General features: G+C 37.4%; 1 protein-coding gene and 3 pseudogenes across 1 annotated transcript; 3 read left to right on the forward strand and 1 right to left on the reverse strand.

Moving 5' to 3' along the window:
• Positions 1 to 26,741: 26,741 nt before the first annotated feature.
• On the forward strand, positions 26,742 to 33,742 carry LOC129646825 (olfactory receptor 6C75-like; annotated as a pseudogene).
• Positions 33,743 to 40,039: 6,297 nt separating this feature from the next.
• Positions 40,040 to 40,975, forward strand: LOC129646869 (olfactory receptor 6C65-like). The gene has a single exon (XM_055573777.1). It carries the CDS (start codon positions 40,040 to 40,042, stop codon positions 40,973 to 40,975), a length of 936 nt encoding a protein of 311 aa, XP_055429752.1.
• Positions 40,976 to 41,530: 555 nt separating this feature from the next.
• On the forward strand, positions 41,531 to 54,155 carry LOC129646929 (olfactory receptor 6C2-like; annotated as a pseudogene).
• Positions 54,156 to 60,371: 6,216 nt separating this feature from the next.
• On the reverse strand, positions 60,372 to 61,318 carry LOC129641577 (olfactory receptor 6C70-like; annotated as a pseudogene).
• Between the last annotated feature and the right edge of the window lie 10,771 nt (positions 61,319 to 72,089).

Below are 72,089 nucleotides of genomic sequence, written 5' to 3' on the forward strand. Positions count from 1 at the left end.
TCCCTGAGCAGACAAAGCTAATTTGGATTATTTCTTGTTTATGCCTCTGGAAATCATAAGTAAAACTTATAAAAACTTTTTCCCAAAGTTGATATAAGGTCATCACTAACCAACTTCCTGTTATTTAAGAAAATTCTAATATTATAAACAATCACTGTGAAGAATAAACAGTCACTTTCTTCTTAATAGACTGCTTTATAACAATATACTTTTAAAAAATATGTATTTATTTTTGGTTGTGCTGAGCCTTTATTGCTACATGTGAGCTTTCTCTAGTTGTGGCAAGTGGAAGCTACTCTCTAGTTATGGGGGGTGGGCGTCTCACCGCAGTGGCTTCTCCTATTGCAGAGCACAGGCTCTAGGACCCATGGGCTCAGTAGTTGTGATACATGGACTTAGTTGTCCTACAGCATGTGAAATCTTCCTGCACCTGGGATTGACCCTGCATCCCCTGCAAAGGTAGGCAGATTCTTAACCACTGGGCCACTGGGGATGTCCCAAGGTACACTCTAGGGTCTCATTCCATGTTTGGTTTGAGGACTTTCAATTCACAAACTGTCTTTGTAGTATAGACACAATAAACTTTTACTAATTACTGCTTCAATGTTTTATTGGTTTTATTCTGTTATTTCTGAACTTTTGACAATATTAACTTCTTAGTCACCAAGCTTTATTTCACCCCAAATTATGCAACTAATCAAATGCTGAAAATTTACAAAAAAAAAAAAAGTCTCCCTTGTTGGATGATGGGGCATAAAACTGTTGTATTTGGATACTTCAACTCTTCTGTTATCATTTAACACTGAAAGCAATCTTAAAATCTAAATACAATCAACTAGTAGTATGCAAATGAAGTAAAATCCAAATCTCTCTCCTCCTACCTTTCTAACTTTGGCCATTCTCCTTGAGAAGCATCTCATTCAAATGCACTTAAAGTGTTCTCCTTAGCTTCTGCATCATATTTAACATTCATTGAGACACAATATCTTATGTTCTTTGTTTTCCTCTGTGCTTTCAGGCTTATTTTTATTTTTCTAACTTGCACATACTTGATAGACCCAACATCTGAGGAGATGACTATCTCAGCACTCCTATAAACTACTGCCTTCCATAAAAAGACTGTGAGATTTTATATGGTAGCTTAACAGCATCTTCAGTGGATCTGATTTCTTCTGAACTTCATGTTCTGTGCGTCTTTACATGAGATTTTCACTTCTTGGTTGCTACACAGCTGCAGAACATTCAACCACATGTTCAATACAGGTTAAAAGAAGTAGGAATGTCAAGCTCCCTTACTAATTTAAAAGTCTATAAATTGTATCTAAAAAGGATTTCTCTCACTTCACCAGTGATGTTTGCTTTAAACTATAACTGGTTGCATATAGTCACCTCTATCCCTATAAGAGTATATAGCAAGCTTACTCGGAGAAGGCAATGGCACCACACTCCAATACTCTTGCCTGGAAAACCCCATGGATGGAGGTGCCTGGTAGGCTATAGTCCATGGGGTCATGAAGAGTCGGACACGACTGACTTCACTTTCACTTTTCACTTTCATGCATTGGAGAAGGCAATGGCAACCCACTCCAGTGTTCTTGACTGGAGAATCCCAGGGACAAGGGAGCTTGGTGGGCTGCCATCTATGGGGTCGCACAGAGTCGGACATGACTGAAGCGACTTAGCAACAGCAGCAGCAGCAGCAAGCTTACTAAAGGGTCTGACTAAATTTTTTGAGGTCTGACTGTTGTCAGTTTTTGAGTGCCACTTCTCTGTCCTCTTCTGCTTGTGCATGCCTGGGTGCTGTCTTTTCAGTCGTGTCTGACTCTGTGCAACCCTATGGACTGTACCTTGCCAGGCTCCTCCATCTATGGGTTTCTCCAGTCAAGAATACTGAAGTGGGTTGCCATGCCTTCTCCAAGGGATCGTCCAGACCCAGGGATCAAACCCATGTCTCATACATCTCCTGCATTGGCTGTCGGGATCTTTACCACTAGCATCACATGGGAAGCCCCTCCTTTTGCTCTATCTGGGTAAACTGATAAGAAAGCTCAAGCATTCATTTCTTTGGCTCTGGCAGGATGTTGAGACGACATGCAGGTAATTTCACCCCATCCCTACCTTTTCACCACCGTAGAACCAAGCCAGTCTTCTTTTCCTGTTCTCTCATGCCATTTTCAGACCAGTGTGAAAAGCAGAGAATTTCTGCGCTTCTCAGAGAACTTCATTTTCTGAATAATTAACCTTACATACCTTCTTTGTGTGGGCATGTTGTCATCCATTTCCACATCCAAACCATATTTTGCATAAAGGTCCATCCTGTCTCTATGAGGGGTGAAGGATGGAGACAAAACTACCACCTGACTAGACACTACAGGAAATTCAAAATAATTGTTCTATGGTTCCTGTCTCCAAGAAATTGTCAAATCATGTTTCAAGATGTAATATCTTCAATCAGAGTTCAGGGATACAAATGTTTTATGGTCATAGATTTAAGTATACTTTTTTATTATGTCTATAACTAACTTTTTGGTGCCAGCTCAGGTCACTCATCAGATCAGATCAGATCAGTCACACAGTCGTGTCCGACTGTTTGCAACCCCATGAACTGCAGCACGCCAGGCCTCCCTGTCCATCACCAACTCCCGGAGTTCACTCAGACTCGCGTCCATCGAGTCAGTGATGCCATCCAGCCATCTCATCCTCTGTCGTCCCCTTCTCCTCTTGCCCTGAATCCCTCCCAGCATCAGAGTCTTTTCCAATGAGTCAACTCTTCGCATGAGGTGGCCAAAGTACTGGAGTTTCAGCTTTAGCATCATTCCTTCCAAAGAAATCCCAGGGCTGATCTCCTTCAGAATGGACTGGTTGGATCTCCTTGCAGTCCAAGGGACTCTCAAGAGTCTTCTCCAACATCACCGTTCAAAAGCATCAATTCTTCAGTGCTTAGCCTTCTTCACAGCCCAACTCTCACATCCATACATGACCACAGGAAAAACCATAGCCTTGACTAGATGAACCTTTGTTGGCAAAGTAATGTCTCTGCTTTTGAATATGCTATCTAGGTTGGTCAGAACTTTCCTTCCAAGGAGTAAGCGTCTTTGAATTTCATGGCTGCAGTCACCATCTGCAGTGATTTTGGAGCCTAGAAAAATAAAGTCTGACACTGTTTCCCCATCTATTTCCCATGAAGTGATGGGACCGGATGCCATGATCTTCGTTTTGTGAATGTTGAACTTTAAGCCAACTTTTTCACTCTCCACTTTCACTTTCATCAAGAGGCTTTTGAGCTCCTCTTAACTTTCTGCCATAAGGGTGGTGTCATCTGCATATCTGAGGTTATTGACATTTCTCCCGGCAATCTTGATTCCAGCTTGTGTTTCTTCCAGTCCAGCTTTTCTCATGATGTACTCTGCATATAAGTTAAATAAACAGGGTGACAATATACAGCCTTGATGAACTGCTTTTCCTTTTTGGAACCAGTCTGTTGTTCCATGTCCAGTTCTAACTGTTGCTTCCTGACCTGCATATAAATTTCTCAAGAGGCAGATCAGGTGTTCTGATATTCTCATCTCTTTCAGAATTTTCCACAGTTTATTGTGATCCACACAGTCAAAGGCTTTGGCATAGTCAATGAAGCAGAAATAGATGTTTTTCTGGAACTCTCTTGCTTTTTCCATGATCCAGCGGATGTTGGCAATTTGATCTCTGGTTCCTCTGCCTTTTTAAAACCAGCTTGAACATCAGGAAGTTCACAGTTCACATATTGCTAAAGCATGGCTTGGAGAATTTTGAGCACTACTTTACTAGCGTGTGAGATGAGTGCAATTGTGCGGTAGTTTGAGCATTCTTTGGTATTGCCTTTCTTTGGGATTGGAATGAAAACTGACCTTTTCCAGTCCTGTGGCCACTGCTGAGTTTTGCAAATTTGCTGGCATATTGAGTGCAGCATTTTCACAGCATCATCTTTCAGGATTTGGAATAGCTCAACTGGAATTCCACCACCTCCACTAGCTTTGTTTGTAGTGATGCTTTCTAAGGCCCACTTGACTTCACATTCCAGGATGTCTGGCTCTAGGTCAGTGATCACACCATTGTGATTATCTGGGTCGTGAAGATCTTTTTTGTACAGTTCTACCAGGGTTAGTAGAAGGAAAGAAATCATAAAATTAGGGCAGAAATAAATGCAAAAGAAAAAAGGAGTCCATAGAAAAATCAACAAGGCTAAAAGCTGGTTCTTTGAGAAGATAAATAAAATAGACAAACCATTTGTCAGACTCATCAAGAAAAAAAGGGAGAAGGACGAAATCAACAAAATTAGAAATTAAAATGGAAAACTCACAACAGACAACACAGAAATACAAAGGATCATAAGAGACCATTATCAGTAACTATATACCAATAAAATGGAACTTGGATGAAATGGATGGATTCTAGAAAAGTATAACTTTCCAAATCTGAATAAGGAAGAAATAGGAAATCTTAACAGACCCATCACAAGCACAGAAATCAAAACTGTAATCAGAAATCTTCCAACAAAAAAAAGCCCAGGATCAGATGGCTTCACAGCTGATTTCTACCAAAAATTTAGAGAAGAGCTAACACCTATCCTACTCAAATTCTTCCAGAAAATTGCAGAGGAAGGTAAACTTCCAAACTCATTCTATGATACTACCATCACCCTAATGCCAAAACCAGACAAAGATGCCACAAAAAAAGAAAACTACAGGCCAATATTACTGATGAATATAGATGCCAAAATCCTTAACAAAATTCTAGCAAACAGATTCCAACAACATATTAAAAAGATCATACATCATGACCAAGTGGGCTTTATCCCAGGGATGCAAGGATTTTTTTTTTAATATCTGTAAACCAATCAATGTGATACACCACATTAACAAAGTGAAAGATAAAAGCAATATGGTTATCTCAATAGATGCAGAGAAAGCCTTTGACAAAATTCATCATCCATTTATGATAAAAAAAAAAACCTCCAGAAAGCAGGAATAGAAGGAACATATCTCAACATAATAAAAGCCATATATGATAAACCCACAGCAAACATTATCCTCAATGGTGAAAAGCTGAAAGCATTTCCCCTAAAGTAAGGAATAAGACAAGGGTGCCCACTCTCACCACTACTATTCAACATAGTTTTGGAAGTTTTAGCCACAGCAATCAGAGAAAAAAAGAAATAAAAAGGAATCCAGATTGGAAAAGAAGAAATAAAACTCTCACTGTTTGCAGATGACATGATCCTCTACATAGAAAACCCTAAAGACTCCACCTGAAAATTACTAGAGATAATCAATGAATATAGTAAAGTTACAGGATATAAAATCAACACACAGAAATCCTTTGCCTTCCTATACACTAACAATGAGAAAACAGAAAGAGAAATTAAGGAAACAATTCCATTCACCATTGCAATGAAAAGAATAAAATAATTAGGAATAAAGTTAACTAAAGAAATTAAAGACCTATATATAGGAACAATAAGACACTGATGAAAAAATCACAGATGACACAAATAGATGGAGAAATATACCATGTTCATGGATCAGAAGAATCAATATAATGAAAATGAGTATAATACCCAAAGCAATCTATAGATTCAATGCAATTCCTATCAAGCTACCAACTGTATTTCTCAGAGAACTATAACAAATAATTTTACAATTTGTACGGAAATACAAAAAACCTCTTATAGCCAAAGCAATCTTGAGAAAGAAGAATGAAACTGGAGGAATCAACCTGCCTGACTTCAGGCTCTACTACAAAGCTACAGTCATCAAGACAGTATCAGCTCAGTTCAGTTCAGTCACTCAGTCATGTCCAACTCTTTGAGACCCCATGAATCGCAGCACGCCAGGCCTCCCTGTCCATCACCAACTCCCAGAGTTCACTCAGACTCATGTCCATCGAGTCAGTGATGCCATCAGCCATCTCATCCTCTGTCGTCCCCTTCTCCTCTTGCCTCCAATCCCTCCCAGCATCAGAGACTTTTCCAATGAGTCAACTCTTCACATGAGGTGGCCAAAGTATGGGAGTTTCAGCTTTAGCATGATTCCTTCCAAAGAAATCGCAGGGCTGATCTTCAGAATGGACTGGTTGGATCTCCTTGCAGTCCAAGGGACTCTCAAGAATCTTCTCCAACACCACAGTTCAAAAGCATCAATTCTTTGGTGCTCAGCTTTCTTCGCAGTCCAACTCTCACATCTATACATGACCACTGGAAAAACCATAGCCTTGACTAGACAGATGCTATCTAGGTTGGTCATAACTTTCCTTCCAAGGAGTAAGCGTTTTTTAATTTCATGGCTGCAGTCACCATGTGCAGTGATTTTGGAGCCCCAAAAAATAAGTCTGACATGTTTCCACTGTTTCCCCATCTATTTTGCATGAAGTGATCAGACCAGATGCCATGATATTCGTTTTCTGAATGTTGAGCTTTACTGGCACAAAGACAGAAACATAGATCAATGGAACAAAATAGAAGGCCCAGAGATAAATCCACGCACCTATGGACACCTTATCTTTGACAAAGGAGGCAAGAATATACAACGGAGAAAAGACAATCTCTTTAACAAGTGGTGCTGGGAAAACTGGTCAACCACTTGTAAAAGAATGAAACTAGAACACTTTCTAACACCATACACAAAAATAAACTCAAAATGGATGAAAGATGTAAATGTAAGACCAGAAACTATAAAAGTAATAGAAGAAAACGTAGGCAAAACACTCTGTGACATAAATCACAGCAGGATCCTCTATGACCCACCTTCCAGAGTAATAGAAATAAAAGCGAAAATAAACAAATGGGACCCAATTAAACAAAAAAGTTTTGCACAATGAAGGAAATTATAAGCAAGGTGAAAAGACAGCTTTCAGAGTGGGAGAAAATAATAGCAAATGAAGCAACTGACAAAGAATTCATCTCAAAAATATATAAGCAACTCCTGCAGCTCAATTCCAGAAAAATAAGCAACCCAATTAAAAAAAAAAAAAATGGGCCAAAGAACTAAACAGACATTTCTCCAAACAAGACATACAGATGGCTAACAAACACATGAAAAGATGCTCAACATCACTCATTATCAGAGAAATGCAAATCAAAACCACAATGAGGTACCATTCCACGCCAGTCAGAATGGCTGCAATCCAAAAGTTTATGAGCAATAAATGCTGGAGAGGATGTGGAGAAAAGGGAACCCTCTTACACTTACTTACATAACATACTTACTTACACTTACATAACCCACCACTTACTGCTGGTGGGAATGCAAACTAGTACAGCCACTATGGAGAACAGTGTGGAGATTCCTTAAAAAACTGGAAATAGAACTGCCTTATTACCCAGCAATCCCACTCCTGGACATACACACCGAGGAAACCAGAATTGAAAGAGATACGTGTACCTCAATGTTCATCGCAGCACTGTTTATAAAAGCCATGACGTGGAAACAACCTAGATGTCCATCAGCAGATGAATGGATAAGAAAGCTGTGGTACATATACACAATGGAGTATTACTCAGCCATTAAAAAGAATACATTTGAATCAGTTCTAATGAGGTGGATGAAACTGGAGCCTATTGTACAAAATGAAGTAAGCCAGAAAGAAAAACACCAATAGAGTATACTAACGCATATATATGGAATTTAGAAAGATGGTAACGATAACCCTGTATGTGAGACAGCAAAAGAAACACAGATGTATAGAGCAGTCTTTTGGACTCTGTAGGAGAGGGGGGGGATGATTTGGGGGAATGGCTTTGAAACATGTATAATATCATATATGAAACGAATCGCCTGTCCAGGTTCAATGCAGGATACAGGGAGCTTGGGGATGGTGCACTGGAATGACCCAGAGGGATGGTATGGGGAGGGAGGTGGGAGGGGAATTCAGGATTGGGAACACGTGTACACCCGTGGCGGATTCATGTTGATGTATGACAAGACCAATACAATATTGTAAAGTAATTAGCCTATAATTAAAATAAATAAATTTAAATTTAAAAAAAAAAGCCTACTAACAATAAATGCTGGAGAGGGTGCGGAGAAAACACTTACAGTGTTGGTGGGAATGCAAACTAGTACAGCCACCTAGGAAAACAGTGTGGAGATCCCCAAAAAACTGGAAATAGAACTGCCATAGGACCCGGGAATGCCACTGCTGGGCATACACACTGAGGAAACCAGAACTGAAAGAGACACGTGTGCCCCAATGTTCGTCACAGCACTGTTTACAATAGCCAGGACATGAAAGCAACCTAGATGTCCATCAGCAGATGAATGGATAAGAAAGCTGTGGTAGATATACACAATGGAAATATTACTCAGCTATTAAAAAGAATGCATTTGAATCAGTTCTAATGAGGTGGATGAAACTGGAGCCTATTATACAGAGCAAAGTCAGAAAGAAAAACACCAATTCAGTATATTAATGCATATATATGGAATTTAGAAAGATGGTAACGATAACCCTATATGCAAGACCGCAAAAGAGACACAGATGTAAAGAACAGAATTTGGACTCTGTGGGAGAAAGCGAGGGTGGGATGATTTGAGAGAATAGCACTGAAATATGTATATTATCAAATATGAAATAGATCACCAGCCCGGATTTGATGCATGAGACAGGGTGCTCAGGGCTGGTGTACTGAGATGACCCTGAGGTATGGGATGGGGAAGGATGTGGGAGGAGGGTTCAGGATGAGGAACACATGTACACCCATGGCTGATTCATGTGAATTTACGGCAAAAACCACCACAATATTGTAAAGTAATCAGCCTCCAATTAAAATAAATAAATTTAAATAAATAAAAAGTCCAACAGCATAGCTAAATCCCACCCAAATGAATATAATGAGTAAAAGACAAATGCTCAATATTTTATTGGAAGATCTGGGACATGGAATAACATAAGAAAACAAAATAGGAAAAATACGAGGGAGAATAAATAAATGATTTCATTTGATTGATTTCAAAGTCTTATTCAAATTTTGCTTTTCTGAAATGAAGGTCTTACATGCCATGCAATGAATGATATCACTCATGGTTCAGTTTAATCAGAAACAATTTGTTTTCAATAGTAATATGCAGTAAAATTGTATGTCTCAAATTGATGTCTTAAAATTGATGAAATTTTATAGTTTTTTAAATCTTGAGGAAATTCTTACATATTCAGAAAACTCAAGAAACACTAATAGGAAAGCAGTGTTATTAATAAGGGAATTTGGTTTCTAGATGAAAACTGGAGATTATTTAAAAATCAGTAGACAATCATAGCAACAAGCAGTGGGAAAACGTTAATATAAGCAGGTAAATGTGTATTTATGTATTTTGGAATAAATAATGTATAAGTAATTATAGATTATGTATTATTTTTCAATTTGTTAATATGGTGAAAGGTTGTTGTTGAATCACGCGAATACACCAGGATTCTTGGCTCCCGGAGGAGAAGAATTCAATCCGGGGCCAGAGACAAGGCTTGATCGCTCAGAGCTTTTGTGTAATAAAGTTTTATTAAAGTATAAAGGAGATAGAGAAAGCTTCTGACATAGGCATCAGAAGGGGGCAGAAAGAGTACCCCCTTGCTAGTCTTTAGCTGGATGTTATATAGTCACTAGCAGTCTGTTAATGAAAGAAAGGAATGTCTTAAAATTTAGAATGGCACCAAATGGTTTATCTTGGGCCATAAAATAATTAACTTGAATCTTAAAGAAGGACAGACCACCATACAAATAGTTTCATTTACATAGATTAGGGGAACAATATCTGAGTATAACATACTGGTTTGTCAAGTAGGTTTTGGGCCAAGAGGCGGAACCGACTTGGAGACAGAGTTTGGGGTAAAGGCGTAGTACATTAGCATAGCTTAAGACAAACATTTCCATAAGAAAAAGGCATTGGTTATCTCTAGTGTCATTATGGCAACACAGTATTTTAAGAGAAACCTCTCTTTAAATTTGTATAGAGAAGGAAAAAAATATTGTTAGTTTGTTTCCTCCTGCCGCTTAAGAGAGATAAAAATGTCTGACACTTGCAGGCTATTTCCTCCATTTGGAGACCCCTGGCCTTCCTGCCTGTTACCCTCTCAATGGCATATTACACTGATTGAGTTGCGGATATTGAAGAATCCTTGCATCCCTGGGATAAAGCCCACTTGGTCATGGTGTATGATCTTTTTAATGTGTTGTTGGATTCTGATTGCTAGAATTTTGTTAAGGATTTTTGCATCTATGTTCATCAGTGATATTGGCCTGTAGTTTTCTTTTTTTGTGGGATCTTTGTCAGGTTTTGGTATTAGGGTGATGGTGGCCTCATAGAATGAGTTTGGAAGTTTACCTTCCTCTGCAATTTTCTGGAAGAGTTTGAGCAGGATAGGTGTTAGCTCTTCTCTAAATTTTTGGTAGAATTCAGCTGTGAAGCCGTCTGGACTAGAACAAATAATTTCACAATTTGTATGGAAATACAAAAAACCTTGAATAGCCAAAGCTATCTTGAGAAAGAAGAATGGAACTGGAGGAATCAACCTACCTGACTTCAGGCTCTATTACAAAGCCATAGTTATCAAGACAGTATGGTAGGCACAAAGACAGAAGTATTGATCAATGGAACAAAATAGAAAGCCCAGAGATAAATCCACGTGCATATGGACACCTTATCTTTGACAAAGGAGGTAAGAATATACAATGGATTAAAGACAATCTCTTTAACAAGTGGTGCTGGGAAAACTGGTCAACCACTTGGGAAAAAAATGAAACTAGAACACTTTCTAACACCATACACAAAAATAAACTCAAAATGGATTAAAGATCTCAACGTAAGACCAGAAACTATAAAACTCCTAGAGGAGAACATAGGCAAAACACTCTCCAACATACATCACAGCAGGATTCTCTATGACCCACCTCCCAGAATATTGGAAATAAAAGCAAAAATAAACAAATGGGACCTAATTAAACTTAAAAGCTTCTGCACAACAAAGGAAACTATTAGCAAGGCGAAAAGGCAGCCTTCAGAATGGGAGAAAATAATAGCAAATGAAGCAACTGACAAACAACTAATCTCAAAAATATACAAGCAACTCCTACAGCTCAACTCCAGAAAAATAAATGACCCAATCAAAAAATGGGCCAAAGAACTAAATAGACATTTCTCCAAAAAACACATACAGATGGCTAACAAACACATGAAAAGATGTTCAACATCACTCATTATCAGAGAAATGCAAATCAAAACCACTATGAGGTACCATTTCATGCCAGTCAGAATGGCTGTGATCCAAAAGTCTACAAGCAATAAATGCTGGAGAGGGTGTGGAGAAAAGGGAACCCTCTTACACTGTTGGTGGGAATGCAAACTAGTACAGCCACTATGGAGAACAGTGTGGAGATTCCTTAAAAAACTGGAAATAGACCTGCCTTATGATCCAGCAATCCCACTGCTGGGCGTACACACCGAGGAAACCAGAAGGGAAAGAGACACGTGTATCCCCAGTGTTCATTGCAGCACTGTTTATAATAGCCAGGACATGGAAGCAACCTAGATGTCCATCGGCAGATGAATGGATAAGAAAGCTGTGGTACATATACACAATGTACCATTGAGTATTATTCAGCCATTAAAAAGAATACATTTGAATCAGTTCTAATGAGGTGGATGAAACTGGAACCTATTATACAGAGTGAAGTAAGCCAGAAAGAAAAACACCAATACAGTATACTAACGCATATATATGGAATTTAGAAAGATGGTAACAATAACCCTGTGTACGAGACAGCAAAAGAGACACTGATGTATAGATCAGTCTTATGGACTCTGTGGGAGAGGGAGAGGGTGGGGAGATTTGGGAGAATGGCATTGAAACATGTGTAATATCATGTATGAAACGTGTCACCAGTCCAGTCAATGCACGATACTGGATGCTTGGGGCTGGTGCACTGGGACGACCCAGAGGGAGGGTATGGGGAAGGAGGAGGGAAGAGGGTTCAGGATGGGGAACACAGGTATACCTGTGGCGGATTCATTTCAATATTTGACAAAACTAATACAATATTGTAAAGTTTAAAAATAAAATAAAATTTAAAAAATAAATAAATAAATAAATGTTTCAATGTCCAGTTTGTCGTTTTTATGGCTTTCTTGGATCTGCCAGTTTCTCAGTTTTTCTAGACATATTGACGCCATTGCTCGACCCTTTCTCAAGACCCCCATTATTTAGGGGCTAGATGGCAACCCACTCCAGTGTTCTTGCCTAGAGAATCCCCACGGACACAGGAGCCTGGGGGCCTACAGTCCATGAAGCCACAAAGAGTCGGACACTACTGAGCGACTAAACACAGCACAGCACAGATATATGTTTAGAAGCTAATTGTCTACCCAGAATTTTTCTCCTTGATAAACTGGACAGGAGTTAATTGTCTTGTCCTGGATCTGAATGTTTTATGATCCTCCAGACCAGGAAGGAATTCCTCTGAATGCCTGGAAACTGGAACACATACAGACTTAGGCTAGTGGAGCCAAAACTCTTGTGTGTGAGAATTAAAGTTGAAATTAGAAAAAGAACAAAGACTGTGACTTCTACACTGACTGTCGAACAATTTCTACCTCAGTGCTTTCTCCTACAAATCCTTTTTCATATATGTGTATTGTGACTATTTTCTCCCTGTCTGTGATTTGCTTTTTTGTTTTCTTAATGGTGTCTTTTGAAGAGCAGTTTTAATTTTGATGAATCCAGTTTATCAATTTTTCCTTTTATGGTTTGTGCTTGATTGTGTGTCCCAAGAAATCTTGCCTGCATGCTGAATTACTCCAGTGCCTTTGTCAAAGTCAATTGGCCATGCATCTGTGAATCTGGATGATCCATTTTATGTTGTTTATCTGTGTTGATATTTATACCAGTACCTCACTGTTTTTGTCACTGAATCTATTAAAGTGTCTTGAATCTATGTACTGTAAATTCTGCAGTATTTTCAAGATTGGTTTGACCTGATATCAGCTGCTTCCCTTTCCCATATAAATATTACATATAACTTGTCAGTACTTTGAAAAAAAAAAAAAAAATCCAGTTGCGATAATGATTTAAATTGCATTTGAATTTAAATATAAATTTATTTTAATTAGAGGTTAATTACTTTACAATATTTTATTGGTTTTGCCATACATCAACATGAATCCACCACAGGTATATACGTGTTCTCCATCCTGAACCCCCCTCCCTCCCCTCTCCCCGTACCATCCCTCTGGGTCGTTGCAGTGAACCAGCCCCAAGCATCCAGTATCATGAATCGAACCTGGACTGGCGACTTATTTTATATATGATATTATACATGTTTCAATGCCATTCTCCCAAATCATCCCACCCTTGCCCTCTCCCACAGAGTCCAAAAGACTGTTCTATACATCTGTGTCTCTTTTGCTGTCTCGCTTACAGGGTTATCGTTACTATCTTTATAAATTCCATATATATGTGTTAGTATACTGTAGTGGTGTTTTTCTTTCTGGCTTAGTTCACTCTGTATAATCGGATCCAGTTTCATCTTCCTCATTAGAACTGATTCAAATGTATTCTTTTTAATGGCTGAGTAATATTCCATTGTGTATATGTACCACAGCTTTCTTATCCATTCATCTGCCGATGGACATCTAGGTTGCTTCCATGTCCTGGCTCTTATAAACAGTGCTGCGATGAACATTGGGGTACACGTGTCTCTTTCAATTCTGGTTTACTTGGTGTGTATGCCCAGCAGTGGGATTGCTGGGTCATAAGGCTGTTCTATTTTCAGTTTTTTAAGGAATATCCAGTGTTCTCCATAGTGGCTGTACTAGTTTGCATTCCCACCAACAGTGTAAGAGGGTTTCCTTTTCTCCACAACCTCTCCAGCATTTATTGTTTGTAGACGTTTGAATAGCGGCCATTCTGACTGGCGTGAGATGGTACCTCATTGTGGTTTTGACTTGCATTTCTCATTGGAAAAGGCTGATGCTGGGAGGGATTGGGGGCAGAAGGAAAAGGAGAAGACAGAGGATGAGATGGCTGTATGGCATCACCGACTCGATGGACGTGAGTTTGAGTGAACTCCAGGAGATGGTGATGAACAGGGAGGCCTGGCATGCTGCCATTTATGGGGTCGCAAAGAGTCGGACATGACTGAGCGACTGAACTGATAATGAGTGATGTTGAGCATCTTTCCATGTATTTGTTAGACATCTGTTTGTCTTCTTTGTAGGAATGTCTGTTTAGTTCTTTGGCCCGTTTTTTGATTGGGTCGTTTATTTTACTGGAATTGAGCTGCTTGTGTATTTTTGAGATTAATTCTTTGTCAGTTGCTTCATTTGCTATTATTTTCTCACATTCTGAAGGCTGTCTTTTCACCTTATAATTTCCTTCATTATGCAAAAGCTTTTAAGCTTAATTAGGTCCCATTTGTTTATTTTTGCTTTTATTTCCATTACACTGGGAGGTGGGTCATAGAGGATCCTGCTGTGATTTATGTCAGAGAATGTTTTGCCTAGGTTTTCCTCTAGCAGTTTTACACTGAAATTGCATTGAATCTATGAAACAATATGGAGAAAGCCAATATTAATATTCAGTCTTCTAATTCATGAGAATAGTAATCTCTTTTAGGTGTTCAATAATTTATACAGCTAAGATTGATGACCTCGTCCATTTTTCATTTGACTAACTTCTAAGAAGTTGATGTTACTGATGTCATTTTAAATAGTTTTCCTTTTCATTTTCCAATTATTTGCTGTCAAGGTATAGAAAATTAATTTTTTTTCATTGGCCTTGTGTCCTAGAACCTTGCTAAATTCACTTATTAGCTTAAGAAGAGTTTCTTAAATAGATTTGATACGATTTTCTAAATAAAAAATGATTTTATATGTGGAAAATGATAATTCTCCTCATTTCTAATCTTTATGTTAATTGTTTAAAGAAAATGAATAAATACATGGAAGGAGAGAGAAAAGATATTAAGAAAACAGAGATTTTATTAAATTTCTCAATCCTGATGATTTTTGTTTCTGCATTTCTAGATTTCACCTAGTACTGTATATATCAACACAAAGAACTCTTTACCATTCTTTTAAGTGCAGATGTATTGGAAATAATTTATTTCTGTTTTTTTTTCTATATAAAAATGTCTGATTTTGCCTTCATATCTGATTGATTTTTTGCTGAGTAAATAATTTTAGATTGACAGTTTTGTTGCTGTCGTAATCCTTTTCAACATCTTAAGGATAGCCTTCTGTCCTCACACTGGTGAGTTTTCTTTGCTCTGTAGTCCACTCCCAGATTTCTGGATCCTAGGAGACTTTTCTCTGCCTTGATAAACTGCCCCATTTGGGGTTACTGGCTATCTTGTATCCTGTGTAGATCTGAATTGTTTTGGAAGGATTTTTCTCTCAGTTCTCTGTCCCATTCTTCATCTTTCTGCATTTTAAAGTCTTAAATGTATTCAGAGGACATTTTCTTTATATCTGGGACATTAGCTGTTCCTTCCCCAAAGTTTTGATATAATACCGCCAGTGTGAACTTGTGGGAAGGAGTTGCAAGTGAAAATTCACTCTGACTAGGGAAGCTTGGAATTCTGATCTATCATAAAAGGCCATATACAGTTGCTAAAAGTGTATTATTTAATAACACTTTGATTGGCTTTGTTTTACTCTTCCCTTTGGAAAATCCCTCCACTTTCTCTATCTCTGCTATAGATGTGAATGGTTTAGAGTCATTCCTCTTCTATGAAGTGTGTATTATTTTATATAGTTTACTTAATTTAGTTTTCTTTGGAATCTCAAATCTCTGATAGGATTTTTTTGACCTATGATTTTTTTACTAATCTTGTTTGTTTTGGTTGTAGAGGTGGCATCAAGAGTGTGATGCTCAACAAGAGAGGATGCTGCACTATTTGCCTTCAATATACTTCTATGCATTTGAAATCTCTCTGGAATTTTCTTGAAATAATAGTAAAAACAATACTGGAGATCCATGATGAGAAACCAAATAATAACAACCTTCATTCTCCTTGGACTGACAGATGACCCTCAACTTCAAGTTCTAACTTTTGTGTTTCTATTTCTCATATACATGTTGAGTATAACTTGGAATCTGGCCATCATATGCCTCACTTTAGTGGACTCTCACCTTAAAACACATATGTACTATTTCCTACAGAATTTTGCCTTATTAGAAATTCCATTTGCATCTGCTTGTATTCCTAGATATTTATACAGCATAGCAACAGGCAACAACAGGTCAATACCTTATAATACTTGTGTTATTCAAGAGTTTCTTATTGATGCACTTGGAGTTACAGAACTTTTTCTCTTGGCCATCATGCCATATGACCACTAGGTGGCCATCTGTAAACCCCTGCATTATGTAGCCACGTCACAGAGTTGAATATGACTGAAATGACTTAGTACACATGCATGCAGTATCAGATACAATTTTGTAAATCATCTTTCAAAAAATTTGCTGTATGCAAATGTTCCATCTCTCTTCTCTTTGAACATTATCTAATATATGAAGCAATTGTCAATCAACACTTTCATAATTTGTCCTCATATCTGAATCCCTTTTATCAAATAATTCACACCTAGGTTTTAGGTTAATAAATGAGTCGAGGCTCTGGAAAATAATACATTTGAATCCTTAGATAGTCCCTATGACCATGAAGATCACTGAATATTCATTCAAACTTTTTCTTCAGTCGTCCCTGGAATATTCTCTTACAATATTAATGATTTCACATCAGAAGAAAAATCACAATTAAAATTACCTAATCTCTATTCATTCCCACAGAACTGGGAGTTTAATGTTTTGACATCTAAATCTAATATTTTGATCTCTTTGAATGCAAATATATATTAAATCCAAAAACTTAAACATTATTTTTGTAGTCTATACCCTAGACTTCTTTACTGTCTGTGCCACCAGGGAATCCCTTAGACTTTTTCTACAGAGACATCAAGCAGGGTAGTCTAACTCTCATTTATGATTCCAGAAGTGTTTAGAATCCTTGACATTAAAAGCCCACCACTAACCATAACAATACACCATGTTTTCGGGTCAAGAATCACTGATAGGACTTACCTGGAGGTACAGTGGATGAGAGTTCTTGTGCCAGTGCAGGGAACACATCTTGGATCCCTGGTAAGGGAAGATTCCACATGCCAGAGAGCAACTAGGTCTGTGCACCATAATATTGAGCCTAGGCTCTAGAGCCAACAAGCCCACCAGGCTCCTCTGTCCATAGGATTCTCCAGGCAAAAATACTGGAGTGGGTTGCCATGCCTTCCTCCAGGGGATCTTCCTGACTTAGGGATCGAACCCACATCTCTTATGTCTCCTGAATTGACAGGCAGGCTCCTTACCACTAGCGCCACCTGGGAAATCCAATGTAGCTATGTGTACTTGGTCGCTCTCGGCTCTTTGTGACCCCATGGACTGCAGCCAACCAGGCTCCTCTGTCCATGGGGATTCTCGAGGCAAGAATACTGGAGTGTGTTGTCATGCTCCCCTCCAGGAGATCTTCCCAACTCAGGGATCGAACCCAGATCTCCCACATTGTGGGCAGATTCTTTACCACGTGAGCCACCAGGGAAGCCCAATGTTTCTGTAGATCCATCTAAGTAAAAGTAAAGGACTAAAGAATTTGGGCAATTTCAGAAGACAAATTTGGCCAAATCTTAGTCTTTATTTCTATCTCCACTTTGTGAAATCACTCACTGATCATGGAGGAAAAAAAAATATGTTTAGTTAATGATTGATATTTATGAACTCATTGCTGTTACTCTAGAACTATAAAACAGTGACACAAATATTGTCTGACAAGTTATAAATTACCATAATGAACACTTATCCAAATATATTCCAAGCTACAAAATTTTCAAAATATGAAACTGAGATAAATGAAATTTGATTTACCTGATGAATGTGGAAAAATAAGGAAATACAACCAAATGTGAGATGACCATTTCTACTCTAGTTTTGTTAACATGAAATGTTAAATGAGAGAGTACTTTCATGCTAAGATTGCAGTAATGTCTTTTTTTAATATTATATCTCTTTAAAACATTGTACTGAAGTTTCCAGGCCATGAAATAAAGTATGAAAAAAAAATCAGTCATTGAGAATGGACAGGAGGAAAAGAATCTTTATTTGCAAAGTGAAAATTAAAGTTCAAAATTAAAGTTAATATTAAAGTTCAATATTAAAAAAAAAAAACTAAGATCATGGTATCCAGTCCCATTACTTCAAGGCAAGTAGAAGGGGAAAAGGTGAAAGCGTGGACAAATTTCCTTTTATTGGGCTCTAAAATCACTGCAGATGGTGACTGTAGCCATGAAATTAGAAGACCATTGCTCCTTGGCAAGAAAGCTATGACAAATCTAGACAGTGTGTTAAAAATCAAAGACATCATTTTGCTAATAAAGGCCCATATAGTCAAGGTTATGGTCTTTCCAGTAGTCAAGTCTGGATGTGAAAACTGGACAATAAAGAAGGCAGAGCATGAAGAATTGATGCATTTGAACTGTGGTGCTGGAGAAGACTCTTGAGAGTCCCTTGGAAAGAAAGGAGATCAAAACAGTCAGTCCTAAAGGAACTCAATCCTGAATATTCATTGGAAAGACTGATGCTGAAGCTGAAGCACCAATAATTTGGCCACCTGATGTGGAGTCAACTTGTTGGAAAAGACCCTGATGCCAGGAAAGATTGAAGGCAGAAGAAAAGGGTGACAGAGGATGAGATGGTTGGATGGCACCAGCAACTCAACAGACATGAACTTTGGCAAACTCTGGGAGATGAAGAGGGACAGGGAAGCCTAGTGTGGTACCGTCGATGGGGTCATGAAGAGTCAGACACAACTTGGAGCCTGAACCAAAGCATGATTGTCTCCATATCAAATCATGTGTAATCTTTTGAACTACTCTTAGAACTAGTAAGTGTATTTAGCAAGTTTTCAGAATACAAGAATCACTTTTATTTCTATATCACTGGGGTTGTTCAGTCAAGCAGTTGTATCTGCCTCTTTGTGACCCCATGGATTGCAGCAAGCCAGGCTTCCCTGCCCTTCACCACCTCTTCAAGCTTGCTCAAATTCATGTCCATTGAGTCAGTGATGCCATCTAACCATCTCATCCTCTGTTGTCCCCATCTCTTCCTGCCTTCTATCTTTCCCAGCATCAAGGTCTTTTCCAGTAAGTCAGCTCTTCTCATCAGGTAGCCAAAGTATTGGAGCTTCAGCTTCAGCATCAGTCCTTCCAATTAATATTCAAAGTAGATTTCTTTTAGACTGGTTTGTTCTAATCATAATCCAAGGGAATGTTAAGAGTCTTCTCCAGCACCACAGATCAAAAGCACTCAGTTCTTAGGCGCTCAGCCTTCTTTATGGTTTAACTCTCACATTCATACATGACTAGCTGAAAAATCAAAGCTTTGACTTATATGGACTTTTGTTAGAAAATAATATCTCTGTTTTTAAAATGCTGTCTAAGTTTGTTCTAGCTTTTCTTCCAAGGAGCAAGTGTCCTTTAATTTCATGGATGCAGTCACAATCTTCAGTGATTTTGGAGCCCAAGAAAATGAAATCTGTCACTATTTCCATTGTATCCCCATCTATTTATCATGAAGTGATGGGACCAGATGCCTTGATCTTAGTTTTCTGAAGGTTTAGTTTTAAGCCAGCATTTTCACTCTCCTCTTTCACCTTTTCAAGAGGCTCTTTAGTTCCTCTTCACTTTCTGCCATAAGGGTGGTGTCAACTGCAATCTGAGGTTATCGAGATTTCTCCTGGCAATCTTGATCCCAGCTTCTGCATCATCCAGCCAGGCATTTAGCATGATGTACTCTACATAAAAGTAAAATAACAGAGTGACAATATACACCCTTGATGTACTCCTTTCCCAGTTTTGAACCAGTTCATTGTTCCATGCCAATTCCTAACTATTGCTTCTTGACCTGTGTACAGGATTCTCAGGAGGCAGGTTGGTGTTCTGGTATTCCCATTTCTTGAAGAATTTTCCACTTTATTGTGATCCACACAGTCAAAGACTTTAGCATAGTCAATGAACCAGAAGTAGATGTTTTTCTGGAATTCCCTTGCTTTGTCTGTGATCCAAAGAATGTTGTCAATTTGATCTCTGGTTCCTCTGTGTCTTCTAAATCCAGCTTGTACATCTGGAAGTTCTTGGTTCACATATTGTTGAAGCTTAGCTTGGAGGATTTTGAACATGACCTTACTGGAATGTGAAATGAGTGGAATTGTGTGCACTCAATTCTTTGGCATTGCCCTTCCATGGGCTTAGAATGAAAACTGACCTTTTCCAGTCCTGTGGCCACTGCTGTTTTCCAAATTTGCTGGCATATTGTGTGCAGCACTTTAGAAGTATCATCTTTTATAATCTGAAGTAGCTCAGCTAGAATTCCATCACCTCCATTAGCTTTGTCCATAGTAATGTTTCCCAAGGCCCACTTGACTCCACACTCCAGGATGTCTGGTTCTAACTGAGTGACCACACTATCATGGTTACCTGGGTCATTAAGAACATTTTTGTATAGTTCTTCTGTGTATTCAGGCCTGCTGCTAAGTCACTTCAGTCGTGTCTGACTCTGTGAGACCCCATAGATGGCAGCCCATCAGGCTCCACCATCCCTGGAATTCTCCAGGCAAGAACACTGGAGTGGGTTGCCATGTCCTTCTCCAATGCATGAAAGTGAACATTGAAAGTGAAGTCGCTCAGTCATATCTGACTCTTAGCGACCCCATGGACTGCAGCCTACCAGGCTCCTTCGTCCATGGGATTTTCCAAGCAAGAGTACTGGAGTGGGACGCCATTGCCTTCTCCGGTATTCAGGCCACCTCTTCTTAATCTCTTCTCCTTCTGTTAGGTCCTTACAGTTTCTATCCTTTATCATGTCCATTTTTGTATGAAATATTCCCTTGATATCTCTAATTTGCTTGAAGAGATCTTTAATTTTTCCCATCCTATTGTTTTCCTCTTCTTCTTTTCATTGTTCATTTTAAGTGGTCTTCTCATCTCTCCTTGCTATTGCCTGGAACTCTGCATCCACTTGGGTGTATCTTTCCCTTTCTCCCTTGCCTTTTGCTCTTCTCTGATCTAACAAACTTAAATATTTTCTAGTTACATAATAAAAACATATTTCTACTCAATATTTATAGGATCATATTAATTGTTAGTAAATTACACAAATAAGAAAGTTCCATAGTAAACATAGCCCACTCAGACATGAGAATCACATTTGGGCTCGAATCACAAATGGAAAACATTTCTCTATGGTAATCAACTTTTGCAAAAATATATTTTAATTCAGTTTTAAGTAATTTCTAAAATTAAAATCTTTGAAACAGTTTAAAATGAACATTGCAATATAAAATCCTGTTTGTGTGTGTGTGTGTGCTTGAAAGGTATAATCGATGTAATCAAATAAAGCATGATCAGAATGCTAAAAATTTGATCAAGAAACTTTCCTGAAAACAAGCAGAGTTGCAGAATAAAAAAATGAATATTGAGCCATAAAAGATGGATACATTAACTCCAATATTTATGAAGTATATATGCACAATAGAAAATAATTGTTAGAAAGAGAAATTTAATTAAATTATGGAGAAAAAATTCCCACTGGTGAATAATATTTTAAGTAGTGAGAAACAAGGCTTAAAAAAATAGAAATGACTACTTATTAAATACATGAGTAAATTTAAGAATAGTAGAAATAAATAGAAAAATCCTAAAGACTTTCAAGAATGATTATCTATTAATGTACATATATTTAAGCACAGGCATTTCATTGGAAGCCTTGTATACAAGAAGATAAAAGTACTCAAGGAATATTCTTTTGAATAGGAAGCTATATACCTGGAAAAAGGACCATTCAAGTGTGAGAGCAAAATCAATACAAATTAAGAAATGAAAAGACTCAAAACCAACTTATATTATTACCAAAAGAAACTCCAGCAAGAAAGAGAAATGCATTAATCCAAGAGAGAAAAATAACTGTACAAGTAACAGGAGTATGGTAGATACAAAGATAAAAAATGCTTATTCTTTGATCTTAACTGATGTTGACAATGAAAAGAATTATCTCAAAATAAAATACTAGACAATAGTATCCTGCAAAATGGTCCAAAGCAAAAGGAAGAAGAAAAAAATCAGGCTGAAGGACTTGTCCTATAATAAATGAAGATTTAGGGTCAACAATTCCTGGATATTACAAGAGAAAAAAAAAGACTTAAAATGTGTGTTAAAGTACAATATTAAATAATATCAATAATACAAATGTACCTAACATTGCTGAACTGTGTGCTTAAAGTAGTTGAGATGTTTTATGTTATATATATTTTACCCAAAATTATAAAAAAAAAAGAATGTATAAAAAATAAATGTATATATTAAAGGTAAACACACATAATACAAAAGCACAGGTAAATCCTCTTCAAAAGAAGTCAAACATAATGAGCAATTTTGGGAGAAAATGATCAAACTCAACATTGAAATATTTGACTATGCTATTAAACAAAAGCAATTTGGAAATGAGAAGAGCACAATTCATTTTAAAAGTATAAAGTGTGAATCATAGATATTAAAAAGTATATCTTAATCAGAAAAATATAATTTTTTCCTGAAATGTAGCATCAGATTCTGTGCAAGAAAATAATATAAGCACAAATAAAGATCAACAAAAGAGTGAGGAAAATATTTGCACCATACATAATAATCAAATTGTTTATGCACATAGAATTAATAACAATAATGTCCCCTTCTAGGGAACACTGTTAAAAACTAGCCAAAGATATTTGTACAAAAATATTTTTTTTTCAAAAATGCATTTTGTATCACAGTCTGATAGTTGATTTTAAAGGAATTACATAAATTTGTAATAAAATATGTAGTACAATATAATTAAGTAGTGATTGTTTTGTAATAGTGAAAAATTTTGGAAATCACAGCTTCAACTGTTCAAATTTATTTCCTACTGTGATGGACTGCTATAAAATAAATATTGCATAGTTCTTCAAATGATGATATACATTTATAATTATTGAGATAAAAAGTTCATTTAATACTTTATATTATAGTTTGGAAAGCAACTTGTAAAGGAAGGTTCGTATTTAAGGACATAGCAATTAATATAAATATATTTACATAGAAATTTCTGGGCAAGTGTAATCTGAGATATTAAAAGTGATTATTACACTTAAGTTTAACCTAGTTTGTCATTTTTTATTTATAATAAATAGTAATCACTTAAGGTAAAAATATATTAGAAAAAGGAAAATTATAATTGTGTTTTGTTAGCAGCTATAGATGTTGTTGAACAATAGGAAAAAAAGATAGAATTGCTTTTATCATTTTATTTTTTATTTTTATTTTTTATTTATTCATATATTTTATTTGTAAACACAATGAACACTCTAAGTTTTCTTAGACTGATTACTTAATATGTTGAATCATCAGTTCAGTTCAGTCGCTCTGTTCAGTTCAGTCCTGTCTGACTCTTTGCGACCCCATGGACTGCAGCATGCCAGGCCTCCCTGTCCATCACCAACTCCTGGAGCTTGCTCAAACTCATATCCATCGAGTCGGGATGCCATCCAACCATCTCATCTTCTGTTGTCCCCTTCTCCTGCCTTCAATCTTTCCCAGCATCAGGGTCAATGAGTCAGTTCTTTGCATCAGGTGGTCAAAATATTGAAGTTTCAGCTTCAGCATCAGTCCTTTCAATGAATATTCAGGACTGATTTCCTTGAGGATTGACTGGTTGAATCTCCTTTCAGTCCAAGGGACTGTCAAGAGTCTTCTCCAACACCACAGTTCAAAAGCATTAATTCCTTGGTGCTCAGCTTTCTTTACAGTCCAAGTCTCACATCCGTACATGACTACTGGAAAAACCATAGCTTTGACTAGCTTTTAAACCTTTGACATAGCTTTTAAACTTTTGTTGGCAAAGTAATGTCTCTGCTTTATAATATGCTATCTAGGTTGGTCATAACTTTTCTTCCAAGGAGTAAGTGTCTTTTATTTTTATTTATTTATTTTTTTTTATTATCTTATGGGGTTTTTTTTTATTTTATTTTTAAACTTCACATAATTGTATTAGTTTTGCCAAATATCAAAATGAATCCACCACAGGTATACATGTGTTCCCCACCCTGAACCCTCCTTCCTCCTCCCTCCCCATACCATCCCTCTGGGTCGTCCCAGTGCACTAGCCCCAAGCATCCAGTATCGTGCATCGAACCTGGACTGGCAACTCGTTTCATACATGATATTTTACATGTTTCAGTGCCATTCTCCCAAATCTTCCCACCCTCTCCCTCTCCCACAGAGTCCATAAGACTGTTCTATACATCAGTGTCTCTTTTGTTGTCTCATACACAGGGTTATTGTTACCATCTTTCTAAATTTCATATATATACGTTAGTATACTGTATTGATGTTTTTCTTTCTGTGTTGAATGTAATTGTGGAATCTTCAGTTCTCTGAGGACACTGTCCCTACTGTTGCTTGTTTCAGGATCTTTGACAAAAGATTCATTAACTTCAGAAACTAATCCACCTAGGACTCAAGTTTATTCATTTGGCTTCATGTTTAGCACATAAAACAAACATCAATTTTGTTACTGTCAGAAATTCTCACTTTGTCTTGGAAGGTACAAATATCATATCTATCCAAACTAGAGAGAGTTCCTGATATCCCTCCAGACCTTGGAGTAGCAATTACTTTGAGAGTAACACAAATGCCTTGATAGGAAAGTCTTGACATGTTAGAAATGAAAGGATCCGATATATAAATGCCATCTCAGAGCTGCTTGGGAAGTGAGTGTGGGTCCATGAGTAAGAGTGACCATAAGTCCACATACAAGACTCAGTTCAGTTCAGTCGCTTAGTCGTGTCCGACTCTTTGCGACGCCCTGAATCGCAGTATGCCAGGCCTCCCTGTCCATCACCAACTCCCAGAGTCCACCCAAACTCATGTCCATCGAGTCCATGATGCCATCCAGCCATCTCATCCTCTGTCGTCCCGTTCTCCTCTTGCACCCAATCCCTCCCATCAGAGTCTTTTCCAATGAGTCAGCTCTTCGCATGAGGTGGCCAAAGTACTGGAGCTTCAGCTTTAGCATCATTCCTTCCAAAGAAATCCCAGGGCTGATCTCCTTCAGAATGGACTGGTTGGACCTCCTTGCAGTCCAAGGGACTCTCAAGAGTCTTCTCTAATACCACAGTTCAAAAGCATCAATTCTTCAGTGCTCAGCCTTCTTCACAGTCCAACTCTCACATCCATACCTGACCACAGGAAAAACCATAGCCTTGACTAGATGAAACTTTGTTGGCAAAGTAATGTCTCTGTAAACATATTCTTCATCCTTCTAACACTCAGGATGTCCAGGGATAAATAACCAACTAAAGTTATTATGTCTGTGGCCTTTGAGTGACTTTGAAAATTATACCCTTTAAGAAACAGTTTGATGTGTTTTGCCAATTTTAGAGAGATGTGAGTAGTTAAATGAATTTTGATTAAAAGAAGCAAGAATTTATAATTTCAAATTGAGTGAGGATACTGATAAGGCTGGGTCTGTTTATCAATAAATGTCAAATCACTTAAAAGTAAATGAAATGAAGGACTTTTAGAAAAAACCTTGAATCAGAAATTATCTGCTATGTGATTAACACTCCTGTACTCTAAAAATGTTCAGTTCTTTAAAGTATAAAATGAATTAACAGAAATTAATAAAGCAATGGTGTCAATTTTCAAGATATTTAGGAGCAGGGACATGGTCTAAAATTTCCAGAGCTATGTAATGCTCCAACTACATGTCTCCAGACTGGAGAGGTAGGTGGGTTGTGTATATAATCCTTTCCTATATTTGGAGTCTATTATTCTATTTAATTATTTTAGTTATTTAACCAATTATTATTATTTATTGAATTTATTGTTATACATATGATGCTCTTTTTCTCGGGAATACCACCAGCTCATTGTAAATCTTGACCAGGGTTAGTCCTCTTTTTGACTCCCTAATGGAGCCTGTAAGCTCTGAGAGATTTACTATGGGAAATGGGCACATTGTGAGTAGAGATTATCTCCTTCTTCTGCAGGAAAATGAATATTTGAAAGCAATCAAGAAAAGCCTTCACATCACCAGTTAACTGGAATTTCTATAACAAATGATTGTGGGAGAGTTCCCTGTCAGTCCAGTGTTTAGGATTTGGTATCTTCACTGCCGTGGACCTGATTCCATCAATAGGAACTGAGATTCCACGAGCTGCGTGGCATGGTCAAATAAATAAATGTTTTGTTTTGTTTTGTTTTTTTAATGATATGAGTTTTCTTTCAGTTCCATTGATGACCTTGAGCAAGCATTGAAGAGTGAAATATTTTCAGCTGATATTAATGTGCTTAGTTGGTGTTGGCTGAGGAACAATCCCAGAGCAGATTTGGTCAAAATACAGAATTTAAGTATTTAATCTTGTTTTTAAAAGTTTCTGGCAGGGATGTTGAGGAAGCATGAATCAAAACCATAAAAGGAAAGATTCAGTCTGCTGAACGCAGGGATAAATCACTTAGCTCTCCTGTACATTAACATATTGTGTTGCCATAATATACCAGGTATATGCTGAGTTGGCTGTCAGGCTATGACGTGATTTCATTTGGTACTTTCTCCACCAAATGTAAATGCCAACAGGAATCCCCTAAATTAGCATCAGAAATATGGCAAAAGAGGAGTCAGGGTAGGTTTAATATTGAGTCCACATAAAAATAAAATAAAATTAAAAAAAAGAATGAGCAATATAAACATTTTTACTTTAAAAATGGAAAAAAAAAAAGAAACAATATGACTTGATCTAGGTCTAAGGATCATTATTTGTCTAGAATTAACTCTGTATCTCAAACCCCTTCAGTTTTGTGGTTAAAGATTAAAATTAAACAAGATCAAAATTCTATTTTCAACATAATTATTATATCCTTTCAAGAATAGATTGTGGTCACTCCCTGGTGGCTCAGACAGTAAAGAATCTGCCTGCAATGCAGGAGACTCAGGTTTGATTCCTGGGTCAGGAAGATCCACTAGAGGAGGAAATGGCATCCCAAACCAGTACTCTTGCCTGGGCAATCCCATGGACAGAGGATCTTGGCAGGCTATGGTTCATGGTGGTGCAAAGAGTCGGACACAACTGAGTGACAGCAAGAATAGATAGGATGGACAAAACACATTAAAAGGGTTTAGTGTGGATTTGGAGATTGGGAAAGACTCCTCTGAAAAGTCTGAAGAGAGAAGAAAGAAACCAGTCCCTAAGAGGCAGGTATAGGCCAGAATCAGCAAACAGATGTAGTAACAAGGAGGGGAAAACACAAATGATAAGGTGAAATATTTTTTTTCATATAGAATGACTGCCACAAAACCTGTCTGTTATTATGCTGTGTTTTTAGAGCCACTCTTCACAACTCTACTGCCAACAACAAAATCAAAAAAACTTCCCTTTGTCAAAGTCACGGAAACAGAGAAATAAAGTGAATGTACCTGCAGTGTCAATAGATTTTCAAGATACAGCTAATCTTAGAAACAATATAGCTTGATCCCAATTGTTAATATAGGACTTCTGAACACACCTGCTGTGCTGAAACCGCTCTTGACAAGTTTACCTAATTTCTTTAAGATTAACTGGAGTATACCTATTGTATTTGACTCTTTTTTGGTTTCTGCCTTTGGCAGTGTCAATCTCCTTACAATGTTCTAGACACATTATTTGCTTGATGTCCAAATTTCTGGGTTTTGTTTTACTCTTCTGGTTTCCCATTATAAGTATCTCTTTACCTATTCACCTTTATAACATTGATATTTCTCATACTTTATCCCCAAATCCTGTTTTGCTTCTATGTGTTTTGCCTGGGCTTCAGTTATCACTTAAAATTTGTCCTTTAAAATGTAAGAATGTCAAAATTCATATTTCTAGATGTGATCTCTGTTAAGTTGAGAAAGTCATAGAAAATATCTAGGAGATGACTTTTATAGCAAAAATGTTCTTTGTGGATTAATGATAGTTTTAATCATGGCAGTGGACAGAGTCCTTAACTGCTTTGACACATATAGAAACATATTGTTGTGTCATAACCACCATCCATGTGTTTTCAATACATCCAGGAAAAAAAATTAGGCAAATACAAACTGAGCAAAATTTCAATTAATGGGAAGGAGAAAATGGGGGGAGCACATTGACACTCTGAAGTTCATAATCTCATTGTTCCCAGGGCACCAAGTATGATATGAACACATCTATTCCAAACTGTAAATTAAAATTTTTATATTAATTTTTTAAAATATCATGAATAAATTGTATATTTGGACTATATTATTGAAAAAGTACATTAAAACTTAATTTTTCCAACCATAAGTCATGATAATTTGGTAGTCTATAAAATCAACTTAATGATATTTGTGTTTATCTCTCCGATAAATTAGAACCAAAGAAATCAGAGAAAAGGATATATAAGTAGTTTTAATTTTTTATTTCATATATAAGCAATCCTGTATTTGTGTATGTGTGTGCATGTACACTGGATTGCAATATAAAATGTTTATCTTACCATATGTCATGGGAAAAGCATTTGAAAACTAAGTTTCAAACCTACCAAATGAAATGTCAACAGTCTTGAGAGTACAAATTATTTTAAAATATTCATTATTTAGTAAAAGAAAATACATGTAAGTATGTTCTTTGGCTTTTCTAAAGAAAATCCATTGAAAAACACTTCTCTCACCCTCTTCTCAGATCTTACTGCCCTCAGTTTTACATACAGACTTTGCAGAAGTCAGGACACAGGAATGAGAAATCATACATCAGCAGCCAGTTTTGTCCTCCTGGGATTAATAGATGACCCACAATTGAAGATTCTGATTTTTATATTTCTACCAGTTACCTATATGCTGAGTGTAACAGGAAACCTGACCATCTTTATCCTCATATTAGTAAATTCCAGCCTTCAAACTGATATGTACTTTTCTCTCCAAAATTTTTCCTTCTTAGAAATTTCATTCACTTCCACCTGCATTCCTAGATTCTTGTACAGTATATGAACAGGTGACAAGACTATTACATATAATGCTTGTTCAGTTGACTTCAGTGCCTCAGTTGTGTCTGACTCTTTGTGACCCCATGAATCGCAGCACACCAGGCCTCCCTGTCCATCACCAACTCCCAGAGTCCACCCAAACTCATGTCCATCGAGTCCATGATGCCATCCAGCCATCTCATCCTCTGTTGTCCCCTTCTCCTCCTGCCCCCAATTCCTCCCAGCATCAGAGTCTTTTCCAATGAGTCAACTCTTCACATGAGGTGGCCAAAGTACTGGAGTTTCAGCCTCAGCATCAGTCCTTCCAATGAACATCCAGGACTGGTCTCCTTTAGGATGGTCTGGTTGGCTCTCCTTGCAGTCCAAGGGACCCTCAAGAGTCTTCTCCAACACCACAGTTCAAAAGCATCAATTTTTTGGCACTCAGCTTTCTTCACAGTCCAACTCTCACATCCATACATGACCACAGGAAAAACCATAGCCTTGACTAGATGAACCTTTGGTTGGCAAAGTAATATCTCTGCTTTCTAATATGCTATCTAGGTTGGTCATAACTTTCCGTCCAAGGAGTAAGTGTCTTTTAATTTCATGGTTGCAATCACCATCTGCAGTGATTTTGGAGCCCAAAAAAATAAAGTCTGACACTTTTCCCACTGTTTCCCCATCTATTTCCCATGAAGTGATGGGACCAGATGCCATGATCTTGGTTTTCTGAATGTTGAGCTTTAAGCCAACTTTTTCACTCTCCTCTTTCACTTTCATCAAGAGGCTCTTTAGTTCCTCTTCACTTTCTGCCATAAGGGTGGTGTCATCTGCATATCTGAGGTGATTGATGTTTCTCCCAGCAATCTTGATTCCAGCTTGTGCTTCTTCCAGACCAGCATTTCTCAAGATGTATTCTGCATATAAGTTAAATAAGCAGGGTGACAATATACAGTCTTGATGTACTCCTTTTCCTATTTGGAACCTGTCTGTTTTTCCATATCCGGTTCTACCTGTTGCTTCCTGATCTGCATATAGGTTTCTCAAGAGGTAGGTTAGGTCATCTGGTATTTCCATCTCTTTCAGAATTTTTCACAGTTTATTGTGATCCACACAATTAAAGGCTTTGGCATAGTCAATAAAACAGAAATAGATGTTTTTCTGGAACTCTCTTCCTTTTTTCAGGATCCAGTGGATGTTGGCAAGTTGATCTCTGGTTCCTCTGCCTTTTCTAAATCCAGATTGAACATCTGGAAGTTCATGGTTCACATATTGCTGAAGCCTGGCTTGGAGAATTTTGAGCATTACTTCACTAGCCTGTGAGATGAGTGCAGTAGTCTGAGCATTATTTGGCATTGCCTTTCTTTGGGACTGGAATGAAAACTGACCTTTTCCAGTCCTGTGGCCACTGCTGAGTTTTCCAAATGTGCTGGCATATTGAGCGCAGCAGTTTCACAGCATCATTTTTCAGGATTTGAAAAAGCTCAACGGGAATTCCATCACCTGCACTAGCTTTGTTCGTATTGATGCTTTCTAAGGTCCACTTAACTTCACACTCCAGGATGTCTGTCTCTAGGTGAGTGATCACACCATCATGATATCTGGGTCATGAAGATATTTTTTTACAGTCCTGTGTATTCTTGCCACCTCTTCGTAATATCTTCTGCTTCTGTTAGGTCTATACTAATTCTGTCCTTTATCGAGCCCATTTTTGCATGAAATGTTCCATTGGTATCTCTGATTTTCTTGAAGAGATCTCTAGTCTTTCCCATTCTGTTGTTTTCCTCTATTTCTTTGCATTGATCGCTGAGGAAGGCTATTCTTTGGAACTTTGCATTCATATGCTTATATATTTCCTTTTCTCCTTTGCTTTTTGCTTCTCTTCTTTCACAGCTATTTGTAAGCCCTTTCAGGCAGCATTTTGCTTTTTTGCATTTCTTTTCGATCGGGATGGTCTTGATCCCTGTCTCCCGTAGTGTCACAAACCTTCGTCCATAGTCCATCAGGCACTCTGTCTATCAGATCTAGTCCCTTAAATCTATTTCTCACTTCCACTGTATAATCAATCATAAGAGATTTTATTTAGGCCATACCTGAATGGTCTAGTGGTTTTCCCTACTTTCTTCAATTTAAGTCTGAATTTGGCAATAAGGAGTTCACGGTCTGAGCCACAGTCAACTCCCAGTCTTGTTTTTGCTGAATGTATAGAGCTTCTTCATCTTTGGCTGCAAAGAATATAGTCAATCTGATTTTGGTGTTGACCATCTGGTGATGTCCATGTGTAGAGTCTTCTCTTGTGTTTTAGGAAGAGGGTGTTTGCTATGACAAGTGTATTCCCTTGGCAAAACTCTATTAAAATAAATAAATTTATATTAAAAAAAAAAACCTCTATTAGTCTTTGCCCTGCTTCATTCCGTACTCCAAGACCAAATTTGCCTGTTACTCCAGGTGTTTCTTGACTTCCTACTTTTGCATTCCAGTCCCCGATAATGAAAAGGACGTCTTTTTTGGGTGTTAGTTCTAAAAGGTCTTGTAGGTCTTCATAGAACCGTTCAACTTCAGCTTCTTCAGTGTTACTGGCTGAGGCACAGGCTTGGATCACCGTGATATTGGTTGGTTTTCCTTGGAAACGAACAGAGATCATTCTGTCGTTTTTTAGATTGCATCCAAGTACTGCCTTTCGGACTCTTTTGTTGACCATGATGGCTACTCCATTTCTTCCAAGGGATTCCTGCCCACAGTAGTAGATATAATGGTCATCTGAGTTAAATTCACCCATTTTAATCCATTTTAGTTCGCTGATTCCTAGAATGTCAATGTTTACTCTTGCCATCTCTTGTTTGACCACTCCAATTTGCTTTGATTCATGGACCTAACATTCCAGGTTCCTATGCAATATTGCTCTTTACAGCATCGGGCTTTGCCTTATCACCAGTCACATCCACAGCTGGGTATTGTTTTGGCTTTGGCTCCATCTCTTCATTCTTTCTGGAGTTATTTCTCCACTGATCTCCTGTAGCATATTGGGCACCTATCGACCTGGGGAGTTCCTCTTTTGGTATCCTATCATTTTGCCTTTTCAAAAGTAAATATGCTTGCAGTTTACAAAAAATAAAAATTAAGACTTAAGTAAAAGTACTACTTTTATGTATTTTACATATATATATGTGGCGCCTTGGTATACTATTATCAGGGACATGTTACTCTACCAGTTGGACATCTAAGTTACTAAGGTATCTCCACAGATTGTAAAAGTTTCAAATGGGTAAGGAAAAAGGAGTGCTTGTACAAAATAGAAAAATTTAAGAATTGCATGAAGCAGAAAGCAATAAAACTATATCTTCAATAATATTGGGGTACACTGGAGGTAACTCTGTTTTTTTTGAAGTTTTAAAATCAGAGATTTGAGCCTCCTTTTCTCTTTTTTTCAGGAATGTATTGAAGCATTCAGAAGAAAGAGTTTTTTACTGATATGTGTGAGAAAATAATGAAGGAAGTACAGAAGAGTGAATTCATGCATGACATAATAAATTGCAAAACTTTGAAAGTGTTTTGTTACTATATACTACTAAAACATTTTCCCCTAAAAGTACAAGGAAGCAATATTGTGTGTTTGTGTGTGTGAGTGTGTGTGTGTTTCTTTGCTGGTGCCTTTTTTTTTTTTAATTTCTTCATCTGTTTTACAGCTAAAACAAAGAATATAATGATATGAAGGAAACTGAGAAATTACACAGAAGTTACCGAGTTTATCCTTCTTGGATTGACAAGTGATCCATAGTGGCAGGTTGTACTGTTCCTATTTCTTCTTGTTACCTACATGCTAAGCATGACTGGGAACCTGGTCATCATCACCCTCACCCTTTCAGATCCCCATCTGCAGACTCCAGTGTATTTCTTCCTTCAAAACTTCTCATTCCTAGAAATATCATTCACGTCTGTCTGCAATCCCAAATTCCTTGTTGCCATCATGACTGGGGACAGAACCTTTTCTTACAACAGCTGTGTGGCTCAGCTGCTTTTCCTTCATCTTCTTGGGGGTGACGGAATTTTACCTCCTGGCTGCCATGTCCTATGACCGCTATGTGGCCATCTGCAAACCTCTATATTACACCACCATCGTGAGCAGTAGAGTCTGTATACTTCTTGTCTTTAGCTCCTGGCTTGCAGGATTCCTGATCATCTTTCCACCAATAATCCTGCTGCTGCGATTGGATTTCTGTGGCTCCAATATAGTTGATCATTTCATCTGTGATGCTTCTCCCATCCTACAGCTTTCCTGCAGGAACACTCCCTTTCTAGAACTCATGGCATTATTTTTAGCTGTGGTAACACTCATGGTCACTCTAACATTAGTTATTCTCTCCTACACATATATTATCCAAATAATTCTGAGAATTCCTTCCGCAAGTCAAAGGAAAAAAGCCTTTATCTCATGTTCCTCCCACATGATAATTGTCTCTCTGTTTTATGGCAGCTGCATCTTCATGTACATTAAGCCTTCAGCAAGGGAAAGAGTGACTCTAAGCAAAGGAGTGGTTGTGCTCAGTACCTCATTGGCTCCTCTTTTGAATCCATTTATATACACCCTAAAAAAATCAGCAAGTGAGCAAGCCTTCAAGAACATGGTCCAGAGAATGGCCTTTTCTTCAAATAAGTGAATGAGATCATATTTTAAAAAGTACCTCTAAAAAGAAAGCTTAATGAAAAACTCTCTGCTCTCTACATAAATTCTTTCAGTACCTCATTTCGTTCTTTCAGTTAGACAGATGTATACATCATCAATGCCCGTTTTTCTTATTAGCCTAAAAACAAGGTCCTAACTCTTTTAAGTTACATGAAAAAGATCAGTTTTCACCTGTGTAACAGAATTTTAGTTGTCAGTAATCTCCATTGTTTCTCATATCAAAGAAAGGTAGATTTGGCAGCCTTACAAAAATAGAGATTGTTTTAAGAAGATTACTGCTGCTGCTGCTGCTGCTGCTAAGTTGCTTCAATTGTGTCTGACTCTGTGCGACCCCATAGGCAGCAGCCCACCTAGAAACCGCATATAGAAATAAAATTATTTTGTATGAAATAAAAATATGCATTTTAATTAAAATGTCATATATCACCAAGAAAACATGTTATAATATTTAGAAGCATTATTAAAATATCTCCTTGAATTTATTACTAAAATAATTAAAGCATGTTGGAAAATAAAAAAAAATTTAATATAAAGTGTGCTGTCAGTATCATTAAATTTGCTATTTGAAATGAGGCTATTTTTTTTTCCCTAGAAAATAATAGCAATATCTGTGCAGCAGAAGGGATAAATTTTATCTTATTTTTCCTTTGATAATACCTCCTGAAAATTAGATTCTTTAACTGAAGATTAGCTTATTTTTGCCAACCATATTTGAAAAGGAAAACTATGGTCTCTGAAGGCAAATTAAGCTATCCTGATAAAATTCATATTTGTATTCAGACTCTTTCAATTCATACAAGAATGTTCTCTCCCACAGACATGAAGAACATGATAAACTCAGAATCTAGACTGATGTGAGATACTCACTCTTTGGAGGGTATCTTGGTATCTTGGCAACATATTAATTTTTTTTTTTAGCTTAGTTTTCCTTTATCAACAAACCTACAATATTGGCTTTCTCTTCCCATTGTTTTTTCCACAGAAGTTTCTAGCTCCCTCATTCATAGCCAAGAAAATGATCCTGGGAGTTAATATTTGATAACTGTAAAAATGTGTCAAAGTCTGTTCCCTATGGTTAATGAGCCCCTCAACTCCAATGTATCACTAAAAAAATTGGTTGCCTTGGGATAGTAGTTATGTCTAACTAGATACAGGATAAGAGGATTTGACTTTGGTTTCCTGATTTCCAGCTTGGCCTGATAAAAGTACTACTCTTGGTTAAGGTAAAGATGCTCCAATACTTTGGCCACCTGATTTGAACAGATGACTCATTGGAAAAGACCCTGATGTTGGGAAAGATTGAAGGCAGAAGGAGAAACAGGCAACAGAGGATGAGATGGTTGGATGGCATCACCAATTCAATAGACATGAACCTAGGCAAACCCTGGGAAATGGTGAGGGACAGAGAAGCCTGGCATGCTGCAGTGCATGGGGTCGCAGAGTCGAACATGACTTGGCAACTGAACAACAACAAAGAGCTCTACATATTTTCTAAGTCCATGATAAAAATATCTTTTCTAATTGGTCATAGAGAAATGTGATTATCCTTAAGCTCTCTCCTATTCTTATTATACTCTTATGGAATAGATTACTTTTTTTCAAACAGAATTAATATAATATTACCACAATATGAAAACTAAATGATAATTTTGTTTGATTATGAATTCTTGGGGAAACGTGTAAAGAAATAATACAAGTTTTCATTTAGAAAACTATGACAAGTAAGCAGAAATGCAAAAGTGAAAATTAAGAGTGTGCAAAACAAAATGGAAATATTAACTAGATGAATCTAAACTGTGTTATGATATGTATGATCAATAGCTAAAAAAGTAGACAGGTGAGAGAGAAAGCGAGATCAGAAAATAAGACGGCAAGGGGTGATAATCATTTCAATTGACAAAAACTTACCTAAAGAAAAAAATTTTGCCATTTGCAACAACATGGACCTGGAAAGTATTATATTAAGCAAATAAGACAGAGACAGTTACTGTATGTTAACTGTGAAAATCTAAAAAATATGTGAAATAAAAAAAAATTTAATGAATGAAACAAACCAGAGAAAACAAATTCACAGGTGTAAAAAATAAATTAGTGGTTAATATAAGTTATGAGGAAATTAATGTTCAGAGGGGCAAAATAGGGAAAGCAGTTAAAGAGATGCAAATTTCTTGTATAATTTGTATAAGTATAAAATAAATAAGCTACAAGAATACATAGTATAACACAAGGAAAGTAGCCAATCTTTTATAATTACCATAAATGGAATATAACACTAAAAAATTGTGAATCAGTATGTTGCACACGTGAAATTTACATAATATTTCAAATCAACTGTGTCTCTATTTTAAAAAATGCATTTTTTAATGTGAAAAAGATTATCTCTAAATAAATAAACATTTTAAATAAAAAGAAGTTTTAAAAAATCTGTTAAATCCCTGCTAAAAATGAAATCATTAATATAGTTCAATTTATGAAAGAGGGATAAAAATGGGTGAAAAGACAAAGGAGGAAAAGTCTAACAGCACAGGAAGACTATTAATTTTTACTGTCAATAAGGATGTAGATGAATAACCAATTGAAGTTAATTACCATTTGAAATAACATTCAGAGATATTTGACAAGCAGTCTGTTTTATTCCTTTAAGTGGCCTAAAATACTAATAGACAAATCTCCTAATGGAAAAAAAAAAGGAAAAGTCATGTCTACAGTCTAGTTAATAAATGGTTTACCCATCATTGTATAGGTCAATAATTTTGATAATGTTATATAAGTAGACAGGTATTGAAGATTTAAGTAAATGGATAGTGGGTGCCAGGAATCTTACTTTTGCAGTGGGAGCTTACAGAGAAGAAGACCTGAAGTTAGTATAATGTATCTGGTAATGAAGATAACAGTATAGATTCGTTTTTAGCTTAGTATAAATCCAGAAGGTAACATAAAGATTATACATACATATTGATACACAGGTTCACAGTCTCATACGTTTTTCCTGGTTCTATCCTGTTAGAGGACCTGGAATCAATGGCACATGACAGCAATGAACACACCCAGGGCCGAGATCCTGGTTCCTATGGCAACTCACTCCAGTATCCTTCCCTGGAGAATTCCATGGACAGAGGAACGTGGTGGGCTACAGTCATGGGGTCACAGAGAGTCAGACAGGACTGAGTGACTAATACTTTAATCCTAAAGAATCCAGGCATCACTGAAGAAATAACTGAGGGCTGTGGTAAGGAATATACATGATGATCCTGAAGTATCTTATAATTCCAGAAAATAAAGAAGGGCCTTTTTTTTTTTAAAGCACCATGATAGCAGTAGGTCAAAAAAAGCAGCAGCCCATTGAAAGGGCTCCCAGTGGCTGAAGCTAAGAAAAAAAATCTAGCAACAAGATAAATTAGCAATGGTTATAATTCAAGGTATAAAATAAATATCCATGAACTCACACTGGTCTAAGAAAAAATGAAAAAAATTAATACATAAGACCGATGTATGTATAAATACATAATACATTAATTACCCATGTAAAGGAATATTTAATAACTTTATAACAAAACATTTGAACGGTGCATAGAGTCTCCTGGTTGCCCTTTCCTCTTGCTATTTTCTGCTTCTTCACAAGTTTACATTAATTGAAATATAGTACCTCAACAGACATTTATATCAAGCAAAAATAAAACAACGCTGACAATACAAAATCCAAAATTTCAAAGATTGCTACTTCCTTTTTTATTTATTTTATTTTTTTAATTTTTTTAAAATATAAATTTATTTATTTTAATTGAAGGTTAATTACTTTACAATATTGTATTGGTTTTGCCATACATCAACATGAATCCACCACAGGTATACACGTGTTCCCTATCTTGAACCCCCCTCCCTCCTCCCTCCCCGTACCATCCCTCTGGGTCATCTCGGTGCACCAGCCCCAAGCATCCAGTATCATGTTGCTTTTTGCAGTTGTCCTCTGACATTTAATGTTTTTTAAAAATTATTTCCCAAGAACACCTAATTAAAATTATTCAACTAAATTTAGGTTGAACTAATAAGCACCATCTCTCTCCAGAGGCATTTGAATTCTGTTTCACTGCAACAATCCCCTGTGGCTATTTTGAGGAGAACAAATAAAGAAAAAAACAGGTAAAAACCAGTATGTTTGTTTTGGAAACAGTAGTTAGATACTCTAGTCTTCACCCCTGGAAGGTAAACAAATGAAAACAAAAATTATAAACCATCCTTCTTTCACAAAGGTTACTGAGAGCCAAGTAAGATATTATATTGCTAGGTTTTCCTTGTGTCTAAGGTTAGGCCACTGCTACTTTTATGAAATTTTTGGAAAATGAGGTACTAAATGCCTGGCCTTAGATGGTGAAATGTGGAATAGTTCCAAGTACATTTTTTCTCACAAGTTTCTACTGATACACCGTGCATTACACCTCTTTTCCAGAGCTTCTATTTGTTGATTCTCACTCAGAAAGTTTGAGCTCTCTCCTTAGGAACTAGGAGCTTCACTTTATTAACCAGCAAAGTAAATAACTTTATTGCTTTTTTTTGCCTGTTTCATGAAATTTACTACTGCACTAATCATACTTGCTTCTTTTCCTTTCCCTTTTTCTGTTATCTTTTATAGTTCTTTGAGTCTGACCCACATTTCAGGAAAGCTTGGTCTCTGGTTGGTTCTACTGTGCAACCATTTAAACACTTAGGACAAAGTTTTGTTTGGCTGCTACCCTCTCCCATTTCCAGCATTTCTGGCTGTCCTCCTAAACAACAAGCTAGTATCAGAGACACTGTTACTCAGTAAAAAATCTTGCAATACTATCAGAGTCTCAGCCTTTCAGACTCAACATGAATTGACTATGTGGGAGTGCCACGGAGCCTCTGCCACTGTGTCACCAACCCTTTCCTGGACCTCTTGAACTCTTTGCTTGTCTTCTGGATGTAACACCTTCTACCAGCAACTGGGACTATGTCACTTTTCTGTTAGGACCTCGTCAATTTCAGGAATAAACTTTCTACTGGATTTATCCTTCAATATGTCCATCTCACATTACATAGCCAGGATCATATTGCCATATTCCACCTACATGCTATATAAGTATGTTATTGCATAGGAAAATCAAAGGCAGAAACAAGTTGGAAAGTCTATGAAATACTCCATAAGTAAAGATTCCACACTGGCACTCAAATTAAAGCAACAGATTACTTGGGTTTGAACAAATTGCTACCACATGGGATTATATAATTGTAAGTGTATTTTTCTTATCTCACCTCATTTATTTTTCTCATTTTCTAATGAATTTATACTTAGATCAATTAATTTTGCTTGTAAGAATCTCTTCTAAAAAGTAATAGATTGTTATTTAACTCAAAAGAAAAACTAACTTCTCATCTTATCTAGGAGTATATGCATATTATTTTTTATGGCTCTGATCCTTTTGCTAAGTTATTAATTTTCTATGTAGGTAAGAATGACATTAAAGATTTAAACATATAACTCGCTAAAAAGACAAATTTCAAATTGTTTTCTTTTCAGAAAAACCATTAGACCATATGGTGATTGAGGATTAGAATATTTTATAATGTTCTACCTATTTTTTTACATGTATGATCAAACTCTGAAAAGAAACTGAAACACATGTGATAGGTATCTTTTTCTTATACAAATATGATTATTAGTCCTATCAAGTGACTCACTCAATATGAAAAGGCTGGTGGTCTAGAAGATGTAAGTTTTCTTCTTGTGGCTTAGACAGATTTTCAAAATTCAGTAATGTTTGGTGTCTAATTTACTTCTCCATTATTTATATACATATATATGGGCTTCCCTGGTAGCTCAGCTTGTAAAGATCCACCTGCAATGCAGGAGACCCCAGTTCAATTTCTGGGTCAGGAAGTTCCCCTGGAGAAGGGGTAGGATACCCATTCCATATTCTTGGGCTTCCCTGGGGTTCAGAGAGTAAAGAATATGCCCACAATGTGGGAGACCTGGGTGCAATCCCTGGGTTCGGAAGATCCCCTGAAGGAGGGCATGGCAACCCACTCCAGTATTCTTGTCAGGAGAATCTCCATGGACAGAGGCGCCTGGTGGTCTATATTAGTCCATGGGGTCACAAAGAGTGGGACATGACTGAATGACAAAGCACACACACATGCACACATTTCTTAAACCAGCAGAAGTGATTTTTAAAAGGTAAAATCCGTAAAACTGTACTCACTAAATCTTGCTTCTTTTTGCTTTTATAGACTTGGAATAAGTCAGTAATAAGAAATGAAAAATCACACCTCTGTGAATGAGTTCATTCTTCTGGGATTAACAGATGATCCAGAGCTAAATGTTTTGATTTTTCTATTTCTATTTTGCACATACATACTGAGTATAAGTGGAAACTTGACAATTATCACCCTTACTCTGGTAGACTCACACCTCAAAACACCAATGTATTTCTTCCTTAGGAATTTCTCCTTCCTAGAAATCTCATTCACAACAGTTTGTATTCCTAGATTTCTGGTCAGCATTGTAACAGGGGATATGACCATTTCCTATAATTCTTGCATGACTCAAGTGTTTTTCTTGATACTCCTTGGTTCAACAGAATTTTTCCTTTTGACTGTCATGTCCTATGATCGTTATGTGGCTATCTGTAAGCCATTGCATTACACAACAATAATGAATAGCAGAATCTGCAACCAGCTTGTCATTAGTTCTTGGCTGGCTGGGTTTATCATTATCTTCCCACCTGTGATCATGGGACTTCAATTGGATTTCTGTGATTCCAACATCATTGACCACTTCACCTGTGACTCTTCCCCCATGCTGCTGATCTCCTGCACAGACACAGCCTTCCTAGAGCTCATGGCATTTTTCCTGGCAGTATTCACACTCATGGTAACCCTAACTTTAGTGATTCTTTCCTATGTATTCATCGTTAAAACAATTCTGAGGATCCCCTCTGCTGAGCAAAGGAAAAAGGCATTTTCCACTTGTTCCTCACACATGATTGTTGTCTCCATTTCTTATGGAAGTTGCATTTTCATGTATGTCAAAACTTCAGCCAAAGAAGGAGTGGCTTTAACCAAGGGTATAGCAGTGCTTAATACCTCTGTTGCCCCAATGCTAAATCCTTTCATTTACTCCTTAAGGAACCAGCAGGTAAAGCAGTCCTTTAAGAACTTGGTCAAGAAATGCTTTTCAAGTAAATTTTAATTGTAAAGAAATGCATGACCTGAACTTTAAATGGAATCTTATAACACAATTATTAATATTCTTATATTTCTGCATCCACTACTATATTCAACTTTCGTTTCCTTCAGGTTTTAGTCTCCATCTATTCCATTTTTATCTCAATTGACTCACAGTCTTCTTTATATTTGCATGCCCTGAAAGTTTTCTGTGCACAAGTGATATGATGGCACATAAACTGGAATGACAGTGAATAAAAATTCCAAAATTTAGATTTAACAATCACTGAAGAGCTTTCCCTTTGGGCATCAATCAAGAGCTAAATACAAGTTATCATCAAGCAATTCTAAAAAATGATTTCTCCCAATACAGCAGCACAGAGTATTAAAACAACATTTCTGTCAGGATAAAGTCTCCTCCATCTAGTGTGTTTCTATTTATCTTTGTATCTCCCTATGTTTTTTACATTATGTATGCTGATCTATTCTATTTGGGACATAGACATTATAACTTCATTGTGAAGTCCATACTTTAATATTTAATATGCTTTTTGGGCTAAATTTCAAAGCTACTACAAATATGGAGTTGATATTTCTGTAAGACCCCAATACCTCAACAGAAATCATCTTTAACTAACAACACCAGTGATTGATACATAGCCCATTATTTTCTTTTAATTTGCTAATGGTTAATCTGAAGCTCATCAAATACTCCAATGGAAATATCCTGGCATGTCTTTTTCTGCCTAAAATCCAATAGCATCTCTTTGACTTTTTAGACAATTTAAACATATGCTTTTTTCACCCAGATAGTTCTCAAAATTTATGATATATTAATGATATCTTGAAATGTTTTTCAGTGTTTTTATAATTATATTCTTATATATTTATATATATACATGTATATGTGTGTATGTGTGTATAAATTATTTCAGAATTTTGTGAACTTTTGAGTTTGTGGATTTAAGCATATTTGCACTATTGAAACTTTGACATAATAAATCTTCTCTGTAAGTTCTTATTATATCTCTACACTAGTAAGAATAAAACTTCATTTAGTATTCATCTACCCATTTATTTTCTATCTTCTTGTATGAGGAATGTATAAGCAAATATAATAATTTACATCAGAGCACTTTTCCTTAATATTCATTAGAAACTTAATGCTTGAGTTTATTTTCTCACAATTTAAAAATGAGCTCTTCTAAGAAGTGTTTATAGAAACAGGGTTGCACCTAATGAAAAATATGCAAAAAAATTAACAATTTTTGAGAGTATGAATGTTTAAAACATCCATATGACCTTTACATTTTATTGTCTCAACAAAAACATTTACTACATCTGCTTGTAAAAAGTCTTTTACTCAATTTGATAATAGCTTCAGGTAGAATTGGGATGTATCCTGGGCTCTTAGGCATCATTTTGCTGTTGTTCAATCACTACGTTTTATCCAACTCTTTGCAACCACATGGACTGCAGCATGCCAGGCCTCCCTGTCCATCACTTTTGCATCATAGGTGTGAATTTTCCAGTTATTCCAGAATTACATTTTTGCTTGTCTCTTTGCTTTATGAGACTTTTTATTTTTTTAGTTGTTGCTTCAGGAATTCTATGTAAGTGTAAATACTTGCTTTGCATTTGTTGACATAGATATGACTCATAGAATCTAGTGCTCAATAAAGTTCAGACCCTTCAGTGTATGTGTTCAGAGAAACAGTTTGCTGATGTTTAACAAGCAGTTATCAGGAAAAAAAAAAAATACAGTTATAGTATAAATTTTGCTAATCTAATTTACAAGTAATAAAACATGATATAAACTTCATTTTCAGTTCTATATACCGAATTGATTTTCACAGAATGATTTCACGGACTTTTACCAAACTACATAATCAACTTTTGGTTGCCAACTCAACACAATTTGACAGATGGGTTTGAATCTGACACCAGCACTCAAATGTGCAATGAGAATCAAAAGTTTCAGTTTACTCAATAATTGATAGAAAAAGTTTTTTTGTTAATTGGAAATATATGAAAGATTTGAACAACCTTATCAATCAAACTGACCAAATTGACATTTTTAGAACATTCCACTCAACATCAAAGAATACTTATTCTTTCCAAAATAACATAAAGCATTGTCATACTAGATCCTATTCTGGGTGACAAATAAGCCTCAAGAAATTTATAAGATTCAAGTCATATATTATATGTTTACAGAAGACTGTGTAATTAATTTAGAAATTAATATCACAAGATATCTGGAAAAATCCACTATTTGCAAGCTAAATAATATATTAAGATGCAACCCACAGGTCAAAGGAAAGAAAGAAAATTATTAAAGTGTAGTTTAAACACAATAACATGGAATTATAACATACCAAAACTTTGACAAATTACTGGAGACTGAGCACTTACTAGGCTGAGAGTGAAAATTATCTAAGGATTATCTTTAAAAGGGGGTCCCCACTCCTCTGTAGGTTTTGCCTCCACTAATCCAATCAGGTGATCAAACTGAGAAGCTAAGACCTCCTCCTGATTCAGGCAAGAAACAGAAAGAGGAACCATTCTGAAATAATCCCCAACTATTCTTCATTCAGGAGAAGGCAATGGCAACCCACTCCAGTACTCTTGCCTGAAAAATCCCATGGACTGAGGAGCCTGGTAGGCTACAGTCCATTGGATTGCGAAGAGTCGACTGAGCGACTTCACTTTCACTTTTCACTTTCATGCATTGGAGAAGGAAATGGCAACCCACTCCAGTGTTCTTGCCTGGAGAATCCCAGGGACAGTGGAGCGTGGTGGGCTGCTGTCTATGGGGTCGCACAGAGTCGGACACGACTGAAGCGACTTAGCAGCAGCAGTAGCAGCATTCTTCATACAATGATCTATTTTCCAAGGGAAAAGACTTTACCAAAAACATTTATGAAGGTCCTTCTGGGCTCACTAAAACACTGAGATCTATCCTAGGATCATAGAGTGATACCCTCTGCTACAACTTACAATCTGTGTATTTCCCCCAAAGCAATTTCAGAAGGAAATCTTTCTGATGCAAAGGCCAAAAAGATAGCAATTAACAAAGTTAACATCAGTGATAAAACATCTAGATAACATATTCTCCCTGAAGTACTGAAAAGGACATACTGACTGATCATAGCAAACACCCTCGTCCAACAACACAAGAGAAAACTCTACACATGGACATCACCAGATGGTAAACACTAAAATCAGACTGATTATATTCTTGGCAGCCAAAGATGGAGAAGCTCTATACAGTCAACAAAAACAAGACCAAGAGCTGACTGTGGCTTAGATCATGTAACCTTATTGCCAAATTCAGACTTAAATTGAAGAAAGTAGGGAAAACCACTAGACCATTCAGGTATGACCTAAATCAAATCCCTTATGATTATACAGTAGAAGTGAGAAATAGATCTAAGGGACTAGATCTGATAGATAGAGTGCCTGATAAACTATGGACTGAGGTTCGTGACATTGTACAGGAGACAAGGATCAAGACCATCCCCATGGAAAAGAAATGCAAAAAAAGCAAAATGGGTGTCTGTGGAGGCCTTACAAATAGCTGTGAAAAGAAGAGAAGCCAAAAGCAAAGGAGAAAAGGAAAGATATACCCATTTGAATGCATAGATCCAAAGAATAGCAAGGAGAGGTAGAAGAAAGCCTTCCTCAGTGATCAGTGCAAAGAAACAGAAGAAAACACTAGAATGGGAAAGACTAGGGATCTCTTCAAGAAAATCAGAGATACCAAGGGAATATTTCATGCGAAGATGGGCTCAATAAAGGACAGAAAAGGTAGGGACCTAAAAAAAAGCACAAGATATTAAGAAGAGGTGGCAAGAACACACAGAAGAACTGTACACAAGAAATCTTCATGACCCAGATGATCACGGTGGTGTGATCAATCACTAGAGCCAGACATCCTGGAATGTGAAGTCAAGTGGACCTTAAGAAGTGTCACTACGAACAAAGCTAGTGGAGGAATTCCCATTGAGCTGTTTCAAATTCTGAAAGATGATGCTGTGAAAGTGCTGCACTCTATATGCTAGCACATTTGGAAAACTCAGCAGTGGCCACAGGACTGGAAAAGATCAGTTTTAATTGCAACCCAAAGAAAGGTAATGCCAAAGAATGCTTAAACTACTGCATAATTGCACTCATCTTACATGCTAGTGAAGTAATGCTCAAAATTCTCCAAGCCAGGCTTCAGCAATATATGAACCATGAACTTCCAGATGTTCAGTTTGGTTTTAGAAAAAGCAGAGGAACCAGAGATCAAATTGCCAACATCCTCTGGATCATGGGAAAAGCAAGAGAGTTCCAGGAAAACATCTATTTCTGCTTTATTGACTATGCCAAAGCCTTTGACTGTGTGGATCACAATAAACTGTGGAAAATTCTGAAAGAGATGGGATTACCAGACAACCTGATCTGCCTCTTGAGAAATCTATATTCAGGTCAGGAAGCAACAATTAGAACTGGACATGGAACAACAGACTGGTTCCAAATAGGAAAAGGAGTATGTCAAGGCTGTATATTGTCACCCTGCTTATTTAACTTATATGCAGAGTACATCATGAGAAACTCTGGGCTGGAAGAAGCACAAGCTGGAATCGAGATTGCCAGGAGAAATATCAATAACCTCAGATATCCAGATAACACCACCCTTATGGCTGAAAGTGAAGAAGAACTAAAGAGGCTCTTGTTGAAAGTGAAAAAAGAGATTGAAAAAGTTGGCTTAAACCTCAACATTCAGAAAACTAAGATCATGGCATCTGGTTCCATCACTTCATGGCAAAACAGTGGCAGAATCTATTTTTGGGGGCTCCAAAATCACTGCAGATGGTGACTGCAGCCATGAAATAAAAAGACACTTACTCCTTGAAAGAAAAGGAGTAACTATGTATGTAAGTAAGTAAGTAATATGTCCAACCTAGACATCATGTTAAAAAGCAGAGACATTACTTTGCCGACAAAGGTTCATCTAATCAAGGCTATGGTTTTTCCAGTACTCATGTATGGATGTGAGAGTTTGCCTATAAAGAAAGCTGAATGCTGAAGAATTGATGCTTTTGAACTGTGGTGTTGGAGAAGAATTTTGAGAGTCCCTTGGACTGCAAGGAGTTCCAACTAGTCCATCCTAAAGGAGATCAGTCCTGAATATTCATTGGAAGGACTGATGTTGAAGCTGAAACTCCAATACTTTGGCCACCTGATGCGATAAACTGAATCACTAGAAAAGACCCTGATGCTGAGAAAGATTGAGGGCAGGAGGAGAAGGGGATGACAAAGGATGAGATGGTTGGATGGCATCACCAACTCAACAGACATGAGTTTGAGTAAATTCTGGGAGTTGATGGACAGGGAGGCCTGGCATGCTGCAGTCCATGGAGTCAAAAGAGTCAGACATGACTGAGCGACTGAACTGAACTGAAAGATCCTGTGAGACCGGTGCAGAGGTGCATCTCCCTTATCACACACAGGCAAACACAGTAAGGAGCTGCCAGCTGAAGCCAGGAAAAATTGTCAAATGAATAAGTACCATAAGGAAGCTAGGAAAACTATTTTCTCTTTAGAGAGATAGAGTAAAAAATATGTGTTGTTATTTTCTTGTATGATGTGCTTAAACTTGTTTCAGTTTGTAATATGGAAACTTGTAATAGACATAGTATTAATTATCCAACAGTCCTTTGTAAAATTCAGCTCATAACCAGGGCTATATTCTTACACTGAGAAGTTGGCACCCGTGCAGTTTAATTCAAGAATACACAGAAACACACCTTTCAAATCCCTGGAATTTATACCCCAAAAGAATATTACACTGCTTAAAATGTCAACATTTTCTAAATTGTAAATCTAAATTCTAGACTGTATTTTATGATGAAAAATTTAAGCAGAAATGTTTTAATTCTTCCTCAGCATCTATTTTGTGCATGCTAAGTCGCTTCAGTTGTGTCAGACTCTAGGCGATCCTACGGACTGTAGTCTGCCGGCTCCTCTGTTCTTGGAGATTCTCCAGGCAAGAATACTGGAGTGGGTTGCCATGCCCTTCTACAGGGGATCTTTCTGACTAGGGATCGAACCCTAGTCTCTTATGTCTCCTGAACTGGCAGGCAGGTTGTTTACCTCTAGGGACACCTGGGAAGCCCTAAATATCTACCTTACTCAACAGACAGTCATTTGATGAGTCAGCAGAGAGATACACTTTTCACTGTTTATGAGGCACTGCAGAGGATAAAACAAGGTTGAGGAGAGTATTTCACTAACAATTTTGGCATGGTGTGTATTCAGAAGGAGAAGTATGAGAAAAAGACGAACTCAGGGATAACAGATTTTAGTTATTTCACAGCTTATTCTACTTATTATGGCCTTTTTGCCAGCTTGAAGTAGTTAAGAGAAAATTGATTCTTAAATAAACCACAATCAAGGACAAGTCAAAGAATAAGCCATCGTGGACTATTAGTATGCTGTTTTATTTGCTTAAAAGAGAAACCGTGAATAAATTGATCTTCCCTAACAAAGGCAAAATAGGAATTACATAGCAAAAAAGAATTGAAGAGATAGGAAAAATGTCACAGAGTTTGAAAACAAAGAACACTCTTTTTCTCTCCTTGTATAAGCTATTGATTGGTATGAGAGGCTCGAAAAGAGACCACTCCTTTACAGGGTGGAAGGCTCACCAAAGGAAACAGTTTCCATTACTTATTGATGTTTTCAAAAGTCTAGAGAATTTAAGTGCTAGGCTGTCACTAAATGATGTTGGCCATTAGCTTTGTTAGTGTCTTCATCTTAGTTGTGCCAGATCTGCACATTTCCCTTTTCAGAGTTTTTCATTAGTTTCTCTGCATGAATGTCTATTTTCCCATGATGATTCATTTAAAGCAAGGTTGGCCTTGGCATATGTACCTCAAGGGATTTTATAAGGCACATGTCCAAAGGAAGAGAGGACTTAGTTTTTCCAGATGCAGAGGTTCATGTCATTTGTGGGAAATATTTTAAAACCAGTGGAGTGAAAAAATTGTACATATAACCAATTAATTTATGTCTCCAGGGAGATAGTATTTAATTCAATGATGGAGAAACAGCAGGAACCCAGAGACTGTTTTCAGATGTGACAAATTTTCCTGTCATTATAAATAATTAATACCAGTTATTGCTCCCTGAACAGAAATAGACCTTTTTCTTCTTGCTGAAGAATATATATATAATTGTCACAGATAATATCAACAAAATAAAACTCATAATACAGTGGAAGAAGCTGCCTTCTCCTCTTTCATGTGTATCTGAAATTATAATGTATATAGATATAATAAGTGATTGCATGTGATTCAAGGGCAGCTTGATTGGAAGGGAAGTGTAAATGTAAGTGATGATGTCCAAGTAAGGCAACACACTTCCTTCATTGTCTGGGTGTATCTCAAGAATTAATATGCATATAAAACTTTTGATCATCATACCAAATAGTCTAATTTTTGTTTTTTCATGGGCACCTAACCTCTCCACCCCACTACCTGGTTAAAAACTTATAGGTCTCTCTGAGAAGAGAAATCTATATTGTGAACCTCCTTGATGAATCCAATTCAGAGTAACACACATTAAATAATGTATTTAAATGCAAATTTTATGGAAGAAGAGGGTAGCACATTAGTAAATAGCTACAGTGAGAATTCTAGTATAAGTTGAATGAGTTTTATAATACAGAACCTATCTCTGTGATTGGCAGATAGTAGACACTGGATGGAATATTTCCATTTAAAATAGGCTGTCTCAGATTTCCTAATAGCCAGGTGGAAGCAACTCCTGACATAGAAGTTAAGTGGAAGTGTTTCAATGGGAGGCATGGGTGACACAAAAGTTCAGAGTTTCTTCATTAAATAAGAAGAGTAAATTCAGGAGAATTTCAGAGTGTAGGAGTACAGGCATGGTTTGCACAGATCTCAGCCTATGGATAAGACAGGACCTATGGCTCTTATGACTACAAGACTCCCTTTAGCCATAACCATCAGAAAACTTAAATATATATATATTTCTTACAGATCCTGGAAAGCATATGACACACTTGCAGCAACACACTGAGGTGATGGGAAGAGAAATGGAAAAGGGTTAGAGGAGACTAGTTCTTCTTCTTCTATCAGGGTCCAAGGTCAGGACTAGACTCTCAAGGGCTCACTCTTTAATGGTGAGCTTAAGACACAAGTGAGGAATTTTAAAGCCTGGGAAGAGAAAAAACAAAAGAAACAAATGATCAGTTATTCAGACAGTAAAGAATCTGCCTGCAATCCAGGAGACCCAGGTTCAATACCTGGATGGGGAAGATGCCCTGGAGAAGGGAACGGCTACCCACTCCAGTATTCTTTCCTGGAAAATCCCAAGGACAGAGGAGACTGGCAGGATACAGTCCATGGGGTCACAAAGAGTTGGACAAAATTGAGTAACTAACACTTTCAGTTCACTTGCAAGCTCTCTTTAGAGAGCAAAGGAGCCTGACAGGAGGGATGGAGGGTGACATTGGCCTAGATCTTTACCTAGTCTGGTGACTGGAAATGTGTTTATTGAAGCCTTCTTTGAAGTGTATGCCCTGACTGTCAAAGCATAAGTCAGGCACGTGCATTACGAAAAGAAAAGTCAACAGTCAGAGCTTACCTTACAATACCATCAATGCACAGCCAAGTACACCTTCAGCAGTCAGGCAGAGAGAGTTTGGGCTTTTAGGTGGTGAGCTGGGAGAACAAAGGCCATTAAAACAAAAATCACCTTTGCCTTTCCATTTGTGGGAAGGTTTCTGAAAGGATAAGACCTGGTGGGCTGCAGTCCATGGGGTCACTAGAGTCGGACACGACTGAGTGACTTCACTTTCACTTTTCTCTTTCATGCATTGGAGAAGGAAATGGCAACCCACTCCAGTGTTCTTGCCTGGAGAATCCCAGGGACGGGGAAGCCTGGTGGGCTGCTGTCTATGGGGTCGCACAGAGTAGGACAGGACTAAAGTGACTTAGCAGCAGCAGCAGCAGTATAAATTAGGAGAATGACAAGATTCTTGTCTTCTGAAAAATGAGAAGATATATTCACACTTATTTAATAAAATATGAAGATGGAAAATATGATTAAATGTGCTATTGTATTTCTGAAGAGGAAAAATAGAACAAAAGCTGATTAAATTTTAAGTTTGGATAAAGGATCTCCTTAGAAAATAGGCTTCCCTGGTGGCTCAGAGGTTAAAGCATCTGCCCACAATGCAGGAGACCTGGGTTCGATCCCTGGGTCGGGAAGATTCCCTGGAGAAGGAAATGGCAACCCACTCCTTTATTCTTGCCTGGAGAATCCCAAGGATGGAGAAGGCTGGTGGGCTACAGTCCATGGAGTCGCAAAAAGTTGGACACGACTGAGTGACTTAACTTTCACTTTCACTTTAGAAAATAGGAAAAATTAAAAAGCAAACTACAGGTCAAATTTGTAGGTAAATTTTGCCATTAAGACAATCAGTGGAAAAGCTGTCTTAAAACTCAACATTCAAAAAACAAAGATCATGGCATCTGGTCCCATCACTTTATGGCAAATAGATTGGGAAACAATAGAAAGAGTGATATAGTTTATTTGGGGGGGGGGGGCTCCAAAATCACTGCAAATGGTGACTGCAGCCATTAAATTAAAAGGCGCTTGCTCCTTGGAAGGAAAACTATGACCAACCTAGACAACATATTAAAAAACAAAGCCATTACTTTTCCAACAAAGGTCCAAATAGTCAAAGCCATGGTTTTTCCAGCAGTCATGTGAGAGTTGAACCATAAAGAAAGCTGAGCACCAAAGCATTGATGCTTTTGAACTATGGTGTTGGAGAAGAGTCTTGAGAGTCCCTTGAACTGCAAGGAGATCAAACCAGTCAATCCTCAAGGAAATCAGTCCTCAATATTCATTGGAAGGACATGTTGAAGCTGACACTCCAATACTTTGGCCACCTGATGTGAAGAACTGACTCATTGGAAAAGACCCTGTTGTTGGGAAAGATTGAAGGCAGGAGGAGAAGTGGGTGACAGAGGATGAGATGTTTGGATGGCTTCACCAACTCGATGAACATAAGTTTGAGCAAGCTCCGGGAGTTGGTGATGGACAGGGAAGCCTGGCATCCTGCAGTCCATGGGGTCGCAAAGAGTTGGACATGACTGAGCTGAAATGAGCTGAACTGAATTGAAGACAATCAGAATTAATATTTTATTCTCCTTTCCAAATAATATTGCTTCTCTAGTAAAAGAAGCAACATTAATTGTGTAACTGTGATTTAGTCATAGTCAATTCATGAAAGAATGAGATCAGTGGCTATGAAAATGGAATAGGAAATTATTTTGCAGTATGAGTAACAGCTTAATAACAATGAAATTGATAATTTACTGGATATTGTTATGGATCTCCATATAAGTCAGAGTTCTCTTTCGAGTGTGTCTGATTCCAAACTCTTGAGATTCCTACTATATTTAAAAAAACTTAGCTGTACTCCCACCTCCCAGGGGTAATAGAAAGTCCTTTCTATATTTGGCTCCTAATAGAGAATCAGTGCCAAAGAAACCAATCCAGTGCTAACAAACCACTAATATTGTTCAGTTGACTCCTGAACAATGAGATTTTGAACTGTGTGGGTCCACTTATAGGCAGATTTTTTTTTCAATAAATATAGTGGGAACACTTTTGGAGATTTGCTACAATTTAAAAAAAATAAAAATTCACAGAGGAGCCATGTACCCTAGAAATAACAAGACAGTTACAAAAAAGTTGTGTGTGTCATAAGTGCAAATATATATATATGGATACTAGTCTATCTTTGTATATTCAGAAGGCATTGTTGTTCAGCCACTAAGTCATGTCCAATTCTGGAAACATAACCTACCTACCAAATTGTTACTGTTCAGTTGCTGAGTTGTGTCCGACTGTTTGCAACCTCATGAACTGCAGCACACCAGGCTTTCCTGTCTTTCACTATCTCCCAGAGTTTGCTCAAACTCATGTCTGTGTAAAAAAAGAGGTTCAAAGTTAGAAAAATCAGAATGATGATATTGGATCCCTTTGAAAAATGACTAATTGGGTCCCCAGTTGTTTGCCCATGATCATATAGTGGTTAGTACTCTGACATGTGAAAAATGACCTTTATTTAATTTAAAGAACATTTGACTCCAGGTAAAATAGCTACAAAAATGTGCCATTGATTTCAAATGCAATAAAAGGTTTATAAGTGTTAGAAGAGCAAGGGGTTATTGGAGTTGAAGGTCAGGTTGAAGAAGCTTAAAGCATAAACTGAGCAGGGATGAGATGAGAAGATAAGACACTAATATCTTGTCAAAGGCACTGAAAACATAATGAAAATAGACACCGCATGAAAGAATAAATTTGATGACATTTAAAAAGCTGTCACTTCAGAGCTTCAGGAACCACAGTCAATTACCTGAAAAATAACATGAATGCATATTTCTTTTGCAAATAACACAATCTTTCTTCACACTATAGATAAAATGAGGGTTCAGTCATTCAGTCATGTCCAACTCTTTGTGACCCCAAGGGCAGTAGCCCAGCAGACTCCTCTGTCCATGGGATTCTCCAGGCAAGAATGCTCAAGTGGGTTGCCATTTCCTTCTCCAATAGGTAAAATAGTAGTGCTTGAAACCAACTATGAATTAAGAATGGGAAAACAAATAGGAAAGAATAAATGGACAGAGGAAAGTGTCATGATCCAGGCTTGTGTTTTGTCATCATTCTTTGTTTTCCAAGAGAAATACATCTTAGCCTTTAAAGAACCCTTGGAAAGTAACAGTTGAAGAGAGTTCATCTTCATCATCTGGATACATCCCATATCCAAAGTTTGTCTTGAATTTTAAAAAAGGTTAAATACACATGAAGTAGTATCATCTTTTTTCCCTACTTTTTTGTAAATTTAGTCCATGTCATGAATTAACAAACATTTGTAAATTTTTGTTAATTTACAATGGGGGCAAACAAAGATCCGAGAAAAAGTTGGTTTGATAATAACATAAATCCTAAAGGAATAATCCACTCTTACACTTGTAAATTCAGAAAGACGATCAGAACAGTGATGATACTGATTATAATGTGAAATGCTAACTAAATGTTGACTGATGTGAAGGGATAGATAAATATAGACTGGTTTGTTTGGCTGTAACTGCAAACTGTTTTGCTACAGAATTCATATACCAAACTCCTCATAAAATCAAAGGATTTTCACTTGTCAATTGGATAGATTTCAAAACTCAGTGGTGAAAAGCCACACAGCAATAACAACTTTCATCCTTCTGGGACTGACAGATGACCCACAGCTGCAAATCCTGCTTTTCATCTTTCTATTTCTCACTTGCCTGTTGAGTGTAACAGGGAACTTGACAATCCTCACACTCACATTGGCAGACTCCTATGTTAAAACACCTATGTACTTCTTCCTCAGAAATTTTTCCTTCTTGGAAGTTTCATTTACCACTGTCTGTATTCCTAGGTTTCAGTACAGTATATCAACTGGGGACAATACCATCACCTACAATGCTTGCACAAGTCAAATATTTTTATTATTCTGTTTGGAGCAACAGAATTTTTTCTGCTGGCAACCATGTACTATGACCACTATGAGGCCATCTGTAAACCCCTGCATTACACGACCATCATGGACAATAGAGTCTGCACCTTGTTTGTCCCCAGCTGTTGGGTTTCTAGTTTGATAACCACTGTCCCACCCTTAGCTTGGGTCTCCAACTGGAATTCCGTGATTCCAATGCCATCTATCATTTTAGATGCAATTCAGGTCCCCTCCTAAAGATCTCATGCTCAGATACGTGGGTAATAGAACAAATGGTTATCCTCTGGCTGTATTTGCCCTCATTATCACCCTAGTGTGTGTATTTCTGTCCTACACATACATCATTAGGACAATTCTGAGGTTCCCCTCAGTCCAACAAAGGAAAAACGCCATTTCTACCTGCTCATCCCACATGGTTGTAGTTTCCATCACCTATAGAAGCTGTATCTTCATCTATGTCAAACTCTTGGCAAAGGAAGAGGTGGCCATAAATAAAGGTGTCTCAGTCCCCACTATTGCTGTGACCCCTTTGTTGAACCCCTTCATTTACACCCTGAGGAGTAAGAAAATGAAACAAGCTTTCAATAACTCCATAAAAAGGATTACATTTGTCTCAAAATAATCCAAGTTTTCATCAATTAGAGTAAAATGAAAATCTTCTAAATATTTAACTACAGCTTCTAATTATTTCATTGCTTTGTACCCATAATTTCATCATTTTATCCTTCTCAAAGACATTTAATACTGCTTCCTAATCTCATCCTAATCAAACTTCGGTCAAACCAAACTCATACATGGTGTTTTCTCTTATTGTGAAACTATAAAATATACTTCCAAGTAATTAAACTTGTCTCCATTTCTGATCTAGTCTTTTCTTCAATGATCTAAGAGAAGTAGGAAAGTAAAAATATTTAAAGTATATAAATTATACAGAAGAAACATTATGTAATAATAATACTAATTTTACTAATAGTACTCTAAAATAAAATTATAAAAATTAAGACCATAAATCTAAGAATCAAATAAAACAGAAGTCAAAAACAATAAACATGTATTAAAAATAAATTTGTCCATATTCCAGGCTAATTAAAATAATAAAACAAGAAACAGGAAGTAAATATATCAATGGGAGTTTCAGTGATCAGAATTCTATAAAATGAAAGAATCTTCACAGTCCCTAATAAGATGTATTAGCTATATATTTTCTATTCACTTAAAAGGGATGCATCTAACTTAAAAGAAATTTAAGCATATATAATATGCTTATTATATAAGTGATGTCACTTATTATGTGTTACAAATTTAGAATAGATGTATGAGTGATTTAGAATATCAAATTTTAAATGCTCATAAAACAACTAACACATTAACACAAGGGCAATTGAATGATTTTAAAACATATCAGAGGTATCCTAAACAACAGAAGTAGAAAGTTATAAAAGCAAGTAAATATTGGAATTATGATCAAGGGGACAGTTGAAGATAATGTTGCTAAATTTGATAACTTAGAATTTGAAGCAAGTAACAGGTGATATTGTCAATTAAAAAAAAAAAAAGGAAAGAAGGAAGGAATGAAGAAAGGAAGAAAACCTTCCCTAATAATACATTCACTTTTTCATTATTTTCATTGAAAGTAAACAATTACTTCTACTAACTAAGGAACAAAAAAGACAAAAAAAAAACTTTTAAAAATTTGGAAAATTGTGCCTGATATTAAATGAATAACTCAGAAATGATTTATTTTTAATTGTAAAAAATTGTAATTTATTGGCTTTGAAATTGCCAATATTCTTTTTTTTATTTTATTTTATTTTTAAACTTTACATAATTGTATTAGTTTTGCCAAATATCAAAATGAATCCGCCACAGGTATACATGTGTTCCCCATCCTGAACCCTCCTCCCTCCTCCCTCCCCATACCATCCCTCTGGGTCGTCCCAGTGCACTAGCCCCAAGCATCCAATATCATGCATCGAACCTATTGGCATAATTCTTCCTTTACCAATCCCATAAATATGTTTCAGTTATATTAAAATGTAGACAGAAGAAGACTGAGTAAATTAACCAATATATTACAGGTAGCAAAGAGTGGAGTCTGGATTTTAATTTCAAGTCATGTTTAATCTGCTACAGTACATTACCTATCAAGCAACAATGTGGTTTTGGTGGGACAGGGACAGGAAAAGACATTGTAATTGAAAAATAAATGAAACTAATTGAAAGACACTGTAATTGAATGTATACACACCAGCTAGTAGGAGAGATCTTTACCTGCAATAATACACTCTTAAGTTATCAATATGCCTAATTATCTCTGTTAAATTACTTTATTGATATCAAAGAAAAACATTGTTGCCTAAACATTTCAGAATTTATGTAATAGATTTTACATATCATGATCTGTCCTATTGCAGCATATTAAGGAATTTATGTTTTGATAAGAAGGAACACAAGATAAAATTGGAGCTATCACCTCCCTGCAACTTTGAAACATAAATCATCAACATGACCTCATGAAACATTCAACAGAGAGCTCTTAGGTACTAAAATCACTATGAGAAATATCTGAATAAACAAATCTGCACAAGAGACCCTAAAGCAGTCCTTTTTGAAACCAGAGTAATTATGTGACACTTAGAAATGTGTGGCTAATAAGTTAATAAATGATGAATATAATTATTATATATAATTGCAAAAGAGACAAATAATTTTAATTATTTAATTTAGATAATGTCCTGTAAAAGCTATATGTTAAAACAAGAACATCAGGACATCAATATGTAAAATTCAGAAATATAGGAGTAGGAGCCAAAAGTTGCTCCAATTTCTTTATATGTGGAATTTTAAGTGTCACATCTGCAGTGTGTGCTCAGTCATGTCTAACTCTTTGCAACCCCATGGACTGTAGACCGCCAAGATTCTCTGTCCATGGGATTCTCCAGGCAAGAATACAAGAGTACATTGCCATTTCTTCCTCCAGGAGATCTTCTCCAACCAGGGATCGAACCTGCATCTCCTAAATCACAGGCGTTCTCTTTACTGCTGAGCCATATGGGAAGCCCATCAAAACAACAATAATAAGTAATTAATATTTGAGCTACTGAGATTTTATTGTGTTGAAAAGTAGCATCCTTTCAAATTGGAGGTGAAAGAAGTGAAATGGTGCAGCATTGTAGCTTGAGAGAAAGAAGGCTAAGAAAGCTGAATACAGAGAAGGTCCATTTGCTTAGGATTGCTTACTAGCACTTTTTTTTTTTTTTTTTTTTTTTTGGTGTTATGTTTCCCTAATTGTTTGTTAATTCTGAAGGAGATCAGTCCTGAGTGTTCTTTGGAAAGAATGATGCTAAAGCTGAAACTCCAATACTTTGGCCACCTCATGCAAAGAGTTGACTCATTGGAAAAGACTGATGCTGGGAAGGACTGGGGGCAGGAGGAGAAGGGGACGACAGGATGAGATGGCTGGATGGCATCACTGACTCAATGGACGTGAGTCTGAGTGAACTCCGGGAGTTGGTGATGGACAGGGAGGCCTGGCGTGCTGCAATTCATGGGGTCGCAAAGAGTCGGACACCACTGAGTGACTGAACTGAACTGAACTGAATTGTTTGTGATGTCTGTGGCCTTTGTTGATGTCTGTACATTTGAAGAAGTGGGAACCACTTCCAAGCTTTACAGATTGGCTTTGAGAGGGAAAGCCCATCACCACTAAGCCCTCCTAGAGGCTCTGGGCTCACCATCTGGTAGAATTCATGGATAAGTTTGATGCCGAGTCCAGTACCACTTAGTGAAAAGAGTGTTGTCGATCAGAAAAATAACGCACACGTGATAGTTGTGAGTTATGTTTCATTTGGGGCATAATGAGGACTGTAGCCTGGGAGACAGCATTACAGATAGCACTGAGAAACTGACCTCACTGTGGACCCCAGCATCAGGGTCACCCAGCTACCTGCTCTGCCAGGCTGGGCCCATGGCCCAAAGCTCTAGGTCAGCTTCTGCTCCAGCACCACCATCCCATGTGGGTCCAAGATCCAGACTTGCCCTTGTGTTACCATTCTCCAGGAATGTCCCCCACAGACTTAGACTGAAGTTCCACCCCCATGTACACAGGCTCCAGAACCAATACCACAGTCTAAGACCAGGCATGCTTCCAGAGACACAGGTGCCAGACCACCCTAGTGGACCCCAACACCAGACTGGTCCCCACAGGCTCCAGAGCAGGTCCATCCCCAGGCATCAGGCTTAACACAGCATCCCACCACCTCTTGGAGACGCAGGTTCATGCCCCATCCTGCACCAGATCATCCCTGGGCACCTGGGTGCCAGGATTGCCATAATGGATTCAGATGTCAGACCTGCCCCAGTAGACCCAGGCTCCAGGCACACACCTGCAGACACAGGCACCGGGTCAGCCCTGGTGGACATAGGCATCAGGCCCACATGATGGGAATGGAAATTAAATGGTAATGGAATGGAAATGATAATGGAAATTAAAACAGAAATAAACAAATGGGACCCAGATAAACTTAGAAGATTTGCACAGCAAAGGAAACAATAAACACAAGGAAAAGAAAACCAGTAGAATGGGAGAAAATATTTGCAAATGATGTGACCAAAAAGGGATTAATTTCCAAAAATATATAAATAGCTCGCACAGCTCACTATCTAAGAAACAAACAACCCAATCAAAAAATGGGCAGAAGATCTAAATAGATATTAATCCAAAGAAGACATACAGGTGACTAAAAGGCACATGAAAAGATGTTGAAAATCGCTGGTTACTATAGAAATGCAAATCAAAACTACAACGAGGTACCACCTCATACTATTCAGTATAAATAAGTGTGTTAGTCGCTCAGTCGTGCCCAACTCTTTGCGACCCCATGGACTGCAGCCCACCAGGCTCCTCTGTCCATGAGATTTTCCAGGCAAAGATACTGGAGTGGGTTGTCATTTCCTTCTCCAGGGGATCTTCCCAACTCAGGGATCAAACCCAGGTCTTCTTCACTGCAGGCAGATTCTTTACCGACTGAGCTACAAGTCAGTATGCCCATCATCAAAAAATCTACAAACAATAAATGCTGGAGAGAGTGTTGAGAGAAGAGAACATGCCTACATTGTTGATGGGAATTTAAGTTGATACAGTCACTGAAAAACAGTATGGAGATTTCTAAAAAAAAAAAAAAAACTAAAGATAGAACTAATGTATGAATCAGCAATCCTACTTCTCGGGATATACCCAGAGTAAATTAAAATTTGAAAAGACACATGCACTCCAAAATTCATTCCAACACTATTTACAACAGCCCTTACATGGAAGCAAACTAAACACTCATCAGCAAATGACTAGGAAAAAAAAAAAAGTGTGGTACATATACACACAATGAAATATTATTCAGCCATTAAAAAAGAATGAAATAATGCCATTTGCAGCAGCATGGATGGACCTAGGGATTATCACAATGAGTGAAGTAAGCGAGACAGAGAAAGACAAGAATCATATGATATGGCTGAAGTGGTGAAAATCCACCTGCAATGCAGGAGACAGAGGCGATGCAGGTTTGATTTCCCAGTTCAGAAGATGCTCTAGAGTAGGAAAGGGCAACCCACTGCAGTATTCTTGCTTGAAAATCAGGTGCACAAAGGAGGCCTGGTGGGTACAGTCCATAGAGGCACAAAAAGTCGGACACAACTGAGCACGCAGTCATGACACACAATTGCTTATATGTGGATTTTTTTTAAATGATACAAATTAACTTACTTACAAAACAGAAATAAATTCACAGACACAAAAAACAAACTTACATTAACCAAAGAGAAAAGGAGGGGTAAATTAGGAGTTTGTGATAACATGTGCACACTACTATAATAAAAATATATAACCAACAAGGACCTACTGTACAACACAGGAAACTGTGTGCAATACTTTGTAATAACCTACAAGGGAAAAGAGGCTGAAAAAAAGAACATATGTAACTTAATTATTTTGCTGTACACCTGAAACTAATACAACATTATAAATCAATCATGCTTCAATTTAAAAATAGGAAATTATTCTTGTTTACTAAGCTGACAAAATTTTTTAAATTAATTCAAAAAACACTTTACATAAGTGTATAGATCAGTCTTATGGACTCTGCGGGAGAGGGAGAGGGTGGGAAGATTTGGGAGAATGGCATTGAAACATGTATAATATCATGTATGAAACGAGTTGCCAGTCCAGGTTCGATGCACGATACTGGATGCTTGGGGCTGGTGCACTGGGACGACCCAGAGGGATGGTATGGGGAGGGAGGAGGGAGGAGGGTTCAGGATGGGGAACACGTGTATACCTGTGGCAGATTCATTTTGATACATGGCAAAACCAATACAATATTGAAAAGTTAAATAAAATTTAAGAAAAAACACTTTACAAAATAATACTCTACGTTACACTTTTAAAGAATAAGGTCTCTTGGAGCTTCTTAAGCATATTTAATAATTTTTAAAACTATTGCTTTTAAATGAATCATGGAACATTCATTTAAATTACTTAAGAAATACAATACTCCAAAAATTTATATTCCATAATACAACCAAATCTCTTCATTCATTTTATTCTAACATTATATTAGAGAAAATAAATTTTGCAATTTTATATTTTTAACACAGAAATACTTCATTTTGAAGAACAGAAAGTTAAATTCAGATTTATAGAATGGAAATTATTTCTAAGCTCAGGTAAGCACAAGTGATATAATAAATTAAATATTAGAGATCAATTCTTATACTAGAAGCATCAAAAGAGCTTGTGTTCAATGTTTCTTTTATGCTTTCATGTTGATTATTTCAATAAATAGTATTACTTGTCTGAAGCAGAAAATATCTTTATATATACATCTCTGAAGGCTTGTTTAATTTGCTGGTTCCTCAGAGTATAAATGAATGTGTTCAATAAAGGGGCAGTTGAAGTATTTAATACAGCCACTCCTTTGCTTAAAGTGATCCTTTCATTTGATGAGGGCTTTATGTAGATGAATAAACAACTACCATAGGTGATGGATACAACAATCATGTGAGAAGAGCAGGTAGAAAAGGCTTTTTTCTTTTGTTGAACTGAAGGGAAGTTTAGAATTCTCTTGATGATATAAGAGTAAGAAAGAATTACCAATAGCTATGTGACCACGAGGATTATCACAGCTAATAAAAATGCAATCATTTCTAGTAAATGTGTGTCTGAGCAAGAAAGTTGTAGGATAGGAGAAATATCACAAATGAAATGATCAATGACATTTGAATCACAGAAATCCAGGTGAAGAACCAAAATCAGTGGAGGGAAAATAACCAAGAATCCAGTTGCCCAAGAACTGAGTACCAATATGATGACAAATTGTGCTGCTCATGATGAATGTATAATGCAAAGGCTTGCAAATGGCAAAGTAGTGGTCATAGGACATAGCCAACAGAAGGAAAAATTCTGTAACTTCCAAGAATATGTAAAAAAATAACTGAGACATGCAACCAATATAAGAAATCATCTTTTCTTTGTTTACAGTGGTGATTAGGAATCTGGGGATGCAAGCACTTATGAATGAAATTTCAAGGAAAGAGAAATTACGGAGGAAGAAATACATTGGGGTCTTGAGATGGGAATCCAACAGAGTGAGGGCAATGATGGTTAAGTTTCCGATCATGCTCAATGTGTAATTTAGAAGCAGAAGCAAAAAAAAATAAAATTAGGATCTGTAACTGAGAATCATCTGTCAGTCCCAGAAGGATAAACTCTGTGTGCCTTGTATGGTTCTTCATTTCTCCTCTGTGATTTCAAACAACTTCTAGTAATAAAAAAGTATAAAAATAAGAAACTACAGGAATAGATTTATCTTTAAGATATGATATATTAAAGGATACTTGTGCACAAACATACCCATTTGCTTGAGTTTGAAGATATGCTCTGGAACTGTGCTGCAAATACTATTATTACCAAAGTCAACTCAGTTTTGGAAATTGACCTATAATATCCATAACAGTTGATATTTTTCACCCTTATTTACAAACTCCCAGGCAATTACAACTGATTCCAATTTTTCCATTGTTAAATAAATTAAATAAATCCTTGGTTCAGATTTCAAAAATAATTCATTCATTTTCAATTAACTTCATCAAAATAAAATTATGCCAGTGAACTGAATTAAAACTTACAGTTAAATTCTGATACTTTAGATTTCATATTAAAGGGACATTTGATTCAAGCCCAATTGGAACTACTGATGAAGGCATAGAAAGGACAACAAGAGAAAAGGAGAACATAAGTGTGTAGTACCCCAGCAAAATAAATACTAGTCGAATCTAGGAAAACTTGAAAATGAATATAAAGCAGATATAATCACATTTACAAAAAATTAACAGTACATTCAGAACTTCAACATTTTGCCACATGTAATGGAGAACAAATAATAGAAGAGAAAACACAGAAAATACAATCACAATCTCCACCCAATTACACATATTCAGAGTCTAACATCACTTGCCATTAAATTATATTTTAATCAGATATTAAATTAGAGTGCATATATGTTTTTCATAAAAAGTAAATCTTTCAATAAAACATTTTTATTCTCTAATTTTTTTTATAAAAGCAAAATAATTTTAGTGAAATCAGAGTACTAATTGGTCATATATTTTAGAGGCATGTTTTCAACTAAAATATACCCAATGATGCACTTCATTTTCCTATTACTCTGAATAAATCTTTATCAACCATTTGTGAAATAGCTAGACTATTTCCAAATAAACTTAGTATATAAGCACTGAGAAAAAGGAAAGCAGAGAGGGCAACATAATAAGGAGGAAAAATAAGTAAATAATTAAAACCCACAGATTACGAGCCCAACAGTAACTCCCCCAGTGGAGAAGCAGTGCAGACGCCTGTGCCTGCGCCTGCCACTAGCAAGCAGGGGCTGGGCAGGGAGGCGCCAGCTGCATTGCTTATAAGGATCGGGCCTGAATGCGCCCGAGGGTAATCAGAGCGAACTAATTTGGGCTAGCAAACCAGACTGTGGGATAGCTACCGCAAAAAGCCCTAAGACACCACCAGGCCCGCGCACAGAACAAAGGGTGAAACAAAACTAACTGGCTGCAGACCTTCCTCCTCCAGCGACAGGCAGCCAGAGCTGGAAGGGGGCAATCGCAGCCCCAGAGAGACATTATCTACCAGACTGCAAGCAGGCTTCTTTGCTTACTAAGACTTCCGGGGCTTCTGGACAGTCATCCGCCTGAGAAGGTGCGCCAGTTGTACACCCAGAAAATTGAGTGGCAGGGATGGGAGAGGCGATAAGTCGCAGTGACCGCGCTTGCCAAACACATCATAACCCAAGCTGCTCAGAGTTGGGAAGGGCACAAAACGCAGGCCCAACAGATTCTGCGCCTCTGAGGACTACCTGAGTGCCTGAACCTGAGTGGCTTAGACCTCAGAGGTGCATGCAGCCCAGGGCCAGCCTCCAACGGCTCCGGGCAGAGCAACCTAGAGCCTGAGCTGTGTGGGCAGGGAGGGTGCACCGCGGTGAGCGGGGGCATGCCCAGTGTGGCTGAGATACTAGGAGCACACACGCCAGCATTATTTGTTTGCAGCGTCCCTCCATCCCCACAGTATGACTGAACAAGTGAGCCTAAAAAAATGTCCACTACCACCCCCTTGTGTCAGGGCAGAAATCAGACACAGAGTTCAGTTCAGTCGCTCAGTCCTGTCGGACTCTGCGACCCCATGAATCACAGCACGCCAGGCCTACCTGTCCATCACAAACTCCCGGGGTTCACTCAAACTCAAGTCCATCGAGTCAGTAATGCCATCCAGCCATCTCATCCTCTGGTATCCCCTTCTCCTCCTGCCCCCAATCCATCCCAGCATAAGAGTCTTTTCCAATGAGTCAATGCTTCACATGAGGTGGCCAAAGTACTGGAGTTTCAGCTTTAGCATCATTCCCTCCAAAGAAATCCCAGGGCTGTTCTCCTTCAGAACGGATGGGTTGGATCTCTTTGCAGTCCAAGGGACTCTCAAGAGTCTTCTCCAACACCACAGTTCAAAAGCATCAATTCTTCGGTGCTCAGCCTTCTTCACAGTCCAACTCTCACATCCATACATGATGACAAGAAAAACCATAGCCTTGACTAGACGGACCTTTTTTGGCAATGTCTCTGCTTTTCGATATTCTATCTAGGTTGGTCATAACTTTCCTTCCAAGGAGTAAGCGTCTTTTAATTTCATGGCTGTAATCACCATCTGCAGTGATCTTGGAGCCCAGAAAAATAAAGTCTGACACTGTTTCCACTGTTTCCCCATCTATTTCTCATGAAGTGATGGGACCGGATGCCATGATCTTCATTTTCTGAATGTTGAGCTTTAAGCCAACTTTTTCACTCTTGTCTTTCACTTTCATCAAGAGGCTTTTGAGTTCCTCTTCACTTTCTGCCATAAGGGTGGTGTCATCTGCACATCTGAGGTTATTGATATTTCTCCCAGCAATCTTGATTCCAGCTTGTGTTTCTTCCAGTCCAGCGTTTCTCATGATGTACTCTGCATATAAGTTAAATAAGCAGGGTGACAATATACAGCCTTGACATACTCCTTTTCCTCTTTGGAACCAGTCTGTTGTTCCATGTTCAGTTAGACCAGCAAACAGAGGCTAAAACCAAGGGAACCGCCTTGGAAGTGACAGGTGCAATAGATTAAAGCCCTGTAGTTAGTACCGACTACATAGGAAGGGGCCTATAGATCTTGAGAAATATAAGCCGGACCAAGAAATTACCCGAAAATGAACTGACCCCACACTGCCTACAACACCACCAGAGAAAGTCCTAGATATATTTTTAAGATCATTATTTTCTTTTTTTTTCTTTTTTTTCTTTTCTTTTTTTTTAATTTTTTTAAATCTTTAAGTCTGCTATTACTCCTTTACTTTTCATTTTCATAACCTACTATTACTTTTCAAAAAAAAAGACTATTTTTAAAGCAAACTTCATATATATATATTTAATAACTTTTGTGACTTTTTTCTTCTTTTCTTTAATATTGTATTTTTGAAAATCTAACCTCTAGAATTTTAATCTTTGCTTTTTGGTATTTGTTATCAATTTTGTACCTTTAAGAACCCAATCTTTACTACCTATTTTTACTTGGGAGTGAGATTACTGGCTTGACTGCTCTCTCCCCCTTTGGACTCTCCTTTCTCTCCACCAGGTCGCCTCTGTCTCCTACCTCCCCCTTCTCTTCGCTACCCAACTCTCTGAATCTCAGTGTATTCCAGACGGTGGAGGACACTTAGGGAACTGATTACTGGCTGGATCTCTCTCTCTCCTTTTCATCCCCCCCTTTTATCCACCTGGCCACGTCTGTCTCCTTCCTCCCTCTTCTCTTCTCTGTATAACTCCATGAACATCTCTGAGCGGTCCAGACTGTGGAGCGCACATAAAGAAGTGATTGCTGGCTAGCTTGCTCTCTCCTTGGTTGATTCCATCTCATCTCATTCGGGTTACCTCTATCTCCCTCCTCCCTCTTTTCTTCTCCATGTAACTCTGTGAACCTCTCTGTGTTTCCCTCACTGTGGATAAACTTTTCATCTTTAACCTAGATGTTTTATCAACGGTGCTGTATAGAAGGAGAAGTCTTGAGACTACTGTAAAAATAAGACTGAAAACCAGATGCAGGAGGCTTAAGTACAAATCCTGAGAACATTATAGAACACCTGACTCCAGGGTACATTAAGTGATAGGAGCTCATCAAACGCCTCCATGCTGCTGCTGCTGCTGCTGCTGCTGCTGCTGCTGCTAAGTTGCTTCAGTCGAGTTCAACTCTGTGCGACTCCATAGATGGCAGCCCACCAGGCTCCCACATCCTTGGGATTCTCCAGGCAAGAGTACTGGAGTGGGTTGCCATTTCCTTCTCCGAAATGCCTCCACACACACTGAAACCAAGCACCACCCAAGGGCCAACAAGTTCCAGAGCAAGACATACCATGCAAATTCTCCAGCAACACAGGAACACAGCCCTGATCTTCAACATACAGGCTGCCCAAAGTTACTCCAAATCCACTGATATCTCATAACTTGTTACTAGACACTTCATTGCACTCCAGAGAGAAGAAATCCAGCTCCACCAACCAGAACACCAACACATGCTTCCCTAACCAAGAAACCTTGACAAGCCATGGATACAACCCCACCCACAGTGAGGAAACTCCATAATAAAGAGAACTCCACAAACTGCCAGAATACAGAAAGGCCATCCCAAACTCAGCAATATAAACAAGATGAATAGACAGAGGAATACCCAGCGGGTAAAAGAACAGGATAAATGCCCACCAGGCCAAAGAGGAAGAGATAGAGAATCTACCTGATAAAGAATTCTGAATAATGATAGTGAAAATGATCCAAAATCTTGAAATAAAAATGGAATCACAGATAAATAGTCTGGAGGCAAGGATTGAGGAAATGCAAGAAAGGTTTAACAAGGACCTAGAAGAAATAAAAAAGAGTCAATATATAATGAATAATGCAATAAATGAGATCAAAAACACTCTGGAGGCAACAAATAGTAGACTAACGGAGGCCGAGGATAGGATTAGTGAAATAGAAGATAGAATGGTAGAAATAAATGAATCAGAGAGGATAAAAGAAAAACGAATTAAAAGAAATGAGGACAATCTTAGAGACCTCCGGGACAATATAAACGCTATAACATTCGAATCATAGGGGTCCCATAAGGAGAAGACAAAAAGAAAGACCATGAGAAAATACTTGAGGAGATAGTAGTTGAAAACTTTCCTAAAATGGAGAAGGAAATTATCACCCAAGTCCAAGAAACCCAGAGAGTCCAAAACAGGATAAACCCAAGGTGAAACACCCCAAGACACATATTAATCAAATTAACAAAGAGCAAACACAAAGAACAAATATTAAAAGCAGCAAGGGAAAAACAACAAATAAAACACAAGGGGATTCCCATAAGGATAACAGCTGACTTTCAATAGAAACTCTTCAGGCCAGGAGGAAATGGCAAGACATACTTAAAGTGATGAAAGAAAATAACCTACAACCCAGATTACTGTACCCAGCAAGGATCTCATTCAAATATGAAGGAGAAATCAAAAGCTTTACAGACAAGCAAAAGCTGAGAGAATTCAGCACCACTAAACCAGTTCTCCAGCAAATGCTAAAGGATATTCTCTAGACAGGAGACACAAAAAAGGTGTATAAACTCGAACCCAAAACAATAAAGTAAATGGCAATGGGATCATACTTACCAATAATTACCTTAAACGTAAATGGGTTGAATGCCCCAACCAAAAGACAAAGGCTGGCTGAATGGATACAAAAGTAAGACCCCTATATATGTTGTCTACAACAGACCCACCTCAAAACAGGGGACACATACAGACTGAAAGTAAAGGGCTGGAAAATGATATTCCATGCAAATAGAGATCAGAAGAAAGCAGGAGTAGCAATACTCATATCAGATAAAATAGACTTTAAAACAAAGGCTGTAAAAAGAGAAAAAGAAGGATACTACATAATGATCAAAGGATCAATCCAAGAAGAAGATATAACAATTATAAATATATATGTATCCAACATAGGAGCACAGCAATATGTAAGACAAATGCTAACAAATATGAAAGGGGAAATTAACAATAACACAATAGTGGGAGACTTTAATACCCCACTCACACCTATGGATAGATCAACTAAACAGGAAATTAACAAAGAAGCACAAACTTTAAATGATACAATAGACCAGTTAGACCTAATTGATATCTATAGGACATTTCATCCCAAAACAATGAATTTCACCTTTTTCTCAAGTGCACACAGAACCTTCTCCAGGATAGATCACATCCTGGGCCATAAATCTAGCCTTGGTCAATTCAAAAAAATTGAAATCATTCCAAGCATCTTTTCTGACAACTATGCAGTAAGATTATATTCAGTTACAGGAGAAAAACTATTAAAAATTTGAACATATGGAGGCTGAACAACACGCTGCTGAATAATCAACAAATCACAGAAGAAATCAAAAAAGAAATCAAAATATGCATAGAAGCGAATGAAAATGAAAACTCAACAACCCAAAACCTATGGGACACTGTAAAAGCAGTCCAAAGGGGAAAGTTCATAGCAATACAGGCACACCTCAAGAAACAAGAATAAAGTCAAATAAATAACCTAACTCTGCACCTAAAGCAACTAGAAAAGGAAGAAATGAAGAACACCAGGGTTAGTAGAAGGAAAGAAATCTTAAAATTAGGGCAGAAATAAATGCAAAAGCAACAAAGGAGATCATAGTAAAAATCAACAAAGCCAAAAGCTGGTTCTTTGAAAGGATAAATAAAATTGACAAACCATTAGCCAGGCTCATCAAGAAACAAAGGGAGAAAAATCAAATCAATAAAATTAGACATGAAAATGGAGAGATCACAACAGACAACACACAAATACAAAGGATCATAAAGAGACTACTATCAGCAATTATATGCCAATAAAATGGACAACGTGGAAGAAATGGACAAATTCTTAGAAAAGTACAACTTTCCAAAACTAAACCAGGAAGAAATAGAAAATCTTAACAGACCCATCACAAGCACGGAAACTGAAACTGTAATCAGAAATCTTCCAGCAAACAAAAGCCCAGGTCCAGACGGCTTCGCAGCTGAATTGTAACAAAAATTTAGAGAAGAGATGACATCTCTCCTAGTCAAACTCTTCCAGAAAATTGCAGAAGAAGGTAAACTTCCAAACGCATTCTAAAAGGCCACCATCACCCTAATACCAAAACCTGACAAAGACGCCACAAAAAAAGAAAACTACAGGCCAAAATCACCGATGAACATAGATGCAAAAATTCTTAATAAAATTCTAGCAGTCATAATCCAACAACACATTAAAAAGATCATACACCATGACCAAGTGGGTCTTATCCCAGGGATGCAATGATTCTTCAATATCTGCAAATCAATCAATGTAATACACCACATTAACAAATTGAAAAATAAAAGCCATATGATTATCTCAGTAGATGCAGAGAAAGCCTTTGGTAAAATTCAACATCAATTTATGATAAAACTCTCCAGAAAGCAGGAATAGAAGGAACATATCTCAACATAATAAAATCTATATATGACAAACCCACAGCAAACATTATCCTCAATGGTGAAAAGTTGAAATCATTTCCCCTAAAGTCAGGAACAAGAAAAGCGTGCCCACTCTCACCACTACTATTCAACATAGTTTTGGAAGTTTTGGTGACAGCAATCAGAGCAGAAAAAGAAATAAAAGGAATCCAAATTGGAAAAGAAGAAGTAAAACTCTCATTGTTTGCAGATGACATGATCCTCTACATAGAAAACCCTGAAGACTCCACCAAAAAATTACTAGAGCTAATCAATGAATACAGTAAAGTTGCAGGATATAAAATCAACACACAGAAATCCCTTGCATTCCTATACACTAATAATGAGAAAATAGAAAGAGAAATTAAGGAAACAATCCCATTCACCATTGCAACGAGAAGAATAAAATACTTAGGAATATATTTACCTAAAGAAACTAAAGACCTATATATAGAAAACTATAAAACACTGATGAAAGAAATCAAAGAGGACACTAACAAATGAAGAAATATACCATGTTCATGGATTGGAGAATCAATATAGTGAAAATGAGTATACTACCCAAAGCAATCTATAGATTCAATGCAATCCTTATCAAGCTACCAACGGTATTTTTCACAGAGCTAGAACAAATAATTTCACAATTTGTATGGAAATACAAAAAACCTCGAATAGCCAAAACAATCTTGAGAAAGAAGAATGGAACTGGAGGAATCAACCTGCCTGACTTCAGGCTCTACTACAAAGCCACAGTCATCAAGACAGTATGGTACTGGCACAAAGACAGAAATATAGATCAATGGAACAAAATAGAAAGCCCAGAGATAAACCCACGCACCTATGGACACCTCATCTTTGACAAAGGAGGCAAGAATATACAATGTAGAAAAGACAATCTCTTTAACAAGTGGTGCCAGGAAAACTGGTCAACCACTTGTAAAAGAATAAAACTAGAACACTTTCTAACACCATACACAAAAATAAACTCAAAATGGAGTAAAGATCTAAACATTAGACCAGAAACGATAAAAATCTTAGAGGAGAATATAGGCAAAACACTCTCTGACATACATCACAGCAGGATCATCTATGACCCACCTCTCAGAATATTGGAAATAAAAGCAAAAATAAACAAATGGGATCCAATTAAACTTAAAAGCTTCTCCACAACAAAAGAAACTATAACAAGGTGAAAAGACAGCCTTCAGAATGGGAGAAAATAATAGTAAATGAAGCAACTGACAAACAACTAATCTCAAAAATATACAAGCAACTCCTGCAGCTCAATTCCAGAAAAATAAACGACCCGATCAAAAAATGGGCCAAAGAACTAAATGAACATTTTTCCAAAGAAGACACACAGATGGCTAACAAACACATGAAAAGATGCTCAACATTCCTCATTATCAGAGAAATGTAAATCAAAACCACAATGAGGTACCATTTCACGCCAGTTAGAATGGCTGCGATCCAAAAGTCTACAAAAAATAAATGCTGGAGAAGGTGTGGAGAAAAGGGAACCCTCTTATACTGTTGGTGGGAATACAAACTAGTACAGCCAATATGGAGAACAGTGTGGAGATTCCTTAAAAAACTGGAAATAGAACTGCCTTACGACCCAGCAATACCACTGCTTGACATGCACACTGAGGAAACCAGAATTGAAAGAGACACGTGCACCCCAATGTTCATCACAGCACTGTTTGTAATAGCCAGGACATGGAAGGAACCTAGGTGTCCATCAGCAGACGAATGGATAAGAAAGCTGTGGTACATATACACAATGGAGTATTACTCAGCCTTCAAAAATAATACATTTGAATCAGTTCTAATGAGGTGGATGAAACTGGAGCCGATTATACAGAGTGAAATAAGCCAGAAAGAAAAACACCAGTACAGTATACTAATGCATATTTATGGAATTTAGAAAGATGGTAACGACAACCCTGTATGCGAGACAGCAAAAGAGACACAGATGTATAGAACAGTCTTTTGGACTATGTGGGATAGGACGTGGGGGATGATTTGGGAGAATGGCATTAAAACATATATAATATCATATGTGAGACAAATCGCCAGTCCAGGTTCGATGCATGATACAGAATGCTCAGGGCTGTTGCACTAGGATGACCCAGAGGGATGGTATGGGGAGGGAGATGGGAGGGGGATTCAGGATAGGGAACATGTGTACACCCATAGCAGATGCACGTTGATGTATGGCAAAACGAATACAATATTGTAAGTAAAATAAATAAATAAGAATACTGGAGTGGGTTTCTATTTCCTTCTCCAATGCATGAAAGGAACAAAGAAAGTGAAGTCGCTCAGTCATCGCCAACTCTTCGTGACCCCATGGACTGCATGCAGCCTACCAGGCTCCTCCATCCATGGGATTTTCCAGGCAAGAGTCCTGGAGTGGGGTGCCATTGCCTTCTCCGATTTTATTACTGCTGCTGCTGCTACTGCTGCTGCTAAGTCGCTTCAGTCGTGTCTGACTCTGTGCGACCCCATGGACTGCAGCCCACCAGGCTCCTCTGTCCTTGGGATTCTCTAGGCAAGAACAATGGAGTGGGTTTCCATTTCCTCCTCCAATGCATGAAAGTGAAAAGTCAAAGTGAAGTCTTTCAGTCGTGTCCGACTCTTACGACCCCATGGACTGCAGCCTACCAGACTCCTGCGTCCATGGGATTTTCCAGGCGAGAGTACTGGAGTGGGGTGCCATTGCCTTCTCCGATTTTATTACTAATCATTAGCAAAATTTTGTTTTCATTTCATGTATATTAGCATATTCTTCTCCTCTTAGATTAATACTCCAATGAATTAGCCCTAGGCTGTTAATGGAAAAGGCAGCTCTTAGAGAACCACATATGAATCTAAACCTTCCTTCCTTCATCTGGTCTTCATTTGGCCCTGTTTATGCTCTTTCACTAATTTCTACTGTTTTCTGAAAAATATATTGAACTTTCTTGTAGGTTAATTGTTGGTATCAGAGTAATTTCAAAATCAAGAAGCAGATATTTGTTCTGCAACCAGTGCAGATTTGAAAATCCATAATTATCAGTGATAAATTGTCATATATCAAAGTGTTGGTCAGAATTAGTACTCCTCCGGGAGTTAATTTTTCTGTTTTTTCAAAAATGTATTAAAACATGTGAAATAAACTCTCCAGGAAAAACATCCCCTAACCTTGTAATGTTTGATTGACATCTAGAGTTGCCAAGGTTCTCTTTGTCTAAAGCAGTATAATAATCATCATTCCCTCCACATTCCCACACAGCACAGTGTCTGGTGTAAACCATGAAGTACTGGAAATGCAAGTGCAAATACATATCGCAAGCTTCATGTTCTTGAATTTACAGATTCATAAATAGATGAGAAATAATCAATGCTTTATTCAAAGAGAATTAATATCACCTTTA

Source organism: Bubalus kerabau, chromosome 1 (genome assembly GCF_029407905.1).
Source record: "Bubalus kerabau isolate K-KA32 ecotype Philippines breed swamp buffalo chromosome 1, PCC_UOA_SB_1v2, whole genome shotgun sequence".
Classification (NCBI taxonomy): Eukaryota; Metazoa; Chordata; class Mammalia; order Artiodactyla; family Bovidae; genus Bubalus; species Bubalus kerabau.

Coding starts and splice junctions, on each gene's coding strand:
- LOC129646869 (XM_055573777.1), top strand. CDS start 40,040: ATGAAAAATCACACCTCTGTGAATGAGTTCATTCTTCTGGGATTAACA.